Source organism: Quercus lobata, chromosome 4, assembly GCF_001633185.2.
Source record: "Quercus lobata isolate SW786 chromosome 4, ValleyOak3.0 Primary Assembly, whole genome shotgun sequence".
NCBI classification, from domain to species: Eukaryota; Viridiplantae; Streptophyta; class Magnoliopsida; order Fagales; family Fagaceae; genus Quercus; species Quercus lobata.
This window is the reverse complement of record NC_044907.1, coordinates 82,719,725-82,791,813: the sequence shown is the minus strand read 5'-3', so window position 1 is coordinate 82,791,813 and position 72,089 is coordinate 82,719,725. Positions and strand designations below refer to the sequence as shown.

Sequence of the window (72,089 nt, the reverse complement as noted above, 5' to 3'; positions counted from 1 at the left end):
CTTCTATAACTTTTGCACACATAAAGGATATAGAAAAATGTAATCCAATGGTGAATTTGTCAAAATTCACATCCAATAAAAAGATATTAAGTGAAGTTATAACCTTAGGCTACAACTAAATTTATAACCAAATTTTGTACTTTAATTAATTCAATTAAGTTTTCAAACTTTTGGAAAGTCATTTCTTGTAACATGGACCAAACAAGCCATCATATGTCCTGCCGGATTTTGTTTTACCTTTTTTACATAAAATAATTCATCACCTTTTAAAACATAAAAGTTTGGAACAAAGTGGCAAGCATTTTCATGGTCCCAGATTCTTTATGTTCTCACATCTTTTTTTTCTTCTTCCATGAAATAATCACAATTATTTAGATTCTTATTTGTGTACAAGACACTTTTAGTAAGATGTATCAAAATTATATTTTTTTTGCTAATCAGACTAGACAAAAACTTTGAAATTTCCTATAAATAGAAGTGTATATGTAAAGTTGTGATTTTTAATTCTGTTTGTTGACATTAAATTCGTGTCAAATTTTATTGTAATCCTTCATTCTTGTATTTTTGTGGGATTCAATATAATGAGTTCAGTGAGAGAATTTGGTGAAAAACTGTGAAGACAGTGCATATCGTAACTTGTCTTATGACTGGCACACGAGTGCTGCAATTTGCGAAAGGTCACGTGTGGAGCACATGCTGGAAGTTCAAAGGTCACAAGTGTCAAGGGCATTTCGTAAGTGGCTCGCAACTTGGCCAACTCACGACCTGACTCGCAAGATGCTCTACTTGGCTATTTCTAAAATGCTTCCCTCATGTCCTCACCCACATTATATAAGCCCACATTACCCACAAAATTGTAAAGAATCCATTTGAGAGTTAGAGATTGCAAACCTACAATCCTCTACACATTTCTCTTAATTTTCCTCACCCTCTTCCCTCTCTAATTCCATACCCTTAAGATGTTCTCAACCCAAACACAAACCGCACTCATTCTGAGTGTTGTGATTTGATTTGGAGCTTTTGGGAAGCATTGGGCCATTCCATTCTATGGTGGATGCAATTGGTGATAATTGCGGGATCTAAAAAGTTAGTAAAGACAAGGTTTAGTGAAGCTCAATGGTAGCTGAGACTCAGAGGACCTAAGTAGAGAGGGTAGTCTAGGCTTTGAGGGTCTATATTGTAATCCTTGTACTCCAACTTATTTACTAATAGATCTATCTTGCCCCAAACCCAAAAGGATCCAAAGCATGAGAGAAGAACCATTAAGAGCGGGAACATAGGAGTTTTTTTTTTTTTTTCCTTTACCCATGATAAGAATAAAAAACCATACTAAAATCTTCATAATACAAGTTAGAGCTCTATAACACATTTACAAACAATAACTCAAATCATGTGCCTCCAAATAATACATGAATATATTTCAAATCTCGAAATGGATAACACAAAACCACAATCCCTTCTAGAATACACAACCTCAATATTGAAGCTAGGCCTACCATGTCTAAGGCTAACAAACCTCAAGTACCCAACCTACAATAGAATTAATTATGACCTCGTTAAACTTTGCAAGATTGAGTCACCTACCATTTATAGCCCAAGTCTTCCAATTTAATATAGTAGTTCAATCACCACCAATAAATTAACTACATGTAAAGCTCCATGCCCAACATGTAGTTAATTTATATGTAAAATTGTTAGAGAGTGGGATGAGCTGAAGTCCAGTAAGTAGCATAATTAATAGGGGTGGGGGAAATGCTTTGGGATAATGGGTATTTTACAAAACATGTTATACTTTGGGAATTTCAATTTGATTTTTGAAAATCTATTTCATTAATGGCAAGACAAGAATGCTTGAAACAACATAGCACAAATTTTCTTCAAAATATCTCAACGTAAACTATATAAGTATATATTTCTCAAAATATCTCAAAATAAAACTACATAAGTATATATATTTCTCAAAACATCTCAACACGAAACTACATACTATATACTATGAGTAACAACAACACTGTACCAAAACCATAAAATCCAACCTAAGGCCACATGACCCTCACTGACACAAAGCCGAAACTCATACACAAAGCTAGAACTAATCTTCCAACACAAAGCTGGAACTCATCACCGAAACATAGCTGGAACTCATCTGCCAACTCAAAGCCGGAACTAATAACCATCACAAAGACGGGTGCTAAGATACCAATGTCACACAGACTATAGTATCTAGCTAGATAATCACTGTGCAATCACATATCACAACCCAAGGGTAAAAACATGAAGAGCTTATAATTTACATTAAATCAAAACACAATTCAATTTAATGTAGTTTCACAAAAACCTTTGAAATACCCAATATATTCACAAGGTTCTCAAAGCCTTTAAACTCATTTCTTGTCAAGAAGATTTTGTATCAATTTTCCCAAATATCATAAGTCAAGATAAAGCCTCTTTAAATCTTTCAAATAATACAATAAATTCGTAAAATTTATTCTCAAGAATTTAATCAAAGATGCAAATCTTTTTCAAGCTAACAAATCATGCATTTCCCCATATGCAATAAGAAATATGATTCTCTTTCAATGCTTCATTCGTTTTCCATAAATGATTAACAATAATAGTACACATAGTACATTTTAGGAAAAACATGAATGATGTTCCAAAATGAGTTTAACCATAAAATACTTTATCGTAATAATGATTCATTTTTTAAAATCCCATTAAGAAGCCACTTACCTTAGAAAGGCGAACCAATTTTACCTCCATTGGGCACCACCACCTAAGCAAGTAATCCAATCACTAGGTCCATCACCAAGAATCTTGAAACCTAGAAACACAATGATCAACCTTATCAATAACAAGGTCCATCACAAAGTACCTTTAAACTTGTCTTCATAGATAGAAAATGGTCCCTAAAATCAAATCGAGGGCCTAAAGCCTAACTTGACTGTCCCAAGGCACCTATTCCAAAGGGATATTAAATAAGTATACAAGTGATCCAAAGGACCATAACACAATCAAAGCATTTTAATACACTACTAAAAGTGATTAAACCAAAACATTATTAAAATTAACTAAGTAAAACACATGTCGAAGAAGATCTAGGTTAGGGAGTTTACAAGGGAATGGAATGGAATAATCATAAGGGAATGAAAATGTATTTTAGTAAGGAAAAAGAATAGAAAAGAATAGAATGAAATGGAATTAACCTTGATCAAATGTTTTAGAATAAAGGAATGGAAAGGAGTGAAAATGAATGGAATGTAAGTAATCTTGTTTAGGAGTAATATAGAGGAAATAGAATAATATCATTTTATAATAATATTACTATTAGACCCATAATTTAAAATAAAGAGTTGAGTATATAGGGGTATTTTGGGAGTTTTAGTAAAAAATTCTTTAAATTTAATTCTATTCCCTCCCATTCTCTCCAATTTCAGGAGGAATGAAAATTTGAGGTTTTAAAGGAATAAAGAGTAATGCGTGTTCCCTTCTACCCATTACATTCTCTCTTACTTAAACTCCCAAATAAGGAAATGAATTTTCCATTCCCTCTATTAAAACTCCCAAACAAGGGAAGAGAATAATATTCTAAAATTATTCTTTTAATTACTTTCTATTTCATCTTATTCCCTCCTCCCAAATGAGGGCTAAAAGAATATCGTCTCCAAAATTATACCCACAACTAGATGTCATAAAACAACACCAAGCTATTAATAACATCAACATTTTTAGCATTAACCGTTAGACTCAAAGGATCCTTCAGCACACAACCAATTATAACACAAAGGAAGATACTCCTAATTAAATAAGGTTGATAAAAGGCCCAACTGAGATTTCAAACTCAAATAAAATAAATATCGTAACCTTTCAACATTCAAAGATCTCAAAAGGATCCCAAATTTTATTTTATTTTTAAACGTCTAGCAAAGTATTAGAACTTAAAACAACAACAAAAGTTGTGAAATTTAAATTATAATTTTCTAAGACCAACTGTGCACTAAGTTTAAAACAAATCAAAACATAGGTTCAAACCAAAATCAATTTGGAGATTAACACAAACGTAAAATCATGTACAATTTTGTCTAGTTTTAAAACCAGCATAAAATAAACTACCAGAGATGTATTGTACATGCTAATCGAGGGCCAACAAACAATCCCCTACTGGCATCAAATTAAAAATACATTATTCTTTGTGGCAAAAAAAATTCATAGCATTGCCTTAGTACTTGGTTGCTCTTGTTAGGGTTTGTGCCCAAAAATCCAATTTAATGGCATGTTATAAATAATTAAATTGTTTATGAATTAATTAGAAATTATCATAAAGTTCTTGAAATGTGCATTGTATGTGATTTAGTTGCAAAAGATATAAATCACAAGTTCCTTTTAAGCTCAAAAATGTAGTTTGTAGTCGATAATGAAATTGGGTATTTCATTTGCGTAGAGTATAACATGTCAACTACGATGGTTTTTCTTAATCATGGAAGTGGAGACTTTTAGTTAATGTGTTGGTGTGTCTTAAGTGTGTAAAACACATTGAACTGGACCGCTGTGACATTAATTATTCAATTAACAACTATCACCTGAATGATACATCTCACGATTTCTATTTTCATAGACTCTCAATCTTGAAAGGATTATGAACCTGATCATGAAATGTAGGTTGCTTTGATATATCAGAAGTGAGATCTAATTTTATGGTCAAAATCTTAGTATATTGGGTAACTACATGTAGTTTTGAAAGAACACATATTCTCAAGATGGATAACTAAAAGATTAAATTGAGGACTTAAGGAATAAAATAATGATTTACAAAGTGATAGTTTATTATGACTTTGTTCATTATGGATGTTTCATGGAAGGGTCAAATGATATTATATTAGAGTATTTGGATATAATTTATTAATAAGGTTTAGAGTGTAATTATATTTTCATAGTAGTACTTGTTATATAATTAATGGTAACTTTTGGCTTGTTAAGAGTTGATGGAAGTCTAAAGCCCATTGGAGCTAGAGTCTTATTTGTCCCTTCTGGTCTCATCCCAAGCCACACACTAAAGCCCAATTGGGCTAGCCCAAAAGGCTAAATTATTTAGATAATCAATTGTTTATTTAATAAGAGTCATTAAATAAAGTAATTGTCTTGGCAATTAAAAGATATGTATGATTAAAAGAAGATTGAAAGTTCAATTAGTGTATAAAATACTATGAACGTTTAGACCCCCAATTAACAAATTACCAATTCAAGGTTAATATCAAACAATTAATGTGCAGAATAAGAACATAAGCTTAATAGAGAATTGATAAACAATCTAGACCAAATAAAATCACATCTTCAGTAAGAATTAAATGGCAAAAATTAAGGGAAAAGAGATGCAAACATAAGGACAACACAACAATGTGTTATCGAAAAGGAAATTGAATCCTTCGGCGTAAAACCTCTCTGCTGCCCTCCAAGTGGTAAATAATCCACTAAAGAGTATAGTTGGGATATATGAACAGTAGAAGACCCTCCATGCCTAATCTACCCAATATACCTAAGCCCTCCAAGCTTCTACTCCAACGAGATTACGCCAAACCTATTTCTTCTTTAGCTTACTGAATTCCGCTACTTGACCATAGTATCAACCAATATGAAATTGGTCCCTTATTAACTGCTTTCCAAACATCAAATGGCCTTCTCACAGATATGGGTATGGTAAGAAAAGGTTTTAGTAATGTACCTCTCAAGGATGTAACAATGGAGAGGAAGAGAGTAGAGGAATTTAAAGAGTCTCAATGTGAAGATTGTGGATAAATCAATCTTATTTTTCTCTAGGGTTTCTCGCTCAAAATTCTCTTTGGAAGCTCTCTATATTTCGTGAGTATAACGGTCTATATATAGTGGGCTAAGAAAGGAATGCGAAGAGTCAGTTTTTCTCAAACAGGGTGGTCTAGTGACTTGGCCTTGCGACTAGACTGAGTCGCGAGCTAATGGCCTGGTGAGCCTGGGACTTTTGTCCTGTAGTGCAACAATTTTCATGACTCTTCAACTCTCCTACATACTTCACACATGTGCCAACTCTAGCGGCTTGCCAGTCACGAGTCAGCCACGAGTCTCTGCATCTTTGCACAATATTGAGCATTTCTTCACACTCTCTCACTCATTACCCTTACATGATTCCCACCTAAATACAGGGTTACTAATTGCTAAAATGCAAAAAAATTTGGCACGAAATAAAACTGACAAGATCGTTGATAAAATTCAACTTTACAATCTCCCCCTTTGGCTATTCCATGACAAAACCCTAAAATAAACTCTAGACTTAACATGTGAGTTGGGAATAGTTGAACAAAACTCACTCACACCTAACTCTAAAATCTGATAAGCTCTTGAATCATATAAACAAGAATCTCCTGAAACACAATAACACAATATGATCATTGTATGTAGAAAAACTTGTAATGCATATCAGGCAAGCATAATGCGATCAAATAAAATGGAATGAGAAATAAACCATGACTTGACCAAACAAGTAATCACTATAAAATAGTGACCACAATGCACATTCACAATTGGAATGAACATATGTACATACAACCCAATAAGCACAATGCAAATCACTTGCATGCCCAACACTCAACCAATGCATAATATATAAAGTATATGCACCTAGGAATAAGATCCTATTAGGGCACAAGAGTAGAGTACTTAAAGAAAATGCATAACATTTAGCTAGAAGTACTAGGCAATAAAACATAAAGGCTGCATAAGTACGGTACAAACCATAAAAGCCTACAAAACACATGGAAACAAACCCTAACTGAAAAATGACTTTAAATATTAACGAACCAAAGTAACATAAGTGTTTTAACAGTAAAACAAATCCATGAGTTTCAAACCAAAACATTAACCATAGTGTTTTAACATAGCAAACCCATAAACCATATACCACAAGAAACATAAAGTAAAACTGAAAAACACTATTTATGACATGCTCCCCCTCAAAATGACACTCCCCTTTGAGAGCTGCCCCTCAAAAATTCTCCCCCTTTTTGATCGAAATGGCCAAAGGGTCACTGCTGGGTGTTGATGTTGTCAAACTTGGTTGAAAGTATGTTGATCTGATCCTGAATTGCTACCATCCTATCAGTATGCTCATTCTGGACCTCTCTGAGTCCATCAATCCTCTCTAGGATGATTTGGAATGTATCAGGAGGTACCTCTGATGAGGTTGAAGCTCTGCTCCTTTTGCCTTAGCTTCTAGGTGTTGAAGTTTGTCCTGTAGTCACTGTCTCAATCTCCATTTGGTCACCTTCACCTTGGTCACCTTCCTCTTCATCACTTGGAAGACGGATTTGTATCCTGATGATGGTTAACTTGTTGATGGCTGAAGGTGTAGGCATGTGGCTGATATCTTGAGGGATTTCAACACCTTTTGCTCTAAAAAGCCTTACAGGAAGGCTAGGAAAGATCAGCTTAGGCCTAGAGGTGGTTTTAGTCTCATCCACAATAGTGTCAAAGATGTGAGAGCTGATGTCAATGAAGGTTTTCTCCTTGAGTTCCATGAGGAAGATAGCTCTAGCATTGTTGATTGTAGTCAACTTCCTCACTGGGTACAAGTTGAACATCATGATGGTGGTTAGGCACCTCATGTCAGCTGGAAATGCTATAATGTTGAGGCCTCTCCCCTTTCTTCGTCCACCAATGCAATTTTGGATAGTTTCTATAGATAGCATCCTGTTCTTGTAGTTGGTGAAGTCAAAGTCCTCTAAGCCTTCAAGCCCTAGCACCTCATCTATGTCATGCGCATCTATAATGAATTCCTTTCTTCTAACCCAACAGCTCAATTCATCCTCCCTTATCACAGCATTTGCATAGAATTCTCTGATTAAGGGCTCACAAACAGCAGGTAGGTCACTCAACAATTTATCTCATCCTCTACCTTCAAAACAACCTGGAATGAAGGTGTTCTTCAAATCCCCTAAGTCAACAAACCTTTTTTGAATGATGGTTCCCCTAAAGAAAGAATCTCTATATCTCTCAAAGTGTTAAACCAACCTAAATAGGTTATGGTCCATTTTCACCCTTTTGTCAGCTTTCTTAGCAGGAGTCTTCTTCTTTGTAGGAGATAGGGCCATATGTAAACAAGTAGAAAAGGCCACAATAACAGAGCATAATAGATGAACACAACCATTAGTAACAAGTTAGTGAAAAAAATATTGCACAAAAACACTCAATCTAGACACAGTTCAAAGTCAGAAGTTAAATGAGAAAGCTCAAATCAGAAAGGTATAGAACAACCTATCAACGCACAACTCAAACAAAAACACTCTAGGGCACATTCCCAAGTGCAAACTTCAACAACCAATACTCAGCTGTATTGAAGTAGTGTATACCACATTTAACAAAAAAATACATGTCTATGAAACATATCTTAATGATTATGATATGATTAAACCAACATAAACAGTATCCTCAAGGCAGAAGCAGCAAACATGATATCAAGAAACTATGGCAACTAAAAGTCAAAACATTATAACCCAACAATACTCACAAACAAAGTATATCACAAAAAAAAAAAATCAAAACAAATGTCATATGACAATGAGACCAATAAACATGGGTATGAGATTTGCCAACAAACATAGATTAGTTTACAAACTCTAATAGTGAAATTAAACATGAAGGCAACCTTATTTAGCATCCTAGAAGCAAGATCAACCAAGCCCAAACACCTAAACTCATCAAACATGAACCTAGCCCATAACTGAAACCATAGATATCACAAAACTCAATAACGACTCACAAATCCAAGAAAACAAAGCTCAAAACATGAAATATGAAGTGAGAGAGAGCAAACCCATACCCTTTTTTTGAAGATATGAGGTTGAAATGAAGCAAAAATAGAGGTTTGTTTGAGAGTGACATGGTGAGTTTGAGAGTGTTTCAAGTAAGGAAGAAGATGAACAGTTAGAAATGTTCAAGGGAAAACTAAAAAGGTTTAAAAACTGACCATTTTTGCACAAAACATGCAATTTTCATGACTGAATCAAGTCTCATATAAGTCGCCAGGTCCAATCGCCAGAACACTTGAGGGTAAAACTTTTGAAAAATTTCTAAGTGTTTTTCGTGACTAGAAGTTCCACTTGCAAAAGAGTTGCGAACTGAGTCGCGGAAATCTCCATGTACCCTTCACGACTGGATCTTCCACCCGCAAATAAGTCGCTAACTTGAGTCGCGAAAAGCATGAAAAACTAGATTTTTCAAAAATATTCTAAATCTTTTTCGTGCCTGAAGCATTTACCCGTCAATGAGTCGCCAGTGAGTCACAAAAAATCTTTGTATGGGCTTGCAACTAGGGCATGCGACTGGTTCAACCCATGACTGAGTCACCAGAACAGGGCAACGTAGTTTTTGAATTTTTGACAAATTTTTGTAAAAACATAATACTTTCCAAAAACAACTGAAACACTCAAAAATATTTTTGTGATTGATCAACAAAAATTGAACATGTGAAAACACATTTAAACAAATACAATCACACGAATGAATATGACATTCATTGAACATAGATGTGTGATGTGTGTGGATATCAAAAATGAGATAGTCCTTAGTCTAATGTGAAATTTCAATGATCAATTTAATCAAGATATACACAACTAGCACTAGATAATGTAACCCATCTCAATTATAGAAATATGCATATATGACCTCTCACATAGACTTGAGTACAATATCTTTGAAGTTTTTCATTTGGCTCCATGTTTGACATATCATTTGATCTTTATGAATCAACATATCTCATTGTGAGATCGATGCCTGGAATTTTGGATATTTTACTTTGATGAGTAAGCCTTTGGCTTTTTGGGTATCATATAATTTTAATTTTTGGTCGCTTTCCCTTTTTCCTAGTCAAATATTAGTATGTGCGACAGACTTTTGCAACTCAATATCTCTTTTCATTTGTAGATTTACATTTTGTGAGCTTAGCAAAAACAATAAAATAAAGAGTGGGAAGATATATAGACACAAGTTTATGCATGTCTTAAGATCAATAAAACCATTCACTAATCTTTCATAGCAAGGTTGAAGATCTATTTACAATAGTCACATAGATTTCAAGATTTCTCCCACAATGATATGAGTGCATAGGGAACAAGCTATGCTTGTAGACGCATAAAGTCATTTGCACAAAGGTACAAGGTAAAAAATATTTTGAGACAAAACTCAACAATGTCAATCAAACTTTTTTGATTTTCTACTTTTTATGTGGTTTTTTTTTTTTTTTTTGACACACAAGAAGGAAAAAATTGATCAAAAGCAACAATAAAAAAACATTTTAAATGAATGAAAGCAAAAACAAACAAAAAATTTCCAATTCACATAATCAATAAACAAGCCAACAGTCACAGAATATAGGAAGTATTAATGCATGGACATATTGTAATGCTTATGCATCATCACCCACACGTTACGTGCGTTTGGGGTGATATCCTTATAGGATAGGGTATGAGAGTTAGGACTTTCAAACCTTCTAGTGAAACTTTCCAAGCAGTTGGTGAATGCACCAATCATCTTCATCATGTCCATCATTCCGGGATCACCATTTCAATCTCTTGATGACTCAACAGCCCAAGTCCTCTTGTCATTTCTTGGCCTTCTTGTCCTTTGATCACTTACATTCCTCAATGCTCTCAGCTTATGACGATTGGGTTGGGTGTGCCCTTGAAGTCCGCAGTGATGACACACATGGTTCACTCTAGGACCTCTTTACTATCGTGGAAGAGATTTTGCTTTGGATTCAAACCTGACCACAGATTGATTACGAGGCTTATTCAACACCCACTAGTCAATCACATTCTTCTTCTTCTCATCATTTGCCTTTTCAACAGTAGGGGCAACTACAACCGGCTCTTTAGCCTTCACAAACTTCACTTCTTTGGAGATGTTCACAGCTGAACTACTTTCTCTGGTATATCCTAATCTGGTTTTGTCGGAGAAGGTCTTTTGAGAGGAAAGGACATCATCAAGCTTCTTTGTGGAGACTTGCTCTACCTTGGCATTTGCTTGAACTACCTCAAGCTCAAAGAATTTCACCTTGGTGTAAGCTTTGGTTAGCTTGACATTTAGCGTCTCTATCTCACACTTGGCCTTCTTATATCTCACTAGAAGACTTTTATAGTTCTCCTCAGCTTTCTTCATCTTTTTCATAGCTACCTTGGCCACCCTTGCATATTTTCTTGATTTCTCAAGTAATGAATTGTAGTTCTCTTAAAGACCAGCTGTACCTTCATTTTCTTTAGCATCTAATTCTTCTACAATTCTAATGGATTCCTTATTACTATGCCCTCCAAGTTCTTCCACAAGCAAATTCAAGTCCTCTGAAGACTCAACATGAGTAACAGTCATGAATGCTGAGAAATTCCCTTCTTCATCATAGCTTTCCTTCAAATCAGATGTGGAGGAATCTGAGTCATTAAGAATGGTGGCATATGCCTTGCCCTTCGATCTCAGGTTATTAGGACATTCCTTTTTGAAATGGCCATGTCCATTACACTCAAAATAAGTGACTCCTTGAGTAGATTGGGACTCCTTCCTTTCTCTCTTTTTGAAGTCCTTCTTCTCCTTTCCGGAACTCATGAATTTCCCTTTATCACCAAATTTCTCATTGTTCTTAAACTTTAGAGATTTGCAGAAATTCTTTGCAAGGTAGACAACATCCTTTTTGACTACATCCTCATCTGATGAACCATAAGCTTCTACCCTTTCATATATCATCTTAAGAGCCAATGATTTGCTCTTTCTTTGGTTTGGTAATGAAAGCTCATACATTTGGAGAGAACCAATCAGCTTTTAGACTTTGATTTCATCAAGGTCCTTGCTCTCCTCAATTGCAGTCACCTTTGCACGGAAGCTCTCCAACAATGAATGAAGAATTTTTCATACAACTTTCGATTCCTCCATTTTCTCTCCCAAGTTAAACTTGCCGATGACCACTTCATTTAGCTTACTATAGAAAGAGTCAAAGCACTCATCCTAGCTCATCCTGAGCTCCTAAAACCGTGTAGTCAACATCTATAGTTTTGTGTCCTTAACTTTCTTTGTACCCTCATAAGTGGTCTCCAAAATCTGCCATGCTTCCTTGGCAACAGTGATATGAGAAATCCGATGGAATTCATCTGGGGACACACCACAAAAAATTGCGTTAAGTGCTTTGCTATTTGCATTTGATGCCGCGAGGGCTACCTTATCCCATGTGGATTTGGCTACCGCTGGCTTTGTCTAACCTATTTCAATAGCATCCCAAACAGTCTCATTTATAGAACACAAAAATTCTCTCATCCTCACCTTCCAAAAGGCATAGTTGCTACTATCAAAATATGGTGGAGCATTTAAAGATTGAGATCGGTCCATCTCAATTTGAGGTCAAGGATCACACTAAGATAATGAAACCAATATAAGTAAACCTGCTCTGATACCAATTGAAAGTTCAATTAGTGTATAAAACACTATGAACGTTTAGACTCCCAATTAACAAATTATCAATTCAAGCTTAATATCAAACAATTAATGTGTGAAATAAGAACATAAACTTAATACATAATTGATAAACAATCTAGACCAAATAAAATCATATCCACAGCAGAAATTAAATGGCAAAGATTAAGGGAAGAGAGATGCAAGCACAAGAATAACACAACGATATGTTATTGAAGAGGAAACTGAAGCCCTCGGCGTAAAACCTCTTCGCCGCCCTCCAAGCGGTAAATATTTCACTAAAGAATGTAGTTGAGATACATGAACAGCAGAAGACCCTCCATGCCTAATTTACCCAATGTACTTAAGCCCTCCAAGCTCCTACTCCAACGAGGTTACACCAAACCTATTTCTTCTTTAGCTTACCGGATTCTGCTACTTGACCATAGCATCAACCAACATGAAATTGGTCCCTTCTTAACTATTTCCCAAACACCAAATGACCTTCTCACAGATATGGGTATGGTGAGAAAAGGTTTTGGTAATATACCTCTCAAGGATGTAACAATGGAGAGGAAGCAAGTAGAGGAATTTGAAGAGTCTTTATGTGAAGATTATTGAAGAATCAATCTTGTTTTTCGCTAAGGTTTCTCTCTCAAAATTCTATCTGGAAGCTCTCTATATTTCATTGGTATAAGGGTCTATATAGAGTGGGTTGAAAAAGAAATGCAAAGAGTCAGTTTTTACCAAACAGGGTGGTCTGGCGACTGGATTGAGTTGCGAGTTCAAGTCACGAGCTAACGGCCTAGCCAGCCTAGGACTTTTGTCCTATAGTGCAACAGCTGGCATGACTCTTCAGCTCCCCTGTATGCTTCACACGTGTGCCAGCTTTGGTGGCTTGCTAGTCCCGAGTCAGCCACGAGTCCCAACTTTGAGTCTCTGCATCTTTGCACAATCTTAAGCATTTCTTCACACTCTCTCACTCACTACCCTCACATGATTCCTACTTAAATATAGGGTTACTAATTGCTAAAATACAAGCAAATTTGGCACAGAATAAAGCCAACAAGATGGTTGATAAAATTCAATCTTACAAAGATAAAACAATTTTCTTTTTGATCTCTCTTGACCAAGAACATACGCAAGAACTAATTGATAGACCGCACATCTTGGGCACTAGGTGGAACTGGGATGAAGATTGAAGGTCTTCTCAATTCTTGTTTTTGAATTTCACTACATCAAGGTACGCTTTCTATTCTTTGTTCTAGAATTCAAGGTTGTATGTTATCTCTCATGAATGAAGTAGATCCTCATGTTGCTTCTGCTGCTTGTTTTGTATGAGATGTAAAACTAGATTTTCCAACAATTGGTATCAGAGCCTACTTCAATATCATGCTAGTATAACATGATTGAGTTTTAGAGTTAAAGAAAATTATTTACTTAGTATTTGAAAATTCCGCAGTAATTTAATGTATAATTTTGTTTTAGAACTACTGTTCGATAAAACCGGGTGCTTGTGATTAGTATGTGTGATATATTGATTGTTGATTCGGAAAGCATTGGCTTGATATTTGTTTTAATTATGGGTCTAACTTGATTCGTAAAGGCCATGGTTATTTCGGTCTCATTGGGTTGTATTTGTAGTCCAAGTATTAGAGTTGCACACCGCCAACATATGTTGCTAGGTTTATTGATATCTGATATAAGAATTACAACTACGTGTAACGTAGTAATACTTCACTTTGATATCATACGAGCAGTTTTATGATTGAATTATATGGCCCACTTTCTTTTAGTTTTTTTGAATGTTTGCATTCTTGGAATCGATATATAAATATATTAATTTGGCCATTGGCATGTTGTTCCTTTGGGAAAGGTAACTATGTGAACATTCAAAGAATTCTCTTTTTCGGCTTTGATTCAGATTTCTGATATAGACACTCTCATGATATCTATATATATATATATATAACCAAAGCTTTTGAAGCTCCCATAATTTTCCACATCAGCACAATATTAAAATAATAATAATAATAATAATAAAACCTTTTTAAAACCGGAACCCAATTCTACCACTATTTTATTTTCCTTTCTTATTTTAGGTTTTATAAACCGGAACCCAATTCTACCACTATTTTGTTTTTCTTTTTTATTTTAGGTTTTATACGCTTTCTCTCTTTTGCCGTTCTCTCTAGCCTCTGCCTCTCTCAATTCTCAAAACCCCTAAACCATATCCCATGGGCACTCTCTCACTCCTTCAGTGGCAAAAAGTGCCAGCCTCCCATCACCATCATATACCGCCAAAGCCGCTACCAGTGCAGGTATTTTAATTTTTGTTATCTTAGATTTAGGTATTTGGATTTGGTTTGATTTTCTTTAATTTAGGTATTTGGATAATTGGTTTTGATTAATGTTGAATCTGTGCAAAATCGAAGATATCTGCTTCTTCTTCAACTCTTTCTCAACCTCTCCATCTTTTCCCTGAAAAACACAAAACACGAACTAACCTCTAGCCTCTGGCCTCTAGGTTATTGGTGTTATATACCATAATTTTATTCGTCTTTATTTGTTTAGGTTGATTGAAATAAATAAAATTTACTGGTAATATGTTATTATGCTATAAATTGTTGTTAATTTTAGTAAATTTTAGTTTTTGTAGTAGGGTTAAAGGTATGGTATTCGTTTAGTTTGGATTTCTTAGCTTTTAGTTTAGCTTTTTTTCTTAGCCTTTCTGAGATTTTTTACCCTAGCTTCATTGATTTCTTTTTTGTATTCTAGGGTTGATTAAATTGTAGTTTTAGCTGCATTTCTCTTTGTATCTGTAATTGATTGAGTTTGGGTTTGGAACTCTATAACTGAGTTTAGTACTGTGTTTTGACAATAATCAATTTGATTTTTTTTTTTGTGTGGAAACTGAGCTATGGGTTTGAATTTGTTTAGTGGTAGTCTATGGTTGGTCTGCATTTATGCTTGCTTTCAATCAATTTGATGTTAGAATTATGACTTAGGATCTGATCTGCTTTTGTTTACTTCAAATTAATTTACTTTGAATTAGTTCACTTCAATGAAAAGAACTATTGAGGTTTCAAAGATTAGGTTATGCTTGAAATAGCTGGTCTTCTTTCACTCTCAATGGAATATATATATATATATATATATATTTATAGATGACCCCAACAATCCAGCTTTATGGATTTCCCTTTACTTCTTCTGATGTTTCCAATTTGAGTATAAAATTCATTTTTCCATGGGTGGTTTGAAGGGCCATGAGAATTAGTAATTGGAGAATATCCTATTCCATGAAGCAGAGTGCTTCTAAGTGGAGTCACTTTCTTAGCCATCTATGTGTGGTATTTTCTAAAGCACTTTGTGTTCTGCCACTTTCATTATAAATATGATTACGCTAATGGAATTCTTTGTCATAATAGTTGCTCCACTTCTTTTCAATCCTTAAAAAAAAATACCATTATACATATACTTGGGAATTTTCTTTTATGAATGCATTATTGATTTGAGTAGGTGGTATTGGGTTAATTTACTATTTTTTGCAAAAAGTGTTTGAGTATATGTTGATGAAATTTTCTGTATTGTTATTTTCGTTTCTGTATCATAAATTGAAAAATGTATCTTGGAATTAAGTGTTGTGATACGTTATAACCAGTAGTAGAATGTGGGGCTTCGTTGTCTTGGGCTACCCCAAAGATGGAACTCTGTGAATTGCATTTGCAACAGATGGTGATGTCAACTGTTTTGTAATTTTAGAGGGATTTATTCAGCTTTTTATGTGATAGTTGTTGGTTTTTGTAACTTCAACAGTTTACTATTGGCTTATTATTTTAATATGTGCTGTTTTAGCTGTGTTTCTTTTGTATCTGTAATTGAGTTTGTGCACACGCTTAGATAAGTCTTAGGTTTGGAACTTTGTAACTGAGTTTAGTAGTGTGTTTTGACGATAATATTTTTTGAAGTGAGTTACATCTTCAATATTATTTTAAATAGATATTAAAATGGTGATAATCAATTTGAATTTTTTTGTGTGGAAATTGTGCTATGGGTTTGAATTTGTTTAGTGGAAACTGAGAGAGGTGGAGTTATCAACTTGCTTTCATTACATAACATTCCTGATAATCTTAGCGAAATTGGTGTGGAGTATGTTGAGGTTAGTTTTTCAGTGTTGTTTAGTTTTTCAGAATTGAATATTGTATTGCTCAACAACATTATTTTTGTCTTCAAACACATGCACATATGGACATGCAAGGTATGATGCAGCTGACACATTGATTAGATAAGATACAGTATTAGATAAGATACATTCAAATACTTGCAAGGCTATAAGACTATAACTGAAAGTAACTGCATAAAAAAAAATGGAATTCTTAAATCAATTAGAGGATTTAGTTTAGGCTTTTGCTTTTAATATCTGGGTTCCTTTGCCTCTATAAATTACTGGTCACTATGGAAAAAATGAGTTAAAGTTAGCTAACAGTAGCAACTATGGTGATGCAAGTGATTGTGTTTTCATTGAATAGAATCATAAAAAATTTTATGCTAATCTATTTAATTCTTGAAGAAAATAACATATATAGGAAGAGTTCTCATTTTTTTTTTTTTTTTTTTTTTTTAATGTGGGTAAGCTACCTGCTCTCACAATCAAATTGTTTGATGATATGAAGGAGATTAAAAAAGAAAAATTTGCACTACACTGCACTGTTTCATTAAAATCTGCACTACACTACACTATTTCAAACTTTTTGTACTGCACTATTTCTCTTCTATTAATGTTTCTTGGCTGAAAATTGGATTTTTACTGTTTTGCATGTAGGGATTTAGCATTTTGTAGAAAGAGAACCCGATTTACAGGGTGGGGTTTCTAGCCGTGAGGGTAAGGAAGGGCTGGTAAAACAAAGAACTTGGACATGAGTAGCTCGTTTCACTCAAAAAGGCGATGATGAGGCTAAGATAGAAGCAACAGGTGCTTCTAAACGTTCTTTCATGGAGATTGATGATTGTGACTTACCAAACAAAAGGAGATTGGTTGCTCATGATAGTCAGAAAAAATTTTCAATGGTGGAGACTGCTTGCCAACCCCGCCAAGAGCAATGAATCTCTTATGTTGGAACTGTCGAGGGCTTGGGAACCAATCGACAAAGCAAGAGCTTGGGGATATTATCTGGGCACAAGATCCCTCAATTGTGTTCTTAGCCGAAGCATGGCTAGATAAGGCTAGGCTTGAAGATAATTGAGTTAGACTGAATTTTGGTGGTATGATTGAAGTGTGTAAAGATACGAGAGGAGGGGGAATAGTAATTTTTTGGAGAAAGGAAGTGGATTTTTCTCTAGGTACCTTTTCTCCTAACCACATTGATGGGGTTTTGAACAAGGGTAAGGAGGATGAGTGGAGATTCACAAGGTTTTATGGGGAATCGGAGATCAGTAATTACCACCTATCGTGGGCTTGCCTAAGAAGACTAAGGGGCAGAAATTCAATTCCATGGCTTTGTGCAGGTGACTTTAATGAGATTACATAGAGTCATGAAAAGCTTGGAGGGAGGCAAAGACCAGCTAGACAGATGGAAGATTTTAGAGATGTGTTGGATGAATGTGGATTCAGGGACCTTGGCTTTACCGGGGGGGGTGGGGGGAATTTACATGGTGTAATGGACATCCGGATGGGTTTACAATTTGGGAGAGGCTGGATAGGGCAGTTGCTACAATGGAATGGTTAGATAAATTTCCTAAACCCAAGGTAATTCACTTGGAGTGTGGTTCGTCTGATCATAAACCAATTCTTATCTACCTTAATGGTATTCCTAAACTTCGATAAAAGCCATGGCGTTTTGAGCATATGTGGTTGGAGGAAGAGGGATGTAGAGATATAGTAGAATTGGCTTGGCTTTCAATGCATCTGGTCAAGCAATGAAAAGGGTGGAGGGAAAGATAAGCCATTGTCAAAAAAAACTAAAATGGTGGAGTCAAATTGCAATTGGGAATATTACCCGATCATTAAAGGAAAAAAAAGAGTTGTTAAGAAAGGCAGAAGATGAGGCGATAAGAGGGGGGTCTATAAACCGAGTGACAAGGCTGAAAAGAGAAATCAATGATTTGTTATCAAAAGAAGAAAAGATGTGGAAACAAAGATCTAGAGCTTTGTGGCTGTATGAAGGTGATAGAAATACCCATTATTTCCATAGTAGAGCCACTCACAGGTATTGCCGCAACAGAATTGAAGAGTTGGAAAATAATATGGGTAAGAGGTGTGTGGATGAGAATGGTATAGCAAATATTTTGGTGGATTTTTACCAAAATTTGTTTGCTTCATCTTCTCCGAATCGGATTGAGGAAGCCCTTGAAGCTACTTCATGGGTGGTAACAGAGGAGAGAACCATGTGCTGGTAGCTCCTTTTGAGAGAGCCAAAGTTGACATTGCCTTAAAATAGATGGACTCTCTGAAATCTCCAGGACCTGATGGGATGCCTCCACTGTTTTTCCAACAACTTTGGCTGGTCATTGGTGATGAAGTGGTTGAAGCTATTCTCAATTGCCTCAATACAGGTTCAATCCCACCTTTAATAAATCATACTTTTATTACCCTCATCCCAAAGGTTGAAAGCCTGGTAAGAGTTTCTGAATATCGCCCAATTGCACTTTGTAATATTCTTTACAAGCATATTTCTAAAGTTTTAGCAAATAGACTTAAGAATATTTTACCAAGTATTATTTTAGAATCTTAAAGTGCCTTTCAGTCTTGTAAAGCAATCTCTGATTATATTTTTGTTGCCTTCGAGACCTTACACCATATGAAAAATCAAAAATCCAAGAAGGTGGGTTTTATGGCTATGAAGTTAGATATGAGTAAAGCGTATGACCGGGTGAAGTGGAACTTTTTGGCAAAGATTATGGAGAAATTAGGATTCTGTGATAGGTGGGTGTCTCTTATTCTTGAGTGTATTACCATGGTATCCTATTCGATTTTGGTTAATGGAGAGCCTAAGGGAGATATTAGGCCATCTAGGGGTCTAAGACAAGGAGACCCTTTGTCTCCATACCTTTTTTTGTTGTGTTCAGAAGGTTTGAATAGGATGTTGCAACAAGCAGCCTCCAATGACACTATACAGGGTTTTTCATTATGCAAAAAGGGACCAAAAATCTCACACTTATTTTTTGCAGATGATACCCTTTTATTTTGTAGAGCATCTATGGCAGATTTGCAAGCAATCCAAGACATCCTATCTTTGTATGAACAAGCATTGGGTCAAAAGCTAAATCGGGAGAAGACAACCATCTTTTTTAGTAAAGTAGTGAGTGAAGACACAAAAGCCTCAATTTGAGATTTTTTACAAGTACTAGAAGTGAAAGAGTATGAAAAGTACCTTGGCTTGCCAGCAGTGGTGGGAAGGAAGAGGAAAGCAAGTTTAAATTACATTGAAGAGAGAGTGTGGAGCAAACTTCAAGGGTGGAAAGAAAAGCTATTGTCCCAAGCTAGAGAGATCCTACTCAAAGCCGTGGTGCAAGCAATTCCTACTTTTGCAATGAGCTGCTTCAAATTACTGGTTGGTCTTTATCATGAAATTGAGGCTTTAATCTACAAATTCTTTTGGGGGCAAAAGGGTGAGCAACGAAAAATTCATTGGAAAAGTGGGAGGTTCTTTGCTGGCCCAAATTAGATGGGGGGCTTGGTTTCAAGGACTTGGAAAAATTCAACGATGCTATGTTGGCAAAACAAGTGTGGAGACTTTTGAAGGACCAATCCTCGCTGTTTTATCGGGTCTTCAAAGCGAAATACTTTCCTAAAGGGTCCATTTTTGAAGCTTCAGCAGCCAAGAGGTCTTATGCTTGGCAGAGTATTCTTAAGGCGAGGAAGGTGATTTCGATGGGCATGAGGTGGAGAATAGGAGATGGGAAGAGTATTGATATATACAAAGATAATTGGCTGCCAGGGAAGGGGTTTGCCAAGGTTGTTTCTCCACATGCTCTAGGATTAAAAGGTGCTTAGGTTGCTGCACTCATAAACCCAAACACTCACACTTGGAACATTAACTTGTTACACCAGCATTTTTTGAGCTTTGAAGCAAACTGAATCAAAGCAATACCATTGTGCTAGACAGATCAGAGAGACCGCTTTATCTGGCCAGATAGTCATTATAGGGAGTATATGGTGAAGGCAGGGTACCAGATGTCGTGTCAGGAAGCCAATTCTAGTGCTACATCAAGTTCGGACTCATCACATCAGTTGGCTTTCTGGAAGATTATTTGGAAGCTCCACGGTCCAAATAAAATCAAATGCTTTCTCTAGAAAGTTTGTTCCAATGCTCCACACACAAAGGTTAATTTGAAGAAAAGAAAAGCTCTTGAAGAAGCAAAGTGTAGTGCCTGTCTCTTGGACCAGGAAACAACACTTCATGCCATTTGGAGTTGTGAGAAACTAACCAACATTTAGGCCCCCTGTTTCAGCTGGGTTCTTATGGTTTTTAGACCCCTTAAACAATTGATTAAACCTAGATAATTAGCCAAGTTGTTACTTAGTCCAATTAAACAAGTCTAGGTTATCACAATAACAAGATCAAATCATGCAAAGCAGCGGAAAATAAATAACACAAGATATGATCACCCAGGAAACCAAACCGGTAAAAACCTGGGGAGGATTTGACCTAGCTATCCTCAAGGTAAACCTGAATCCACTATATTGAAAGAATCGAAGTTCATACAAAAGGACTTACAAGCACCCCTGCTTGACTTCCTAATGCTACCAACCAGTAGAACTTACTGACACGACCACGTGCAAACTCCGAATCCACGAACTCCTTCTTTCTTTGGATTCCCACCAGCTACAAGCACACTCGCTTGTGTAGTCTTTAAGCTTTAATGGCAGCAACTGAATTGATCATCAAGGTATAGAAAATATCTTCTCCTTGAAAATCCTAAGTTTGTGTAAAGGAAAACTCCTCTAGATCTCATAAGAGATTTACACAAACCGCAATATGAACAACACTAAAACGTGGCTAGGGTTTGCCTTTTATACTTAAGACAAATAAGAAACCCTAAAAACGTTTTAAAACAAATAGGGCTGAGTTGGACGAATCTGCAGAAAAGCAATTTGCTCGAGCTTCGATCGGTCGAGCCTAAGCTTCGATCGATCGAGCCAGGCCGAAAGCCATAATGCTTCCTGCTTTAAACTCGATTCCAACTTTACATTGACATACAACTTTGAGCTAGCTTTAAACACTTCTAAACACATTGTTTTGATTATGGTTTGCCAACACTACAAATTAGAGTTCTAAATACATAAAATCCTAAACTTTAGAACCTAACAAACTCCCCCTTTGGCATCCGTGACAAAACACAACTTAGAAGCTCAAAGTTTACAAAATGAAAAACCCTTTACAAAATAATGCTCATAAACCAAATTCAATCCTAACTACTATCCATCAGTTGCAAGTGTAGACAGCAGCTCAATTGAATCAACCTGTATATTTCCTGAAACACTAAACAAAATGCATAACCGCATGTGTGGAAGTAATACAAGTAAACAAAATAACTTCTTGATTTCAAACAACACACAAATAAAGACATATATCAATGAATAACTCATAAATATAAATCAATAAGCAGTTTGAAACAAGAAACAAATACAGTACCAACAAAAATATAAAACTCCCCCTAACATGAATATCCCATCAAAAACAAGGTAAGAGGTAAAAATGTTAAGTACACAGTGAAGCACCTAGATACAATCTAAAACTCCATAAGCTCCAATCAAAAACAAATAATCTCCCCCTGAAAACAAAAATCCTACAAGTACTCCCCCTTTTTGTGACAAAATGCCAAAAGGCAAACAATATATCCATTATCAAAAGGGAGGTGGTCTAAACTGCCCCAACTCCGCACGCAAGGCACGGATCTCATCAAGTACGTCCACCAAAATCTGTCCTTGAGCCGCCTGAACGATCAAGACATGATCCAACATTCGACGAATGTTTGAATCATCCGAAGCAGTCGGTGGAGGAACAGCAGCATCAGCATCAGCAGCAGCACCTGAAGTCTCAGCAGCAGCTGTACCTGTAGAAGAGGGAGGAGGGGGAACACTACTAGATGACGCACCTCTAGTACGAGGAGGAGCAACTCTCAACTAAGAAACCCTTTGATGAAGGAAGGTGGCACCTATGGGAGCTATCACATGAACAGGCTCACCTGATGGAAAACCATCTAGACCTAAGTGGAGCAAAATCCTATGAATGAAAATAGGATGAATCAGCACATGCCCTATGGCAGAACTCCTACGAATCTCATTCAAAGAACGAAGGAACAAGTGAGGAAAACTGATGGATGCTCCAGAAGCAAAGGCGTACAAAAACACACATCGCTCTAAAAGGATGGTGTGGAAGTGAGAGATAGGCCACAAGGAATGACACGCAATCCTAAAGAAGAGATAGACCGTCTCGGTAAGCTCAGCGAACTTGATCTGAGGATCAGTACCCCACTGGATAGATGACCTAGTGATGTAAGACATGACATCGTCTAAAGAGGGAGACTCATCATAGGGATAGTCAGCATCCCGAACAACCGGCACCCTAAGAGCCTCAGCCACTACCCGAGGGGTAATGGTGAACTCTACACCTCGAATCCAACTCCTAACTAGGGTGTTGGAATCATAGACGTGACAAGAGAGGTTCGAGTAGAACTCTCTAATCAGGGCGGTCTGGGGTGGATGATCTATCTCTAAGAGAGGCAACCAACCTCTAGACTCAAAATTGGCCCTAATGGCCGGATCAAGCTGATCTAAAACAACTGCTCGCTCAGACCAAATTTTACGCTTACAGTTCAAAGAGTCATAGGCTTCTCTACACTTATCATCCTTAAACAGCTCAACCCTAGGTGGAGACTCAGAGGAAGTGGAAGTGGTCCTATGAGCTCTAGTTTTCCTAGGCATGGTGCTAAGATAAGGATCAAAACATAGAGCGCAAGAAAAAAAAAAACACAAACCAAAACCAAAGGCAAACTGCAAGTTAGCACAAAAATAAAATATAGAAACAAAATCTATATGATGCATGAACAAGTTTAAATGACATGATGCATGTTCTAATCCAGTGAATTAAGTCAAAAAGGTTCAAATTACAAAATTGGCTTGCACATTAAGGTTTTTAACACAAAAACCCCAAAATTATAGAAACCACTTGATCAATTTGAAAAATATTGACGAATTGATCATTACACATGATATAATAACAAAAATAATGATCAAATACATCAATTGGATAAGCCAATTTCATCAATTTAAGCCAATTTGACAAAATCCCCAATTCGCATCAAATTTAAAACCCTAGAATTTCCAATTTTTCAAAAACCACAAAATTGATCAAATTAAACTATAGGGAACATCAATATAACATTATGGCACAAAAACCCATTGATCAATTACACAAGAATTGGCTTGAATCATCAAAAACCCCAAAAAGTTTGAAGATGCCGAAAATACCCATGATAATGCATGAAAAATGCATGAAAACAAGAAATAAACTTGAAAAAGAAGGGCAAAAGGGACTTACCGGCTTCTAAGGACAAAAACCTTGCAAAAGTCTTGAAGGAAAACAACAAAAATTGGATGGTGGAGCCAAGAGCCAATGCGGAGAGAGAGAAAAGAAAAGAACTATTTGAAAAGTAAGTTTGAAAAAGTCCAATTCTTCCTTTTTGAAAAACTAGATTCACGAGTTTCGATTGGTCGAAAATCAGCCTCGACCGGTCGAAACAGACAGAGACTCCCTCTCTCAAATTTTAAAAATTTCGATCGGTCGAAAAACAGAATGGACTGATCGAATCAGGCAGAGGCTCACCATATTTTTGAGGAAAAACACAATTTTTGAAAAACAAGTTGATTTAACTCAAAGCATTGAAATTTAAGAACAAAAATGCATGAGTATGAGATGATATGATTTTCCAATCAAGAATTTTAAGCCCAAAATTCCCAAAAACAAAATTTTGCATTCTCCACAAATTTTCAAGCAACAAATTTAGTTTGCACATAATTCAAAGTGATTGCAAAAACTTGGTTGGTTAGACCATAAACACACACAATAATATGTACAATGTTTAGCAAAGAGTAACTCGTGTAGTGTGTGCGACTAGCAAAAACTTGAGATACATGTGAGGTGATATGTGAATAGCAATCAATCACAAAGTCTACAAAATTCATCACATAGAATTTGAAAGAGACTATCACCAAAAGAGTTACGTCATATAACTCCCACATCTCCTAGAAAACAAGCTTACAATTATGTAAGTTTCTTGATTTTATGCCTCATAATATACATTCCAATTTTAAGTTATGTGAGTTTGGCATCAAGCCTAATAGTACACACCAATTAGATTTTAAGAATTAAGCACTTTAACCGAGCCTTCACCTTATGTTCTTTTTGTGCATGTGCTACACTTTCTCGAGCACAAAATCTTATGATATGCACTAAGGTGTTCATGATTGGCTAGTGAACAGTGGTGAGATGGTTATTTATGCCTTTCTTTAAAAGTTCAAGTCCAACATTTAAAAACATGTGACTTCAAGATTAAGACATAGTAATCAAAAACCATACACATCTTTCCCACACAACATGCATTACAAATCTTCAACTAGTAGAGTGCAATAAATAAGCTCATCAAAACTAAACAGGATACAAAAGACATGTTATGTGAAAATAAATTGACTAACCTTGTTCTCAAAAACCAAGAAGAATAGAGCAAAACAAAATGCGCTTCCTTTTTCTTCCCTTTTTTTTTAAAAAAAAAAATAAAAATAAAAAACACCTAGAATGAAATGCATGAATCTTATGCTGTGCAAATCCTAGAAACAAAAAAAAAAAAAAAAAAAAAAAAAAAAAAAAAAACAAAAAACAAAAAACAAAAAACAAAAAACCAAAGAACAATGGTCACAAAGGGTAGAGCAATGAAGCACAAGGACCATGTCAGAAAGACTCAGTTAGATCGAGTCTTTTGCATCCAAAACCTTTTAGATGCACCACGAGCATTGGAGTTTTTATTCACTTGAGAATGATTACCAACTCCAGGATTGGAATAAAGGTTTAAAGCCTTTACCAAATCACCAATAAGTACCATAGGATCAAGTGCTTGAGGCACAGGTACTTTTGGTTTGTTTGCTCTCTTTGCAGCTTGCAGCTTGTAACAATTTGGACGTATGTGTCCAGTCTTTCCACAAAAGTGACAAACCCATGCAGGTTTATCATGTGTCTTGTCCTTAGATAGGGTAGGCTTCTTAGGCTTAGATTCTTTCAGATCAACCCTATTCTTCCTAGATGATGAACCTTCTAAGGGTTTAGCAACCTCACTCACAGAGGGTTTGACAGTTTCACTCACTATCTCACTCACTGAAGGTTCAGAAGAAGAAGATGAAGGAACAAACTTAGTGGAATGGGGAGCGGACACAAAGATGCTATCAACATAACCTAAACCAGTTTTGTCAGAAGACGACTTTTGAACACTCAGCATTTGATCAAGTTTAGAACTAGCAGATCTAGCAACAGATAAATCAAGTTCCAACGATTTAACTTTATCAAGCAAGAGCATGTTTTCAGTTTTCACATTGTTCAAAAAATCATTAGCATCAAACAATTTAACAAGCAAATTTTTCTTTTCAAGCTCAAGAAATTCAATTTTCTTCAGGCCAAGTTCAACATTCATAGCATCCTTTGCAGCAACTTTGCAAAGTTTGTTATAGGCCTCTTGAAGATCTGCATCTTCAGAGAGTTCCCCATCAGAAGTGTTCTCTTCAACAGATATGCTCTTATCAACTACAGCAGTAGCAGTGAAAGCAATGAAGTTTCCATCCTCATCACAATCAGACTCATGATTAGAAACTTCACCATCACTAAGGGTTACAGCCATAGCCTTACCCTTAGACTTCAAATAGGTTGGACATTCAGATTTCATGTGTCCATACCCTTGACACCCAAAACACTGAGAGCCCAAGGAATTATTAGAAGCTTGACCTACTCTTTCTCTAGTCTTATCATTGTTGTTAACCTTAGTAGGATCATGCTTCCTGAAGTTTCTAGGTTCAGCAGTGTTTGTGCCTTTTGCATTTCTATTGCTATTCCTGAGAAAGTTTTTAAAGTTCTTGGCAAGATAGATAATCTCTGTAGCAGAGAGCTCATCATCAAATCCACCACTATCAACATCATCAACTGACTTAAGAGCCATTGATTTGGATTTGGTAGTTTTGGGTAGATCCAACTTATAAGATTGAAGAGATCCTACAAGCTCATCAACAAGGATGGAGTCCACATCCTTGCTTTCAGTAATGGCAGTCACCTTGGGTCTAAAGTCTTCAGTCAAAGATCTAAGAATCTTCCTAACAATTTTAAGTTGATCATAGATTTCACCCAAGTTAAAAGCAGAATTAACAATATCATTCAGTTTAGCATAAAATTCATCAAAAGATTCATCATCAGACATCCTAATGCTTTCAAATTTAGAAGTCAATTGCTGCAATTTATTTATTTTGACAGCCTTTGTGCCTTCATGCACAGTCTGGAGGATATTCCAAGCAGTATGAGCGATCTCAACATTCGAGATTCTCTTAAATTCCTCCATAGAAACAGCGTTAAAAATCACATTCATAGCCTTACTATTAAACGAAGCTACTTCTTTTTGAGAAGTTTCCCACTCACTAACAGGAGTAGTGGGCTTCTCCCATCCGTATTCAACGGAGTTCCACACCCTCTCATCAATAGATTTCAGGAAAGCTTTCATCCTTACTTTCCAGTAAGCATAATTATTCCTACCAAAGTGAGGAGGAATAACTAGAGAGTGTCCATGTTCCATGACAAAAGGAGTTAAGGATCAGCTCAGTGATCAAAGGATCAACAACAAAAGAGCTACCTGCTCTGATACCACTTGATGGTTTTTAGACCCCTTAAACAATATATTAAACCTAGGTAATTAGCCAAGTTGTTACTTAGTCCAATTAAACAAGTCTAGGTTATCACAATAACAAGATCAAATCATGCAAAGTAGCGGAAAATAAATAACACAAGATATGATCACCCAGGAAACCAAACCGGTAAAAACTTGGGGAGGATTTGACCTAACTATCTTCAAGATAAACCTGAATCCACTATCTTGAAAGAATCGAAGTTCATACAAAAGGACTTACAAGCACCCCCGCTTGACTTCCTAATGCTACCAGCCAGTAGAACTTACTGACACGACCACGTGCAAGCTTCGAATCCACAGACTCCTTCTTTCTTTGGATTCCCACCAACTACAAGTACACCCGCTTGTGTAGTCTTTAAGTTTTAATGGCAGCAATTGAATTAATCATCAAGGTGTAGAAAATATCTTCTCCTTGAAAACCCTAAGTTTATGTAAAGGAAACTCCTCTAGATCTCACAAGAGATTTACACAAACCGCAATATGAGCAACACTAAAACGTGGCTAGGGTTTGCCTTTTATACTTAGGACAAATAAGAAACCCTAAAAACGTTTTAAAACAAATAGGGCTGAGTTGGACGAATCTGCAGAAAAGCAATCTGCCCGAGCTTTAATCAGTCGAGCCTAAGCTTCGATCGATCGAGCCAGGCCGAAAGACATAGTGCTTCCTGCTTTAAACTCGATTCTAACTTTACATTGACATACAACTTTGAGCTAGCTTTAAACACTTCTAAACACATTGTTTTAATCATGGTTTGCCAACAATACAAATTAGAGTTCTAAATACATAAAATCCTAAACTTTAGAACTTAACAAGTTCGAACAGAGTATCCATTCCTCTAGGACATGCAAGAACTAATTAACGTGATGAGACAGAGGGCAAATAGTTTAGAGCTGTTTGGGGTGGTGGCTTGGTTCATTTGGAACCAAAGAAACAAGCTAAGATTGAATGAGAGAGGCTTGTCGATTGAAAAAATATTTGAAGCAGTTAAGGGATACCTATCAGACTTTCAATCAAAACTCCAGATTACAAAAGTGCAGCAACAAAAAGGAAGTATAAAATGGCGACCTCCAATGGATGGAATGTATAAAACAAATTATGATGGCACGGTCTTTGTCAAATCAAAGGAAGCAGGGATAGGGGTCATAATTAGAGACGTTAAGGGGCATGTTATTGCGGTTTTAGCTGAGAAATTTCCTTACCCGGGTTCTATGGAGGTACTGGAAGCACTAGCTGTAAGAAGAGCAGCAAGATTTGTAGTGGAATTGGGATTAACGGATTCTGAATTTGAAGGTGATTCTGAGGTGGTTTAGAGGGCTTTGAGGACAGCAGATGGGGCTCATTCATCCATGGGTGAGATTATCAAAGACACTTTGTCTATTGTGGGTTCGCTATGAACTTTTTCTTTCTCTCATACTAGGCGGCAAGGCAATTGTGCAGCTCATGCTTTAGCTAAGAAAGCAATTGTTTCTTTTCCTTTATTGGTCTGGATGGAGCATGTTCCAACAGACATTAGTCATGTTGTTATTTTTGATTTTCCAGTAACATAATAATAATACACACTTTCGACTCTCAAAAAAAAAAAAATTAAAACAAAATCACATCTCAAATATCCACAATCAATTATATCATTTACAAAACCCACAAATTCACAATGTCCAACTTTAACATTAAATCGTAATTACCGTTGTCACTCAATATAAAATGCAAGTCTCCCTTCCTTATTTGTAGCAAACTCATATAGGTTTAAATTAGATGAAACAATAATAGTAGAGCAAAGTAGGTGTCATCAAAAGATTAAAGGTAAATGACATTGCTTTTTGGTATGTGTCTTTTGACATGAGATAGCATGGAAGGCTATAAGTATATATATATATATATATTTATATATATATATATATATATATAAAGGGGTATATAAGTGCAAGAGGTGAAAATGGTGAATTAAAATGCAATGAGTTTTGTGTGTATGTGTGAGGGATGAAATATGTAGAAACATTGAATCAAATGAAAAAAAAAATTCAATATTTGATTTGTTCTTATTAATGTGGCACTTAAGAATATTTCAATTATTTTTGCATAGAATATACTACTAGGTAAAACCTCATACTTCGTGAATTCTTGCTTTCCAGCATGAGGTTTCTGCTTTTATATATATGCGTTTGGCCGAAAAAGTGCACCGCTTGATGTTTTAAGTTTTTGCACTACTTGAATGGTGTTTTAAAATTTTTGCCTTTTTTTTTTTTTTTTTTTTCCCAATTCTTTTCTTAGGAATGTGGCAGATTTTTAAGGGGTCCTTTTTCCTAACGTGGCAACATAGCCTTAATTGCAGGAAAAGGCTTCTGCTTTTATATATACTATTAGATACAAGTTTTATTTGCAAGAATTCATAAACTTGAATAACTGCTATTGAACACAACATATAACTTCACCATTATGAAAATAACTAGCCACAGACCCACATTATGTGTAGGAATATATAATTACTTTGTAATGTGGTATAATTTATGATTAATTTTCTAAATTTACTGAAAATAAATTTTTTATTTAAAAGTTGAACTATTTCTAAAAGTGTTTTTCATCTCTCTATCTCTTGGAAAAAATTGGGTGTGTTTAATTGATATTATTCTTTTTATTTTAGAAGAGATATTATTCTTTTTTCAAGTAATCTATATTCTTCAAACATTTTGTTATAGTATGTTATGTTTTCCTTTTTTATTTCCACAACTAAATTTTTTTAAGTTTCAAATTAATTATTTAAATTTCTCATTCTCTTAAGAAAATTGTCATGTTAATCAAATCTCATCACAAATTTACAGTTGATAGGCACATCCAAATATTAAAATTGTTCTCTTTGATTATTAAATGTTATTCTATTTCATTATAAAGAATTAAAAATAGTATAAAAGAAAAAAATTGTTTTCTTTTTTTCTTTTTATTGTTAAATGTTATCCAATTCCATTATAAAGAATTAAAAATAGTATATAAGAATATAATAGTATTGTATCACATAACATGATTTGGATAATTTGATGTTTATTGTTATATGTTTTATTTTTACCTTTTTTTTCCTTCTTATCTTATTTTATTCAACATTTAAATTTAGCCACATCCTCCCATATCATTAAAATATTTATATTTTCTCTCATTTTTTATTTTTAAAAATTACACATAATATTTTTCAAATAAATAAAATTGTCAAATTCTCACTTCTAAAATATTTAATAATTAACTCAAACCAAAACTATAAGAGGGAGAGAGAATATGTGATGAGAAACTCACAAAACATACCACCAAAATGCATTGACCCAAAGTGTATAAAGAGTTGCAAGAAAGAATATATATATATATATATATAGAGAGAGAGAGAGAGAGAGAGAGAGAGAGAGAGAGAGAGAATAATCTCATATGCTAGGAGAGAATGTGAGAGAAATAGCAACTCTGATGTACGGATACATTCTGATGTGCATAGACATCACTACGAGCTTTCTAGATTAATAAGAATCTCCTAGTGTTTCTAATGGTGATGTACAGGATTTAAATCCCCCTCTTCCAACTATTGAATTATCAAGAAAAAAGAAAAGAAAAGAAAAAGATATGTATGGCATCAAAGTACAATCCTCAATAAAATACCATAGAATTATTACGAAACTATCCCATTAGATAATAATACATTATTAGATACCGAAAAGATAATGTTGGGCACAAAAACAAATTATGAGGAAGTATAGAACTAAATCAATTGGTGAGAAAATGAACAACAAAATACCTATTTGAAGATGCAAGCAAGTTGATGTAGAGTAAGATAGTTAACTTATCATTTAGTATAGCACACCTCATTTCATCCTTTTTCAAATCTTTATAAGAACAAAATTGTAGCTTATATGACCTTGGAAATATTGCAATAGCTAATTTTATACAATTATAATCAGTTGCAAATTTTTGTAAGAAAATATATAGAAATTGTACAATTGTACATAAATCAAGTTTAGAAAGTTACAGTATGAGCATAGTAATGATTACTCTAATTACTAGTCGCTAACCCGTGCGATGCACGGGAAAACTATTAGAAAATAATAAAGCATGCATATATTAAAAGACAATTTAAGTTCATGTGTGCTTGCAAGGAATACATACCTAAATAGTTCTTGCGGTAGAAATAAAAGTTTTATCTTTGAGATAAAGAACTGATGTAAACAAACTAACCTTACATAAAACAAATTAAAAAAAAAAAAAAACCATAAAACTGATGTCACGGGAAATTCAGCCACATAGTAGTAATATATAAATCTCTTAAAACCTAAACATAAGGACTAAATATTTATGCGCCTTCTCTTGCTTTCCTGATGTATTTGGTTAAAAACATAAAACTGATGTCATGGGAAATTCAGCCACATAGTAGTAATATATAAATCTCTTAAAACCTAAACCTAAACGTAAGGACTAAATCTATACCGTGAGTTGTAGATCTTGAATGCTATACCGTGCGTTTAGGGCTTCCTACATCTGGAGAGAGAGAGAGAGAGTTTGCAGAAACCAAAGAAAATCTCTCTATAACTTAAGAAATACAATATACTAAAATCAAAGAGATAAAATTTTCAGATGACAAAATATTATAAATAATTTAAAAGAATTTTGGTTTAATTCTTGAACACCGCAACTCCATAAAATTTATACTAATAATAATATTTTATGATAGCGCAGTTAGAATTTTGGTTTAATTCTTGAACACTGAATTGGAAATTGATTATATGAGTATTCAATGGTGAACAAAATACTATGTATTAATTAATATATAAACAAAACTAACCTTACAAAAGTTGAACTTTATAAGCTAAAATCTATACCGTGCATTGTAAATTTTGAATGCTTTATATTTCTTAACTTGAGAGAGGGGTAAGGTTGCTAAGGTTTTGAGAAGTTATAATTTTTATTTATTTATTTATTTTTTAAATATTGTGCTGACGTGGAAAATTGTGGTGCCAGCAAAGGCTTCGGTTTTATATATATATATATATATATATATATAGATTATATTTTTAATCCATTGGAGTATATTGCGATATTTGAATTAAGATTAATAAAAAGTAGCAATAGTATCACATGATAACAACTACTCACACACATAAACGCATGTGCATATACAAAAATATATACAAATGCATAAAGCTTGTATTAAAACTCTTCGATTTTATCCCCACCCCCCCCCCCTCCCCCCAAAAAAAAAAAAAAAATTGGATAAAAACAACTTTCTTAGCTCAAGAGCTCTCCACCACCAAGCTACACATCATGGTTCTTCTTAATCTCTACCACCAAAAAACTACACATTAAAATTATTAGTAACAATATAAAAGGATTAAGTGCATGTCTTTTCGTTAGGTTAAAGAAGTGATCTTTCAAATTGTGTGGTTTTTTGTAAGAGATTTATCCTTTTGCAATCGTCGAAGTGATTTTTATTTTTGTCAGAGTCTTCAAGTGTTAAATCTAGTGGTGGCTAAAACTTCATAAAACTTAAATGAAAACCAAGCAAATAACAACATTTTTACATGTTACCTTTGCGAAAGTCTCCCTTCTGGATGTATCAATCAAGAAAAGTAAAATATGTGAATCAAGCTGTATATAACAATACTGAAACATCAACTTAACAACTACACAAATTTGGGGGAAAAAAAGGGAAAACAATAATTACATTGATATCATCGAAGTTGTAATGATGTTTCTTTCTCTACAAACTGTGAAAGACATTGAGGAATTCATAAAATAAATTAACTATCTGCTCAAAAAAAAAAAAAAATTTGGAAGATGTGGCACCATAATATTAGACACAAATAATTAGTAAAATGCATAATTTAATATTATGCTACCCCAAAAGGCCATACGAATCATAATTAGCCAATAAAAAGTACAAGTAATAAAGGAACATCTTGGTACCCAGAGGGAGAGAGAGACGATAATTACCTTAAAGGACTATGGGCAGGTATCTGCAAGATGGGGAATATTTTTTATTACCAATTCATGTGAATGAATATGTGCTTCCATGGAAGATTCTTTTGCACTTGAATCCAGCACAAATTTCAGGAGATGAAGATAATATTTCCTAGGAACACAATAAGACAACATGTTATTTCAGTTTGAGTAAACTATACAACAAATAATTATAATCTTAGCAAATAGCAACATAAGCAAAGCAAAAGTAAAAACAAAATGCATATGGTAACAGACGAAGACGAGTAGGCGTGGTGTGTTCCTCAAAAAAGAAAAAGAAAAAAAGATGGCGCGGTATGTTTTGGGAATTGGAAAACTAAACATATGAAAGTTAAAAAACAAGGAAGCTGAAGAACCGATGGTCAATTTAAATCCTTTGGAGAGTGTGGTTAATTCAGAAAAGAAAGAGTCATTAACTATCTATTACTTGAAGCTTAGTGAAACGAAGAGTCATTCAAAAAACGAAGAGTTTTTTTTTTTTTTTTTCTTTTTTTTTTAGAAAATGGCAAGAATTTACTTTTCCTTTTAAAGGAGTGTGCTACTTGGCAAAACCTTAGACCCTCATACGATGATGTCTCTTCTTTTATATATATACTAGTTGAAGGCCCGTGCGTTGCACGGTTTTATGTTAAAAGTTGTAGAATATATATAATTATTATAACCAAATAAGTAATTATTATGACAAAAGGAATAAATTGTTATAACAACCATCAAATATAAAATGATAACACCTTAATACAAAATTACTTTCTAACATACCAATTGTGCTATAATATCATTTGTAGTTACATGTATCAAACTATTTGCATATGAATCTTATATCTAATGAATCTACAATAATATAAGTGATTTGCAATATTGTTAACAATAATATTAATGATTAATATCTTTAGACAAAGTAACATAAAATTAGCCACTTTTTAAAGATAGAACTATTCGAGGAATAAAACCTTTGTTCTAATTAAAAAAAAAAATTGCAAAGTTCTACATCTAGATTACGAACCTTTCTTAGGATGCTTGAAATCATTTTTGACAAACCTTAAAAAAAAGAAAAAAGAAAAAAAAAGAAGGTGCCATTGCAAAATTGTATGTAAATTTAATAGTCTATGATTGGAATTTACTACGACAACCTACATATATATTGGACAACAAAATAATTAAATTGGATCAAACCATTAACATATCAATTATATAAAATATAAGGAAATTAGCTTAAACAAAAGGCAACAAATACATAAAACGTATTTAATTTATTATAATAAAAAATTAGAGTAAAAAATACATACCTACATGATTGTAGGTAGAAAAATGGAAGCCTAAATAAAAAAATTGTACAATAAGTTGGAGAATGAAAAACTAGTTTAGGTTAATTACATATTAGTTTTTTTTTTTAATACTTTATCCCAAAAAAAATAGTTAATGTTATTAGCTAGATTGTTATTAGATTTTTTTTTTTTTTTTTTGGTTTACGTTAAAGTTAATACAAAAAACTTATAGGAAGCAATATGGTGTTTTTTTTTTTTATAATTTTATTTTAAATATAGAGATACACTTACTTGATGATACAATGAAGTAGAGTCCTGATTAAAATACCTAAAACAATTTCTCAAAACCCAAATTGTTACAAAGAGGAAAAAGCTGTACCTGTTGGGTTCTGATTTACCCTATTTGACTAGTTGTGGGCATGATGTAAAATTTTGTAGGCCTTAACCTTGAGTTCCTTTAAGGCTATAGGGATTGCACCAAACCCTTTCCAAGTATATTGATTCTCGGCTCTCCTTGCAAGAACCTAAAAAAATTTAATAGCTAAAAACAAATAAAGATGAATTTTTTTTGAATTAGAAGGTGAAAAAATTAAATCAAAGTTCAAATTTCGGAAATTTGTACCCCTTTCTTAATTTTTCAGAAACCAAGCAATATGAAGAAAGAAAAATAAAATAGAAACTTAATTATATCAACAATTAAACACGCATACACACATATACAGAGAGACATAACATTAAAAAAAAAAAATGAAGAAATTGAAGCTAACCTTTCTAAGAGCAGGTCCCTGCAACGGCACCACCTTTCAAATAGTTGGATGTTCACTTTTAATTTCGGTGTGTATTTTTTGATAGTATGGGTGTGATTTAATTTGGGTTTTATTTTGTGTTGTTGTGTGCAAAGGTTTTTGTTATGTTTTAGGATTACTTTTTTGTGCTTTGGTTTTGTTCGTGTGTTTGAATTTTGTGAGTCTGTGTTCTTGCGTTAGTTGCATGTATTTTTTTTTTAGTTCCGTTAGTTGAGAATGTATTAGAGTCATGATTAATATTAATCTGCAGTTTTTAATTTCAATTTTTTTTTTTTTTTTTTATAGAGATACACTTATTTTATGATAACAATGAATTAGAGATAAAAACGAATTAGAGTCTTGATTTTTTGAATTTGAGATATGAATGAATTAGAGTCTTGATTAATTTAATATTAATCTGCAGTTTTTTATTTCATTTTTTTTAGAGATACATTTACTTTTTGATAACAATGAATTAGAGATAAGAATAAATTAGAGTCCTGATTGATCTAATATTAATTTACCTACAATCTTACATGAAGCAGTTTTTATTTTACGCTTACTATATAATATTTTTTGATTAATCTAATATTAATCTATACAAATTAAAATAAAAAAGTTGTGAGCGATAGTCCCAATTGAAACGTTCAAAAGAACCCGGTGACATAGATGGTAGGAGTACAACCTTTTCTTTATTTTTTAAACCGTCTATGTTCATATCAATAGGAATTACAGCCAGCTAGCTTGATTTTATTTTTAAAAACTTGGAAAATTTTATATTTATTATTTTTTATATTTTTTAAAAGAGATAAACTACTTAATGATAAAAATAAATTAGAGTCTTGGTAGTATACTATTCCTTTTTAGTTCTTTAAAAATCTAAGAATTTAATAAATTTTTTGCAATTTGGTGAAGCCGCATGAATAAGTCTTGGTGGTGGACTTGTGAAAATTTTTGGTGGCTCATCAGTCACCCATGGTATCTATCAACCCCCCTAACTCCCCACTTTATCATAATGAGGTCCAATAGTAATTTGGGCTAGAGTATACATTATATAATGTGTCTCATAATCTTCTCCAAAAAAAAAAAATGTCTCATAATTTTACACTTGAGTTCAATTAAGGTGCTAACTGCTAAGTAATATAGTTGTATACAAATTTTGATTATGTTCAAACTTTTTTTTTTTTTGATAATTTAGATAGCTGGGGAGGGGGGGATGTGAACCTAGACATCACTGTTGGAAACACTAAAAAGTGTCAATTGTGATACAAGGTACTTGGCATGTCCAAACTTTAAAATTTAAAATTTCCATCATTTTAAATTTTCTACAAAGATTACAGCCAAACAAGAAAATTTATAAATTATGGGATTTTAAATGATGGGGATGAAAATCTCATCATTTGCAATATTCTTTATATTTAACAATTTCTTCACCCCAAACACTGTGTTAAGTTTTAATTTAAGTCCAAACAAGCATCTAATGTTCATAAGCTTCTAGTCACTCACTGTCTGAAGTATGAATTAGTAAAGTATTGGATTCAAGCCCCACTTACCTTCCAATCGATTTAAATAAAATTAATCTAACTTCTTATCCGGGAAAAATGAAAACTATATGGTAAATCTAAAACAGGAGATTTCCCTATTGATGATGTCAGCTTTCAATATTAAAAGATGCGATCAGGCTAACAAAATCATTCACAGGGATCTTGAAGCTAATTGAAAATCCTTGTCTTTCTGTTCCAAATTGGGAGGGGGGGGGGAGGGGGGGAAGGCACGTGTCTTCATGTAAGATAAATGGTATATGAAAGTTCAAAAACGTGTATAAACACCCTTGAACGTTTAGACCCCCAAATTACAACTTAACCAATTGAAGCAATATGTCAAACAACAAGTGTGTGGAAACTTAACATAAGCTATAATATGGAATTGGTTAAAAACTATCTAAGCCAAAACAAAACACAATCCACAGCAGATAATAAAAAGGCAAAGATAGAGAGGAAGGAAGATGCAAACACAAAGACAACACGCGATATGTTATCGAAGAGGAAACCGAAGCCCTCGGCGTAAAACCTCTCCGCCGCCCTCCAAGCTGTAAACAATCCACTAGAAAATACAGTTGGGATACATGGACAGCAATAGACCCTCTAAGCCTAATCTACCCAGTGCACCTAAGCCCTCCAAGCTTCTTGCTCCAACGAGGTTGCGCCGAACCTTTTTCTTTTCTAGCTTCCCGGATTCCGCTACTAGACCGTAGCATCAACCAATGAAGATTGGTTCCTTCCTAACTGCTTCCCAAAAATCCAAACAGCTTTCTCACAGTGATGATGATGGTGAGAATCAGGTCTGGTATAATGCCTCTCAAGGATTTGACAATGGAGAGGAAGAGAGTTGAGGAATTTAAAGAGACTCTAATGTATAGATTGTGGGTGAATCAATCTTGTTTTTCTTTAGGGTTTCTCTCTCAAAATTCTCTCTGGAAGCTCTCTTACAATCGTGGGTAAAAGGGGTATTTATACTGGAGTGGGAGAGGAATGTGAAACGTCAGGTTTTACAAAACAGGGGTGGCTCGTGGCTTGACCTCGCGGCTTGACTAAGTCGCGAGATCGAGTCGCAAGATAACTGTATGGCCAGTTGTCCTGTTTTGTCCTGTAGTGCTCCAACTTGCATGACTGTTCACCTTCCAGCATGCTTGGCACGTGTGCTGCGTCTGGAGGCTTGAAGTCGCGAGTCACCCGCGAGGCCCAGCCGCAAGTCTCTGTTTTCTTGCACACTCTTGAGCAATCTTCACTCTATCTCACTCACTACCCTTACATCAAACCCACCTAAATACAGGGTTACTAATTGCTGAATTACAAGCAAATTTGGCACGGAATAAAGTCAATTAGATGGTTGAATAAATTCAACCTTACAATCTCCCCCTTTGGCTATTCCGTGACAAAACCCTAAAACAGACTCTAGACTTAACATGTGAGTTGGGAACAGTTGAACAAAACTCACTCACACCTAACTCTAGAAGCTGTGAAGCACTTGAATCATATGAACATAATACTCCTGAAACATAATAATACACCATGATCATTGTAAGCAGAAAATTATAAAATGCATATGAAACAGGCAATATGTGATCAAGCAAAGATGGAGTTAAGATTTAAACCATGGCTTGATCAACCAAGTGAACACCACAAGGTAGTGATCACAGTGCTCATTCACACTTGGAATGAACACAAGGACATACAAGTTAACAAGCACAAGGCAAGATACTTGTATGCTCAACACTCAACCAATGCATAATACATAAGGTATATGCATCTAGGAACAATCCTACAAGGGCACAAGAGTGACAGTACATAAATCAAAATGCAAGACATTTAGATTAAAGTACTGATTTCAACATAGCATAAAGGCTGCATTAAGCAAGGTACATACCATAAACCCTACAAATTATGCATAAAACATTAACCCTAAAAGCTTACAAAAGCACATGGGTACAAACACAAAACATCCTAAATAACATCATCAAAATATATTAAAGTTTAAACCAAGAATATAGGTTAAGAGTTAGAAACAACTATACACCAAAAACACAGTGTATCAAACCCATAAAAATACTAAAAATCCAACAAACATAAACCTAAACCTATAAGTTTAGAGGATAAGACTTAAAACAAAAGTATGACAAAAGTATGTGTGTACTCCCCCTATCACTATGCACACTTGCCTTTGAACTTTCTCCCCCTTACTGAATGCTCTCCCCCTTTTTGGCACGAATAGCTAAAGGCTCTCGTCCAACTTTTGTTGAATAGCATCTAACTGATTCTCCATAGTCTCAAGACGCATTTGGACATGGTTGTTTGTGGAGTAGAGAAGTGCCACAATCTCATCAATGCATTTTTGATTATGCTCAAGTACACTGCCAACTTTATCAGTATAAGGAGCAGTCTGTGCTTGCGGAATACTAGCCTGTGAAGCTTCAGGAACAACACGCGAAGTAGATGTGGTATGTGCAGGTGTTTCTGATTCAGGGGCAGATGGAGTAACCGGAGAGATGTGAGCACTCCTTGGTGTTTTAGAGAAGTGACTTCTGCTAGCTTGAAGAGTGAACATGGAAATAGGACGCTGACGGGTAAACATTTTTCCATCTGTAGGAGGAATAATGCCTTCACGAAGAATGAGCTTCATAATGAGACTGCAAAATGGAATAATTCCTTGAGCTGTAGTTCGAACCGCGGTCTTCCTCAAGGTGTAGTAGATGTGAGCACATATATCAATGGGGGCTCCTGTAATAAGGTCACAAAGGAATAGAGCTCTCCCAAGATTGATGAATGTAGTGTTGGATAGTGGGTAGAGATTGGTGAACATGATCAATTTCAGTGTGGTCAGCTCTGGTGCAAACTTTGCGGTGCTGATGGATGTTCCTGCACTGGATACTTCATGATTGGATCCTAGGATTTGTAGAATTTCTTCAACCTCTGGAGTTCGTTCATCGTAAGGAGTTAGATCCACATTCTGAGGTCTGGTGATGCCAAGAAGATCTGCGATGGAGTTTGGGGAAATGCCAAACTCTTTTCCTCTGACCCAGAAAATGAGTTGAACTCCAAGATCAGTTGCATTGGAGAAGCATTCTTTGACCAGCTCATCCATTGGATCATCAAAGTTCCCGAACAAGTTTGCCCAATCTCGTTTCTCAAATATTCGAGGGATAAAAGTGGTCCCTAAGGTGTTAAACTCCTCCACCCGTTTCACTATAGTAGTTGACTTGTCAAAAATGTTTGAGTAGACGTGTGAGGTAAGCAGAGTTTTGAACCTATCCTTTTGGGGTCTTGAGATGCCTGTGATGATAGTCGAGTCCTTTTAGCAACTGGTGTTGCTGGATCATCAGCAACAATGTCTTTACCCCTGGAAGATCGACGAGACATCTGCAAGAGAGCAGGCCCACAGCAAAGAACCAACAACAGTACCACACAAGATAAATGTCAACAAGATTCAGTGCTAAAAAAAATTTCAATACATAAATACAAACTGAAGATAGTGCAGACCCAACCAAACTTCCAACAATACAAAGGACCACAAAATGACAGGTGTAGCAAAATGGTGATAATGCACAGAGGCATAGAGAGACAAAACAACTAACAAAACTGTCAATGAGACAGGTTACCATGACCATGATATGCAAACAGATACAGCATTCGAACATTAAGAACAGATATCATAAAACATTCCACAAGAGATATGAACATGGGAAAATATTTCAAAATGAAGTAACAAATCATCCAAACTAGAGCACATGGTTGAGAGACACACATTATGCTATCATAAAAACTCAGTAGCCCAATACCGAAATCCAATATCAACACTCAAGCAAGTGAAATGAGCAAGTCAAATAAATACCAAACCCATTTAATAAAAGGTTTTCAGACTCAACAACAGGCAAATATCAGAACAATGAAGAAGCATATTGTGACCACTCAACAGGAAAACAGATGAGAACAATAGCAAACACAATAAGCCATACCCATCACACAAAGAGAGAAATGTTTCGAACACAATATCAATCCAAACGGTAATAGAAATATCCATGAAATAGGGAAAATGAGATTGAGAAAGCAAAACCCATATCTTTTCTTGATGATTTGGATAAAAAATGAAACACCAATGAGATTTGAAAATGGATTCACGGAGTGTTTGGGAAGGAGATAGTTTAGAGAGAAGATGAACAGTCACAAATGTTCGAGGGAAAACTGAAAAAGATTTAAAAACTGCCCTTATTTCTGCCAAACACGCGTTTTTCGCGACTTGATTGAGTCGCCACACAGTCGCCAGTTCAAGCCGCCAAAACACTTGAGGACAAAAATTTGAAAAATTTTTCTAAGTATTTTTCGCGATTGGAAGGTCTACCCGTGAGTGAGTCGCGAGCTGAGCCGCGAAAATCTCTGAGTAAACCTCGCGACTAGACCTTCCACTCGCGAACAAGTCGCCAAAAATGACCCGCGAAGACGCGACTGAGGCTCGCGACTTGTCATACCCGCGACTGAGCCGCCAAAACAGGGCAAAACTGAATTTTTGAAATTTTCAGAATTCTCAAACAAAATACTTTCTAAAAACACCTAAAACACTCAAAAATCTTTTTGTGCTTGAATTAACAAATATTGAGCATGTGAAAACACATTTCGTCAAGTACAATCACACAAATGAATATGGCATTTATTGAACATAAACTTGTGTATTGTGTGTGGATATCAACAATGAGATAGTCCTTAGTCTAATGTAAAGCTTCAATGATCAATTCAACCATGACATACACAATTAGCACTAGATCATGTGACCTATCTCAATTATAGAAATATGTATATATGACCTCCCACAAAACTTGATAACATAACTTGGAGTTTTACATTTGACTCCACTTTTAATCATAACATTTGATCTTTTTGATCTTTTGAGGCAATCACCTCTCATTGTGAGAGTGATATTTGATATTTCACTTTAATGAACAAGCCTTTGGTTTTTTGAATACACATTTTCTTTAATATAAAGTCGCTTACCCTTTTTCCTAATCGAATACTAGAATGTGCGACAGGCTTTTGCAGCTCAATATCTCTTTTCATTTGGAGATTTACATTTGGTGAGCTCTTTTTAGCAAAACAAAAATAAAGAGTGAGAAGATATATAGACACAAGTCTATGCATGTCTCAAGATCAACAAAACCATTCACTAATCATTCATGACAAGTTTGAAGATCTATTTACAACAATCACATGGATTTCAAGATTTCTACCATAGAGATATGAGTGCAAAGAAACAAGCAATGCTCGAAAATGTACAAAGCCATTAGCATAAAGGTACAAGGCAAAACAAGTTTTGAGACAAAAGCTCAACAAAGTCAATCAAACTTTTTGATTTTCTAATTTTTTATGTGATTTTTGGAATTTTGACACTAGAAACAAAAAGATTGATAAAACAAAATTAAAAATATGCACAAGTAGACATGCAAACAACCAACAGCAAAAGCAGCAAGCAAACAAACAAACATCGTCACAAAGCATAGGAAGAATTAATGCATGGACATATTGTAATGCTTATGCATGAGTACCCTTTTTCACCTACACGTTACTTGCGTTTGGGGTGATTTCCTTATAGGATTGGGTACGGGAGTTAGGGCTTTCAAACCTTCGTGAGAAGCTTTCCAAGTAGTTGGTGAATGCACTAATCATCTTCATCACGTTCATAATTCCGGGATCACCATTCTGATCTCTAGATTGATCACCTGCCCAATTTCTTCTATCATTTCTAGGTCCTCCTGACCTTTGAGGAGTTGCACTATTCTTTGCTCTCAGCTTTTGGCAATTTGGTCGAGTATGCCCTTGAAGTCCGCAATAATGACACACATAAGTTGCTTTAGGACCTCTTTGTGGTCGTGGGCGTGACTTGGCACGAGATTCAGACCTGCCCACAGATTGATTGCGGGGATTCAGCATCCATTGGTTCACCACATTCTTCTTCTCCTCCACCTTGAGCTTCTCATCAGTAAGGTCAGCTACAACTGGATCTTTGGCCTTTACAAACTTCACTTTTTTAGTGACATTTCCAGATGAACTACTTCCTCCGGTATATCCCAATCCGGATTTTTCTGAAAAGCTCTTTTGAGAGGAGATAACATCATCTAGCTTCTTGGTGGTGACCCTCTCTATTTTAGTATTTGCTTGCACAACCTCATTCTCAAGAAATCTCACTTTTGTGTAAGCTTTGGACAACTCACTATTCAGTGTTTCTATCTTACATTTGGCCTCCCTATATCGGATTAGGAGACTTTTGTAGTCCTCCTCTGCCTTCTTCATTTTTCTCATAGCAGCCTTGGCCACCCTTGTGTACTCACCGGACTTTTCCAAGAGTGAGTTATAATTCTCTTAAAGATTTGCTGTGCTTTCATCTTCTTCAGCATCTGATTCTTCAACAATTCCTAGTGATTCATCATCACTATGTTCTCCAAGGTTTCATACAAGCAGATTCAACTCATCTGAAGACTCAACATAAGCAATAGTCATAAAAGCCGAATAATTCCCCTCTCCATCACAGCTCTCTTCAGATTCTGAGTCAGACGAATCTGAGTCACTCAAAGTCGTGGCATACACTTTACCTTTCGATTTCAAATAATTCGGACATTCCTTCTTAAAGTGTCCATGCCCGTTACATTCGAAGTAAGTGACCCCTTGTGTGGGTTGGGATTCTTTTCCATCTTTCTTTTTGAATTCCCTTTTCTCCCTTCCAGAACTTTGAAATTTTCTTTTATCATCAAATTTGCCATTATTTTTGAATTTCAAGAACTTTCTGAAATTTTTGACAAGGTATGCAACATCTTTGTCAACCACATCTTCTCACGATGAGTCTTGATCTTCCACTTTCTCATTAATGGTCTTAAGAGCAAGAGATTTACTCTTCCATTGATTGGGCAATGACATCTCATAAGTCTGAAGAGAACCAACCAGCTCCTGGACTTTGATGTCATCAAGGTCCTTGCTCTCTTCAATCACCATTACTTTAGCACGAAAACTTTCCGGCAATGATCGAAGGATCTTCCTTACAATTTTTGAATCCTCCGTTTTCTCCCCCAAGTTGAACTTGCTGACAACCACCTCATTTAGCTTCCCATAGAAAGAGTCAAAAGACTCATCCTCACTCATTTTGAGCTCCTCAAACCGAGTGGTCAGCATTTGCAGCTTGGTGTCTTTCACTTTCTTCGTGCCTTCATAGGTGGTTTCCAAAATTTCTCATGCTTCTTTGGCAACGGTGATATGAGAAATCCTGTGAAATTCATCTGGAGATACACCACAGAAAATAGCATTGAGTGCTTTACTATTAGCATTAGATGCAGCAAGTGCTGCCTTATCCCAAGTGGATTTGGCTGCCTCAGGTCTGGTCCAACCAATCTCAACAGCATCCCAAACGGATTCATCAATAGAACACAGAAAAGCTCTCATGCAAACCTTCCAAAAAACATAATTACTACCATTAAAATATGGAGGTGCATTTAGGGATTGAGACCGATCCATCTCAAAAGGGAGTCAAGGATCACACAATAGTAATGAAACCAATAACAGTGTACCCGCTCTGATACCAATTGAAAGTTCAAAAACGTGTATAAACACCCTTGAATGTTTAGACCCCCAAATTACAACTCAACCAATTCAAGTAATATGTCAAACAACAAGTGTGCGGAAACTTAACATAAGCTATAATATGGAATTGGTTAAAAACTATCTAAGCCAAAACAAAACACAATCCACAGCAGATAATAAAAAGGCAAAGATAGAGAGGAAGGAAGATGCAAACACAAAGACAACACGCGATGTGTTATCGAAGAGGAAACCGAAGCCCTCAGCGTAAAACCTCTCTGTTGCTCTCCAAGTGGTAAACAATCCACTAGAAAATACAGTTGGGATACATGGACAGCAATAGACCCTCCAAGCCTAATCTACCCAGTGCACCTAAGCCTTCCAAACTTCTTGCTCCAACGAGGTTGCGCTGAACCTTTTTCTTTTCTAGCTTCCCGGATTCCACTACTAGACCGTAGCATCAACCAATGAAGATTGGTTCCTTCCTAACTACTTCCCAGAAATCCAAACAGCTTTCTCACAGTGATGATGATGGTGAGAATCAGGTCTGGTATAATGCCTCTCAAGGATTTGACAATGGAGAGGAAGAGAGTTGAGGAATTTGAAGAGACTCTAATGTATAGATTGTGGGTGAATCAATCTTGTTTTTCTTTAGGGTTTCTCTCTCAAAATTCTCTCTGGAAGCTCTCTTACAATCGTGGGTAAAAGGGGTATTTATACTGGAGTGGGAGAGGATTGTGAAAGATCAGGTTTTACAAAACAGGGGTGGCTTGCGGCTTGACCTCGCGGCTTGACTAAGTCGCGAGATCTAGTCGCGAGATAACCGTATGGCCAGTTGTCCTGTTTTGTCCTGTAGTGCTCCAGCTTGCATGACTGTTCACCTTCCAGCATGCTTGGCACGTGTGCTGCGTCTGGCGGCTTGAAGCCGCGAGTCACCCGCGAGGCCCAGCCGTGAGTCTCTATTTTCTTGCACACTCTTGAGCAATCTTCACTCTATCTCACTCACTACCCTTATATCAAACCCACCTAAATACAGGGTTACTAATTGCTGAATTACAAGCAAATTTGGTACGGAATAAAGCCAATTAGATGGTTGAATAAATTCAACCTTATAGTATATAATCAAACCTAGAAAATGCGCAAGCCCCTGTGCCTCAAAAGGATCAGAGAAGCTGCCCATTCCTACACACATAGCTGCTGCTGCCTGCAACAAAAAAATACAATTCCTATTAACAAATCAAATCCAATGCTGGTAATTTGAGTTGACTAATAAAAGAAACAGGTCAGAAAATGCAAAGCTTTAATAGCAATATCATAAGCACCCCCACAAACATCCATCAGATTAAAACAACATATAAAAGACACCAGGGATGCCAATGAATATGACATTCAGACAAGTTTATTGAAATTGTATCTTAACAATCAAATTTGACTAAAAATGTAAAATCTATTTGAGTTACAACAAATGCAAATGAAATTAAACAGCTCAGCGATCTTAAATTTATTATTGGCGATTAGATTTTCTACTCCTTTGGATTTTCAATAAGATCAACAATGCAATGCAAGTGTTGCAGACTTGAAGTTTCTTCTTTTATCCTTTCCAATCATTCATTATTAGCATTCTGTTACTGGGTTTTGATCAATAAGTCCTGTAAGGTTAAATTTTATCAATCATCTTGTTGGATTTATTCCATACCAAATTTACTTGTATTTTAGCAATTAGTAACCTTGTACTTAGGTGGGAATCATGTAAGAGTAGTGTGTGAGAGAGTGTGAAGAAATGCTCAAGATTGTACAAAGAAGTAGGGACTCGTGACTAGATCTCGCGGGTGACTCGTAGTTTGCAAGCCGCCGGAAGTTGCACACGTGCCAAGCATGCCAGAAGTTGAAGCGTCATGCTAGCTGTTGCACTACAGGACAAAAATCCCAGGCTGGCCAGGCCATTAGCTCTCGACTTGAACTCGCGACTCAGTCCAGTCACGAGGCCAAGTCGCCAAACCACTTTGTTTGGGAAAAACTGACTCTTCGCATTCCTTTCTCACCCCACTATATATAGACCCTTATACCCACGAAATATAGAGAGTTTCTAGAGAGAATTTTGAGAGAGAAACCCTAGAGAAAAACAAGATTGACTCATCCACAATCTTCACATAGAGACTCTTCAAATTCCTCTATTCTCTTCCTTTCCATTGTTACATCCTTGGGAGGTATATTACCAAAACCTTTTCTCACAATACCCATATCTGTGAGAAAACCATTTGGTGTTTGGGAAGCAGTTAAGAAGGGACCAATTTCATATTGGTTGATGCTATGATTAAGTAGCGGAATCCGGTAAGGAAAAGAAGAAATATGTTCGGCGTAACATCGTTGGAGTAGGATCTTAAAGGGCTTAGGTACATTGGATAGATTAGGATTGGAGGGTCTTCTGCTGTTCATGTATCCCAACTACATTTCTCTTCCCTTAAGAGTATAGTTGGGATACATGAACAGCAAAAGACCCTCCAATCCTAATCTATCCAATGTACCTAAGCCCTCCAAGCTCCTACTCCAACGATGTAACGCCAAACATATTTCTTCTTTTCCCCTTCGATAACACATCGTTGTGTTGTCCTTGTGTTTACATTTCTCTTCCCTTAATCTTTACCATTTAATTTCTACTGTGAATGTGATTTTATTTGATTTAGATTGTTTATCAATTCTGTACTTAGCTTATGTTCATATTCCACATATTAATTGTTTAATGTTAAACTTGAATTGGTAATTTTTTTTATTGGGGGTCTAAACGTTCATAGTGTTTTATACACTAATTGAACTTTCAAGTCCCAATGTCAACTGGGTATTGCCAGATTCGGCTATAAAATACAAACACTAACCCTTTTAGTCTGAGAAGCAGCACCTCTTTCCCTTTAACTTCATGGTCCTCCTCTTCTTCTTCCTCTTCATCATCATCATCTTCTTCTTCCTCATCCTCTTCCTCCTCTTCTTCTTCCTCATCCAAATCCTCATCTATTTCATGGCCATTCTCAAGGGATTTAGGAGGCCCATCTGGATAAATCTCAGGGTCATGAACCAGCAAGGCTTGGAGCCCATTCTCGAGCTCAATGAGCCTGTATAGCCGGCTATAATTTGGAGACTTAATCACGATATTGTCTGAGGAAAAAGTGCAGGCACTGGAAGCCATGGCTTTTTACTTTGTTTGGTGAAAGAGGGAGAGAGTGAAACGTAGAGAGTCTCCTAAAGTATATTCTCTCTCCCTCGTATTATTTGGAGTAGGAAGAAAACTTTAGTTATAGCAAAAGCGAAGCGTGCTGCTTGTGCGAGGGTTTTGAGTACTAATATACAAAGGTCGAAGGTAGCTTACAGAGCCTATAGTGGTTGTTATCCACTCCACTATGAGATACGCACCTGGTGGGGAAATTATGCAGGTCTTGATGCTGTTATCATATGCTATAATTTACAAAAGGCTTTGATTCTACCTATGACATTACTACATGAAATAATACTAGCCACGCAGCGGGTGATATAAGATTTTTCTTTTTATCTAGTATTATAATTTTTCATTTATCACAATTTGACAAACCTGAAAAAAAAAAAATTTAAACAGATTTAAAAAAACAAAGTACCATATAGATTGCAAAATTGTATGTAAATTTAATAGTCTATGATTGGAATTTACTACAACAACTTCCATATATATTGGACAACAAAATAATTAAATTGGATCAAAACATTAACATATGAATTAGATCAAACATAAGGAAATTATCCCCTCAAAAAAAGAAAAATATAAGGAAACTAGGCTTAAACAAAAGGCAACAAATACATAAAACATATTTAATTAATTATAATAAAAAATTAGAGTAAAAAAATACATACCTACATGATTGTAGGTAGAAAAATAGAAGCCTAAATAAATAAATAAAAATAAAAATAAAAACTGTATAATAAGTTGGAGAATGAAAAACTACACCAACTAATTGTGTATATATATACATACTCCACCTAAAAAAGGAGTCCAAATAAAAATCAAAAACTCTAAACTTCTTGGAGTTACCTAATCAAGAAGTTCAGGTTAATTACATATTAGTTTTTTTTTTTTTAATACTTTATCCAAAAAAAAAAAAAAAATAGTTAACGTTATTAGCTATTGTTATTAGATTTTTTTATTTTATTTTTTGTTTAAGTTAAAGTCAAGAGAAACGATATGTCTACAACATTTTTACAATAAATCCTAAGTGGCAAGTTGTTACTGCCTGTTATTGTTAAGAAAAAAATAATCTTAGTGTTAGTTTCTGAAAGTTCAATAAGTGTATAAAACACCTTAAACATTTAGACCCCCAATTTACAAATTATCAATTCAAGCTTAATATCAAACAATTAATATGCGGAAAATGAGCATAAGCTTAATACAAAATTGATAAACAATCTAAAATAAATAAAATCACATCCATACCAAAAATTAAATGGAAAAGATTAAGGGAGGAGAGATGCAAAGACAAGGACAATACTTGATGTGTTATCGAAGAGGAAATCGAAGCCCTCGGCGTAAAACCTCTCCGCCGCCCTCCAAGTAGTAAACAATCCACTAAAGAACGTAGTTGGGATACATGAACAGCAGAAGACTCTCCAAGTCTAATCTACCCAATGTACCTAAACCCTCCAAGCTCCTACTCGAACAAGGTTACGTCGAACCTATTTCTTCTTTAACTTGCCAGATTCCGCTACTTGACTATAGCATCTACGAATATGAAATTGGTCCCTTCTTAACTGCTTCCCAAATACCAAATGGCTTCCTCACAGATATGAGTATGGTGAGAAAAGGTTTTGGTAATGTACCTCTCAAAGATATGATAATGAAGAGGAAGAAAGTAGAGGAATTTGAAGAGTCTCTATGTGAAGATTGTGGATGAATCAATCTTGTTTTTCTCTAGGGTTTCTCTCTCAAAATTCTCTCTAGAAGCTTGCACAATATCGTGGGTATAAAGGTATATATATAGTAGGGTGAGAAGGAATGTGAAAAGCCAGTTTTTCCCAAACAGGGTGTTCTGACGACTTGACCTCGGACTGGGTTGAGTTACTGGTTCAAGCTACAAACTAACGGCCTGGCCAGCTTGGGAATTTTGTCCTGTAGTGCAATAGCTGGCGTGACTATTTAGCTTCTGGCATGCTTGACATGTGTGCACCATTTTGGCGACTTGCAAGCCGTGAGCCACCCACGAGATCCAGTCATGAGTCCCTGCTTCTTTGCACAATCTTGAGCATTTCTTCACACTCTCTCACACACTACCATTACATGATTCCCATGTAAATATAGGATTACTAATCGCTAAAATACAAGAAAATTTAACACGAAATAAAGCCAACAAGATGGTTGATAAAATTCAATCTTACAATCTCTGTCTTTGGTTATTCCGTGACAAAACCCTAAAACAAACTCTAGACTTAATATGTGAGTTAGGAACAGTTGAACAAAACTCACTCACACCTAACTCTAGAATCTGATAAGCTCTTTAATCATATGAACAAGTAACTCCTGAAACACAACAACACAATTTGATCATTGTATGCAGAAAACTTGTAAGGCATATGAGGCAAGCACAATGCGATCAAGAAAAATGGAGTGAGAAATAAACCATGGCTTGACCAAATAGAAAATCACTATAAAATAGTGACCACAATGTTCATTCACACTTGGAATGAACATCCAAACATACAAGTTAATAAGTTAAACGCAATTCACTTGCATGCCTAACACTCAACCTATGCATCTAGAAACAAAATCCTACAAGGCCACAAGAGTGAGAATACTTAAAGAAAATGCATAACATTTAGTTAGAAGTATTGGCAACCAAATATAAAGGCTGCAAAGCATGGTACAGATCATAAAAACCTACAAATTCAAAGAAACAAACACTAAAAACTTACAAAAGCAACATGGGCACAAACAACCATAAACAAGTACCATAAAATACTGAAATAGCATGAACTAAAAAAAGGCAAAAAGATAAACAGAAATATTGAACATAGGCTTACTTGCTGAAATCTACCCCTTTGATAGTCTTCTCCCCCTTTCTTGTTCTCCCCCTATGAACATCATCTCCCCCTTTTTTGTCATGGAATAGCTAGTACATATCTTCTTCTAGCTTCCTCTGAATCTGATCCAATTGAGCTTGTAAGGAGGTGAATTGCATATCCCACCGAATGCTGTGATGATGTAAGATAGATGTGAGTCTGAAAATCTTGGTGATCAATTCATGGACAGATGTCACAATGTTTTCGAGTTTGTCATCAAAGGAGAATGAGCTAGAGTGTGAACTACTGGGAGGTGTGCAGGTTTTTGATTTGACTTTCTTCCGACTATGATTAATGCTAGCGTTGAATGTACGCATGGTGATTGGACTCGGTTTTGTGTAGGGAGAGTCATCATCTGTTGGTCGAATCCCTTTAAGCTTCAAAATTCTAGAAATGAGACTGTAAAAAGGAACGCATATCCTTGACTCATTTCGTAGAACCGTTTTGTATAGAATGTGAAAGATATGAGCACAGATGTCAATCTCTACATTAGAGATTAGGTCATGAAGAAACAGGGCACACCCAAGGTTCATATACCTTGTACTGGATAAAGGGTACAGGTTGTGAAACATGACTATTGTATGTACTCTCAATTTTGGAGGGAGAGAAGAAACACTGACAGAGTTTCATTGGATGAGAATTCTAAGTCCTATCCAAGACCATCCCGAAGAAGCCCTTCTTTTGGACATGGATCATCATAAACCGGTGAGTTTTTTAGCATCGGTCTGTTGATGTGAAGGATCTCTGCCAAATATGCGGGAGAACTGAGAAGCTTTTTCTTCTAACCCAGTACTTGAGTTCTCCACCTTCCACAATTGCATTGGCATAAAATTATTTTACCAAATTCTTATAGCTGACATCAAGGTCGGAAAGAAGGTAATTCCAATCCTTATGGGCAAACCATTTTAGGATGTCGATGTCAAAAAGTGATGATTGATCAACAACCCTCTCAAGTAAAGGTGTAGCATCTTTGAAGTATTTCTCATGAGTCTGAAAAGCGGCATAGGATCTGAACTTGGTGGGACCGAACACTCCTAATGATGAATGAGTCCTTTTTGATCTAAGTGAGAGGTCATCAACATCAATGACAGACTTCTTCCCCTTGTTACTACCTCCTTTCACAGTTGCTCTCTTAAATGAAGACATTTTCACTCTACATCATATTTCATAAAGAAAGAAACCCCACAAAACCACAGACATTATTAGCAATGGGTCAGCTCTAAAACAAGGATAATGATGAAAACCCTAAAAACTGGAGATGCATGTGCTAAACATGACAATGAGTGTGTGTGTGTCACTAACGACCTAATATTAACTCAAGATAGAGTAGATCAGAAAATAACCACCAAAAATCACACAAAGATTTCACCAAAAAAACATAAACCCATGTACAATCAAGAGATATAAAGATATCCGAAGAAATACACAATCCAAGATGAATATGCAGTAAATGTGAAAGACAATGAGTAAGAGACAAGACCCAAAGCTTTTCTTGAAGATTGAATGATGAAATGATGCAAGAACGAAGGATGTTCAAGAGCGACACCATGATTTTGAGAGTGTGTCAGGTGAGGAAGAAGATGAACAGTCAGAAATGTTCAAGGAAAAAACTAAAAAGGTTTAAAAACTGATCAAGTTTACCCAAAACAGGCGATTTTTGCGACTGAGACAAGTCGCGTGCAAGTCGCTAGGACCAGCTGCCAGAACACTAAGAAGAAAACTTTGGAAAATTTTTCAAGTGTTTTTTGCGACTGGAAGTTTCACTCGCGAGAGAGTCACGAACTGAGACGCGAAAATCTTTGTATACCCCTCACAACTGGACCTTTCACTCGCAAGCAAGTCACCAACCTGAGCCACGAAAAACATGAAAATCCAAATTCTGAAAAATATTCTAAGTCTTTTTCGAGATTGAAGCAGTTACCTACCAATGAGTCGCCAATGAGTCACTAAGAATCTCTGTGATGGACTTGCGACTGGGGCATGCGACTAGTTCTACTCATGACTGAGTTGCCAGAACAGGGCAAAACAATTTTTTGAAAATTTGACAATTTTTTGCAAGAACAAAGTACTTTCCAAAAACAAACTAAAATACTCAAAAATCTTTTTGTGATAGATCAACAAAGATAAAGCATGTGCAAACACATTTAATCAAGTACAATCATACGAATGAATATGACATTCATTGAACATAGACATATGTGTTGTGTATGAATATCAAAGATGAGATAGTCCTTAGTCTAATGTGAAGCTTCAATGATCAATTCAATCAAGACATACACAACTAACACTAGATAATGTGATCCATCTCAGTTATAGAAATATGCATATATGACCTCCCACAAAGGCTTGAAAACAATAACTTTGAAGCTTTTCATTTGGCTCCATGTTTGACATGACATTTGATCTATCAATACATCACATATTGAGATTGATGCCTAAACTTTTTGATATTTCATATTGATGAGTTAGCCTTTGGCTTTTTGAGCATCATACACTTTTAATATTTTGGTCGCTAGTCAAATACTGGTATGTGCGACAGGCTTTTACAACTCAATATCTCTTTTCATTTGGAGATTTACATTTGGTGAGCTCTTTTAGCAAAAACAATAAAAAAAAGTGTGGGAAGATATATAGACACAAGTCTATGCATGTCTCAAGATCAACAAAACCATTCACTAATCATTCATGTCAAGGTTGAAGATCTATTTACAACAGTCATGGAAGATTTCAAAATTTCTCACACAATGATGTAAGTTCAAAGGGAGCAAGCTATGCTCATAGGAGCAAGCTAGGATTTCTTTCTCAAAATTCTCCCTAGAAGCACTCTGAATATCGTGGGTATAAGGGTATATATATAGTAGGGTGAGAAGGAATGTGGAAAGTCAGTTTTTCCCAAACAGGGTGGTCTGGCGACTTGACCTTATGACTGGGCTGAGTCGTGAGTTCAAGCTGCGAGCTAACAGCCTGGCCAGCCTGGGACTTTTGTCCTGTAGTGCAACAGTTGGCATGACTCTTTAGCTCCCCTGCATGCTCCACACGTGTGCCAACTTTGGCGGCTTGCCAGTCGTGAGTCACCCGCGAGTCCAGCCACAAGTCTCTGCATCCTTGCACAATCTTGAGCATTTCTTCACACTCTTTCACTCACTACCCTTACAGGATTCCCACCTAAATACAAGGTTACTAATGGCTAAAATACAAGCAAATTTGACACAGAATAAAGCCAATAAGATGGTTGATAAAATTCAACCTTACAATCTCCTCCTTTGGCTATTCCATGACAAAACCCTAAAACAAACTCTAGACTTAATATGTGAGTTGGGAACAGTTGAACAAAACTCACTCACACCTAACTCTAGAATCTGATAAGCTGTTGAATCATATGAACAAGAATCTCCTGAAACATAACAACACCGTATCATCATTGTATGTAGAAAAACTTGTAATAGCATATGAGACAAGTACAATGTGATCAAGCAAAATGGAATGAGAAATAAACCATGACTTGACCAAACAGGCAATCACTACAAAATAGTGACCATAATGCTCATTCACACTTGGAATGAACATCCAAACATACAAGCCAATAAACTCAATGCAAATCACTTGCATGCCCAACACTCAACCAATGCACAATACATAAAGTATATGCATCTAGGAACAAAATCCTACAAGGGCACAAGAGTGAGAAAACTTAAAGAAAATGCATAATATTTAGATAGAAGTATTGGCAATAGAAGATAAAGGCTACATAAGCATGGTACAAACCATAAAAGCCTACAAATTAGCACATGGAAACAAACCCTAAAAGCTTACAAAAGCAAAATGGGCACAAACTACTATAAACAAGTTCCATAAAATACTGAAATAGCATAAGTTAATAAGAAGCAAAATGTTAAACAGAAATATTGAACATAGGCTTGCTTGCTGAAATCACCCCCTTTAATATTCTTTTCCCCCTTTAATCAAGCTATTTCTCCCCCTTTCATTGTTCTCCCCCTATAAACATCATCTCCCCTTTTTTGTCATGAAATAGCTAGGCCATATCCTCTTCTAGCTTCCTCTAAATCTGATCCAATTGAGCTTGTAGGGAGGTGAATTACATATCCCACCGAATGCTGTGATGATGTAAGATAGATGTGAGTTCGAACATCTTGGTGCTCAACTCATGGATAGATGTCACAATGTTGTCGAGTTTGTCATCAAAGGAGAATGAGCTAGAACGTGAACCACTGGGAGATGCGCAAGTTTCTGATTTGACCTTCTTCCGACTATGACCAATGCTAGCGTTGAATGTACGTATGGTGATTAGACTCGGTTTTGTGCAGGGAAAGTCATCATCTGTTGGCCAAATCCCTTTGAGCTTCAAAATTCTAAAAATGAGACAGCAAAAAGGAACACATATCCTTGACTCAGTTCATAGTACCGTTTTGCACATAATGTGATAGATATGAGCACAGATGTCAATCTCTACATCAGAGATTAGGTCATGAAAAAATAAGGCACGTCCAAGGTTCATATACCCTGTGTTGGATAAGAGGTACAGGTTATGAAACATGACTATTGTCAGCACTCTCAATTTTGGAGGAAGAGAGGAAACGCTAACGAAGTTTCCATTTGATGACAATTCCAAGTCTTGTCCAAGACCATCCCGAAGAAGTTCCTCATCTGGACATAGATCATCATAAACTGGTGAGTTCTTGAGCATTGGCCTATTTATGTGAAGAATCTCTACCAAATATATGGGAGAGACTGAGAAACTTTTCCTTCTAACCCAGCACTTGAGTTCTCTGCCTTCCACAATTGCATTGGCATAAAATTATTTTACCAAATTCTCGTAAGCGTCATCAATGTCGGAGAGAAGGTAATTCCAATCCTTGTGGGCAAACCATTTGGGATGTCGATGTCAAAAAGTAACAATTGATCAACAACCCTCTCAAGTAATGGTGTAGCATCTCTGAAGTAATTTTCATGAGTCTGAAAATCAACATAGGATTTGAACTTGTTGGGATCGAACACTCTTGATGATGAACGAGTCCTTTTTGTTCTAGGTGAGGTCATCAACATCAATGATAGGTTCCTTCCCTTTGCTACTAGCTCCTTTCACAGCTACTCTCTTAAATGGAGACATTTTCACTCTACATCATATTTCATCAAAAAGAACAAAAGAAACCCCATAATACCACAAACATTATTAGCAATGGGTTAGTTCAAAAACAAGGATAATGATGAAAACCATAAAAATTTAAGATAAAGTTCCTGAACAAGACAATGAGTGTGTGTGTCACTAATGACCTAATATTAACTCAAGATAGAGTAGATCAGTAAATAACCACAAAAAATCACACAATGAGTTCACTAGAATATCAGATACTTGTGTACAATCAAGAGATATACAAATATTAGTAGAAAAACACAATCCAAGAGGAATATGTAGTAGATGAGAAAGATAAAGAGTAAGAGACAAAAACCCCAAACCTTTCCTTGAAGAATGAAAAAGTGGTGACAAATTAGTTGAAACTGATGTGTGTGAGCACGATGTGTCAAAGAAGAACAGTCACTAGATGCGAGGGAAAGAAATGAAAATCCTTTTTGAAACCAGTATAGAAAAAGAATCTTCTTGTGCAACACACGCGTTTTTCGCGACTGCATTAAGTCGCGTGCCAATTGCCAGTGCCAACTACTAAAACACTTGAAAGAAAACTTTTGAAAAAAATTTCTAAGTGTTTTTCAAGACTGGAAGTTTCACTTGCGAGAGAGTCGTGAACTGAGCCGCGAAAATCTCTATCTACCCCTCACTACTAGACCTTCCACTCGTGAACAAGTCGCCAACCTGAGCTGCGAAAGACATGAAATTCCAAATTTTTGAAAAATATTCTAAGTCTTTTTTGTGACTGAAGCATTTACCCGCCAATGAGTCGCCAGTGAGTCGCAAATATCTCTATGATGGACTCGCGACTGGAGTATGGGATTGGTTCTACCCGCGACTGAGTCGCCAGAACAGGACAATACAATTTTTTGAAATTTTTTAAAATTTTTGCAAAAGCAAAGTACTTTCTAAAAATAACTAACTCAAAAATCTTTTTGTGATTGATTAACAAAGATTGAGCATATGAAAACACATTTAATCAAGTACATTCACACAAATGAATATGGCATTCATTGAACATAGACATGTGTATTATGTGTGAATATCAACAATGAGATAGTCCTTAGTCTAATGTGAAGCGTCAATGATTAATTCGATCAAGGCATACACAACTAGCACTAGATAATGTGATCCATTCAATCAAGACACACAACCTTTTCTTCCACTAGATCCCGATTGAAATGGTAACGTATCTCAATGTGCTTAGACTTTGAATGCTGAATTGGGTTTTTAGAGAGATTAATGGCACTGGTGTTATCACAAACACACATTGTATCTTAAGGAATTCCATAGTCATGAAGTAGCTTTTTCATCCAAAGGAGTTGTGTGCAGCAACTTCTAGCAGCTATGTACTCTGCTTTAGCTATAGAATGAGGCACGGACTTTTGTTTCTTGCTCATCCAAGAGACAAGATTGTTACCCAAGTAGAAGCATCCTCACCTTGTGATGGCTTGTCTTTGTTTGCTTTCCCATTTGGCATGCACCACAAATAGTCTTCTTTACCTTTCCAAACTTTGGAAGTCTCTCAACAGCTTCAAGTTTAGATTCTTTAGCTACTTGTTTGAAATTTGCATGCCCAAATCTGTGATGCCAAAGTTCCAACATGTCAACATGAGCACTTCTACAGGAAATGGGTGCCGTAGGAACTACTCCATAGCAATTATCAGTAGTCCTATTTCCCTCTAAGACTTGAATCCCTTTTTCATTAATGATTATGCATCCCTTCTTTGAGAATTGGACAAGGAAATCCTCATCACATATTTGAGTGATGCTTAAGAAATTCGCCTTCAGCCCTTTGATGTATAAGACATCTTTCAATAAAGGTAATCCCGAAATCTCAATAGTCCCTTTGCCGAGAACATGAGCATGACTCCCATCACCAAATGTTACATAGTCACCAACCTTCTCTTTGAGTGCCTTAAATAGTGATTTATCACCTGTCATATGACGAGAACAGCCACTATCAAGATACCATAAGCATGAATTAAATACCTTCAATGAGGTGTGCACAAATAGACAAGCATCAGACAAACATTCTTGACCTTCAAACAAAAATTTATCTTCAATTTTCATGCTTCTATTAGACTGAATTTTCTTTTCAGATTATCAACCTTCTCACACAATATTCTATTTTTTCTTTTATACTTCTTAATCAAAGAGTTAGATTCAGATAGGCAATTGTGTAAGATGTGATTCTTATTCTCAAAATATTTTAGCATGTGAACAAATATCCTAGCATGTTTCTTTGTTTTTAATAACTCTAAGAGTTCATTGATAGGACACCCTTCAAACACACTCATAGAGTCATTATCACAAAAATTTAAACCACAATTCAGAATGGCCTTTTCCATAGCTGCATCCATAGCAATGGGGTCTAGGATCGCACCTAGGTAATTAAACCCCAGCAAATGCACCCGCTCTGATACCAATTGAGAGTTCAATTAGTGTATAAAACACTATGAATGTTTAGACCCCAATTTACAAATTACCAATTCAAGCTTAATGTTAAACAATTAATGTGCAAAATATGAACATAAGCTTAAAACAGAATTGATAAACAATCTAAACCAAATAAAATCACATCCACAGCAGAAATTATATGGAAAAGATCAAGGGAAAAGAGATGCAAACACAAGGACAACACTTGATGTGTTATCAAAGAGGAAACCAAAGCCCTCGGCATAAAACCTCTTCGCCGCCCTCCAAGTGGTAAATAATCCACTAAAGAACGTAGTTGGGATACATGAACAGCAGAAGACTCTCCAAGCCTAATCTACCTAATGTACCTAAGTCCTCTAAGCTCCTACTCCAATGAGGTTATGCCGAACCTATTTCTTCTTTAGCTTACCGGATGCCGCTACTTGACCATAGCATCTATCAATATGAAATTGGTCCCTTCTTAACTACTTTCCAAACACCAAATGGCCTTCTCACAGATATGGGTATGGTGAGAAAAGGTTTAGGTAATGTACCTTTCAAGGATTTGACAATGAAGAGGAAGAGAGTAGAGGAATTTGAAGAGTCTCTATGTGAAGATTGTGGATGAATCAAGCTTGTTTTTCTCTAGGGTTTTTCATGGTAGGGGGAGAAGGAATGTGAAAAGTCAGTTTTTCCAAACAGGGTGGTCTGGCGACTTGACCTCGCAACTTGACCTCGCGACTTGGCTGAGTTGCGAGTTCAAGCTGCGAGCTAACAGTCTGGCTAGCCTGGGACTTTTGTCCTGTAGTGCAATAGCTGGCATGACTCTTCAGCTCCCGTGCATGCTCCACACATGTGCCAACTTTGGTGGCTTGCCAGTCGCGAGTCACCTGTGAGTCCAGACGTGAGTCTCTGCATCCTTGTACAATTTTGAGCATTTCTTCACACTCTCTCACTCACTACCCTTACATGATTCCCATCTAAATACAGGGTTACTAATTGCTAAAATAGAAGCAAATTTAGAACTGAATAAAGCCAACAAGATGATTGATAAAATTCAACCTTACATACCCTTTTGTCCTTCTAGCCCCTGTGTAGGTCCTTATTTGATTTGGCATTAACAATTTCGCCAGCCCAAAGTTAGCAATTTTGGCAGTCCAAGACTCATCCATCAATATGTTTTATGGCTTTATATCACAATGAATGATAGGAGCCTCACACTCTTCATGTAGATAGAGAATCCCTCTTGCAATATCCAGTGCAATTCTCATTCTCTCAGTCTAATCTGGACGCCATGTGGGCTTATACAGAAAATCAGCTAGGGAGCCATTGCTCAAATATTTGGAAACCAAAAGCCTTTTAGAGTCCTCTGCACAGAAACCCAGCAAATGAACTAAGTTCCTATGATGGGTCTTCCCAGTTGCTCGCATCTCTACTCGGAACTCCTTCTCACCTTCTTTAACTAACTTCACTAGTATCTTCACTACAACAACAAGTTTTTTTCCTTTGCATAGTGCACCTTTGTAAACTGTTCCAAATGAGCCCTTACCCAACTCTTCTTTGAAACTATTTGTTGCCTTTTGAGCTCATTATATGAAAGCAATCTCAAGGTGACCTAAATCAGGCCCAAGTTTCCATTCTCCAATAGCCTTTTGTGCCTCAATACTCTACTTTTGAAAATGAAAAGGCCAGAGATTGAAAGGGCAACACATGTCAATATAGTGCAAACAAAAGCCGAAACAAAAATTTGCACTATGGCTCTTATACTTGTGATCACGATCACTGGTGGTTTTGGTTTTCTCATATCAGGATTGTGACTTCTATTAATGTCTTTTATGCCCACTTTCAACAAAGCTGTGGACTGCTCTCCTGTGTCTCTTCTAACATATCTTAGTGGAAGATTATGTTCATGCAAGCGCTACTCTTGAAGAGTGCTTCACCACAATCAGAGTCTTCCAAACAAGGCTTTCTACATTCCTCCATTGACATTGATTGCCTGAAATAAGCACGATCTGCCAACACCAAGTTCTCTATGGTAGTGATGTTATAGAAGGCTGCATTTTCTTTCCCACCTTTAAACACTTCTTCTGAAAAGTTTCTCACGCACCCAAGAGACCTATGATTCGAGTCTATGAAATCAGTTACAGGAAGGCAAAGACAGTCCCTTTGGGCGCCATCAAATGTACAAAAGCTATTGAAACCAGACACACCTTTCACTTCATATAGATTGTCCAGCGCTGACCATGATAAGCTAGATACGTTGAGCTTGCTACTTTCATCATCATAGGTGTGAGAATACAACTGGAAAATTCCATCAACATCAAGAGTTGCACGATAAATAGTATTGTTTTCGTTCCTGGTTGAAGATGGAGCAGCAGCCAAGACCTTAACAAAGAAGTGCTATTGATGATAACCAGAAGGCCTGTATGATTGAGATAGAGGTGAAACTTGAAACCTTTAACAAAAGTGTTTGAGCTCCAGTAAGCATCTCCTGGTGTGTCTCTAGTGTTTATTGGGTATAAAACAAGGTTTTCATCAAGCGGCATCTTGAGATGAAAGCGTCCCGTTGAATGATTATTCCCTGTTAAACTAGAGAATAGCTGAGCTCCAGCAAACAGAGTTTGACCTCCTAAAATGGTGTCAATTAGATAATCAAAACTCTGCCAAATGATCTTGGGATCAATGCCATAGAGCACAAAATTTCCATAGTCAAGCATGGAAGCATGGGAAGCCGAGTCTATTGCATCAGCAACGAGTTTCTCTTGTCCTTCATCAGTTCTCAATAGAAGCTTACCATCTTCTGTGAAATCTAGCGTTGCATTCGATTTGTACGGAGGTTCTTCATGAAACGTTGTCCAGACAATTGTTGCTTTGTCAACACCCACCAACCAAATCCCAACAACGAAGCCACTGCCTTGGTGATAGAATCCAAAAGCAAATAGTTGATTATGAGAAAGCCACGATGTGGGTTGAGACTGTTAAGCTCTGGGAGAAAGTGAAGAGCCCTGGGGTATGTGACTTGACTGATTTAGTTGAGCTCTTGCAATTGCAAAGGATGTGAACAGAAGTGAGAATAGAATGGACATGGAAGCCATGGGTGGATTCATGACAGAAAAATGCTAATATTGGTTTTGATTTTGAACTATAAGGAAAGACATATAAGAGAGAGCAATAGTGGAGTTTTTTTGGGGGTCAAATTTCACACTTGATTTTTCCAAAACCAAAGATGTTCAAAATTCAAACAAATGTATCTTTTCCATTGTGTTTTTTTTACCAAACTTTTGTGGAGAGATAAATTAAGGAATTTTTTTTTTTTGATAGTGAAGTTAGAATTTTATTAAAAAATCGGTAAAACCCAGAGAAATATACAACTGTTCATGTCCGCTAACATCAGGTAAAGACTACACAACATAACTTAGGGAGCTCATTCAGGCTGGGTGTCTGTGTTCTTGTGAGATGCTTTGACATGCGCTGGTAGTCTTGTAACAGAGTCATGGCTCCATGGAGTACGTCAGCTGATTGAGACTGTTTTCACTATAAGTAAACCTGGTTTCTAGCCTTCCAAATGGACCGAGTGACCATCACCCATACTTCTAATTCCTTCACCGTGAGCTTCCCTTTCATCTGTCTGGCGAGGGAGTGAAAGTCCGGTGTTGCAACTGTACATTTCTGCAATTTTCCTTTGACTAGAACCCACACATTGCTAGCTAACATGGTTTCAAATAGTAGTGGCAACCGACTACCACCAGTAGCTCCTCCTTATGGTGCAATTACACAATCTACACAAGGAAAAGGCCAAGTTAATCAAGCTAATCCACAACCCAACCGCACTGCAGCTACTAGTTCTGGCTCTCGATGTTTCAAGTGTGGTGAGGCAGGGCATAGAATGGCTGATTGCAAGAAGGGTGGCCGATATGGAAAGGGTTTATTTATTGAGAGTAAAGAATGTACTGATGATCATTTAAATACCTTTGAGTAAGAAGCTGTTTATGATGCTGAAGAGGAAGAGGAGTATGTGTAGGGGGATGATGGCCCTTTGTTAGTTACAAGAAGGGCGTGTTTCACACCTCGCAAATCTGAAGGCAAGGATTGGCTCCGAAGCAATATCTTTCAAACTACATGTACTATGGGGGGCAAGGTATGTAGACTTGTTATTGATTCTGGAAGCTGTGAGAATGTGGTATCAGAAGAGGCTGTTCAAAAATTGGGATTAGCAACAAAGAAGCACCCTAACCCTTACAAACTATCTTGGCTCAAAAGGGGCAATGAGGTAACTGTATCTAAACGTTGTTTGGTTTCTTTTTCTATTGAGTTGAAATATAAGGATAATGCATGGTGTGATGTGGTAGTTATGGATGCATGTCATCTTCTCATTGGTAGACCATGGCAATATGATAGAGAGGTTCAACATGATGGTAAGAAGAATACATACAGTTTCATGTTTGGTAGCACAAAAATTGTGTTGTTGCCCTGTAAGGAGATTGAACCTAAGCTAACTTCAAGAGGGGGTAAGAATCTCTTAGCTAAAAGGGCATTGGTTGAAGAGATATTTGATTCAGGGTTGGTGTTTGTATTATTGGGAAAGGAGAGCTCAATGGGTAGTGTAGTACCAGAGGCTGTGCAATCTTTATTAGATGAATTTGCAAACGTGTTTCCTAGTGATCTACCTGAGGGGTTACATTTGAACTTTGGACTTGAAGTGTAGTCAACAGCAAAAATGCAAGTACCTTACTTTGTTATCATTGAAGTTTTTGATATTGTTGTTGTTACGTAGGATATATGATGGTGTTGTGGATATATATATATATATATATATATATATATATATATATATATTTATATATATATTCATCATCTAAATAATATGATTGCTATTTGGAGTATCGAATTTTTTGATGTTGTTGTCACGCGAGGATATCTGTTGCTGTTGTAGATATATATAAATTGTTGTCGTCTCATGAATATCAATTTTGGTGTTGTAGATATAAATATAAATATATATATATATATATATATATTAATATTTATAGAGATGTGATTGAATAAACGGGTATATTTAAAGTTTGGAGTTTTGGGGAGTCAAACAATTTAGCTGGGTCTGGGACTCTTTGCTTATCTGGTTTTTTTTTTTTTCTCTCTCTCTCTCTCTTAGAAACCAGACCCCAAGTGCGGGCTGGGCATTATTCTAGAAAGTGGAATTGGTTTTGCATATGAAGCATGCTTTTGGAACTTTCTAAAGTTCTAATCTACCCCAAATTCACACTTCTTTTCTTATACCTTTTTAGGTAAATGTTTAATAATTTGCAGCAATTATAATTTGGAATGATATATATTTTTGTCTATTTTTTGTGGTTATTGGGTTTGAGTAATTATTTTAGTGTGTGTGTTCTAAGCGGTGCTCTCTCTTCCTCCTATTATTTTTGTCTATTGTTTTTCTTACATTTAAGTCTTAGTCTCTTTTTTATTTTTATTTTTTAGGGTTATATATCAATAATTTTGTTAGATGGCATGGTAGGTACATTGGATGAATACGGGTGAGTGAAATAGTAGTCAATCTATCAAGTAGTTGTGAAAGACCATTTTCTATAAATATCCTACCATATAAAATTTAATATTGTACTTTGTTGTACTTTTCACTGTACATTTATTTTTAAAAGAAAATACATTTATTTAGTGCTTCACATTACCTTGGAATAATAGCTATAGAGATGATAGGCCTAGTAGTATATATTGGGCTGGGGGCCCGGTCTGAGGACGCTTAATAGTCTGAGGATGGGTAAACATTGTTATGGAAGTCAGCATTAATGAATACAGAAGGGATTTAGGTCATAATGGTAAGAGAAGGTGGTCCGAGGAGGGATGCTTCCTTGGCTAAGTGAAGCAGAGGTCAAAAGGTGCAATTTGCCATCCAAAAGCAACGTACCAGGAGAATCTATTGATAAGGATATACATGATGAAACAACAAGACAAAGGAAGGCTATGAAATATCTATGAGAAAGATGCTACCACTGTATTAAATGCTCTGTAGCTAACTCTCTGACCGCATTAATGAGAAAATGATACTTGAACAGTAATTTTCAGCCTTACAACTACTTGCAAAGACTTTAGAAAGGTGCTGATGGGACAAAAATCAACATCAGCAATCTAATCTATACGTGGAGGGTAGAGATGAAAGAAGGAAGACAGTATAAAATAGAAAGAAGACCATGAGGGAAAGGGATTGGAGAATTAAGAGAAAAATATTGTGGCAACAAGAACTGTACTTGTAATCAAATTCAAGAAATATATAAGAACTAATCTCCTTGGATTGTGCTGAGGACGATTTTCTTTAGATAAAACTAGTCTATCTTTATTTTATTATCATCTGGATCCATAACAATTGTTACCCAACTCATTAGAGTTTAGTTTTCTAACCCACTCTCTACAAATTCATTATTTTGGGCTCTTTGGGCTTAGATCCTTTTACCTTTTAGGTTTAGGAACCAAATTGTAACCTTACAATTGGCACCATCTGTGAGAATTACTTAAGCTTTTTTGAGTTCGACATCCAACTGTGGTAGTTCAGGGCCAAACCAGGAGGAATCTATTGGTTCCCAACATCAAGATTAGTTCCTCAACCTTGAGCGGAAGAGGGATCGGGAGTTTTATGTGAATACCACGCATACTGGGGGAAGTCAATTTTGAGGGGGAAGTTAGTTTCGAGGTGGAAGTCACCTCTCGCATGAAGAGAATACTAGGAATATGCAACTGGAGATTGATCGTTTACGAAGGAGGTTACACCACAAGAAACGTAGGACAACCCTTTCAAGTTTTGGCCCCTCTTCTGATGATGATAGTGATATTAGCTATTGGCTAAGGGCCAAGACTCCTCCTAGTGAATCCTTTTCATGTGATAAGGATCATCATTACAAGCAGAGAAGGGAGAGCCCACCTCACCAAGGTCTAGGCAATGATGCTATGGGCAGCGCTTTGAATCAAATTTCCAAGTCCCCTTTTACCCGTAAATTGAAAGTGGAAAACCTCCTCGGCGGTTTACTCAACCAACGTTCACCATGTACAATGGCAAAGCGGACCCAGTGGAGCATGTTAGCAACTTCAACTAGAGGACGACCGTTCATTCCAGGAACAAAGTCTTGATGTGCAAAGTGTTCCCATCCAGATGATGCCAATTGTAAGGTCACAATTTGGATCTAGACCCAAAGATCCTAATACAATGAATTTGTAGAAAGTGGGTCATAAAATTAGGCTATAATGAGTTTGGTAACAATTGTAATGGATCTAGATGACAATAAAATGAAGATAGATTGGTTTTTATCTAAAGAAAATCATCCTCGGCACAATCCGAGGAGACCAGTTCTTATATATCTCTTGAATTTGATTACAAGCGTAGTTCTTATTGCTACAGTATTTTTCTCTTAATTCTCCGATCCCACTTCTTTCTATTTTATACTATCTTCATTCTTTCATCTCTACCCTTCACGTGTAGATTAGATTGTTGGTATTGATCCTTGTCCCATCAGAACCTTCCTAAAGTCTTTGGGAGTAGCTGTAAGGTTGACAATTACTGTTCAAGTATCACTTCCTCATTAATGCGGCCAAAGAGTTAGTTATAGAGTATTCAATGCAGTGGTAGCAGCTTTCTCTTATATATTTTATGGCTTTCCTTTGTCCTATGCTTTCATGATGTATATACTTATCAACAGAATCTCCTAGAATGTTACTACTGGATGGCAGACTGCACCTTTTGACCTCTGCTTCACTCAACTGAGGAAGCATCCCTCCTCGGACCACCTTCTCGAACCATCATGACCAAACCCCCTTCTTTATTCATTAATACCAACCTCCATAACAATGTTTACCCGTCCTCAGATTACTAGGTGTCCTCGGACCGGGCCCCCGGCCCAATATATACTACTGGGCCTATCATCCCTACAATAACCATTGGGAGAAAATACTAAATCACTAATAGAGTTGGAATTTTAGCTAAATCATATGACTTTTTAGTGTTTGTTTGGTAACCCATTGCAAAAGGATTTTTTTTTTCAAACCCAATTATTTTTCAAAATTAATTTTTGTGGGGTTGCCAAATTGACCCCTTTTCCCTTTTTTTTTTATTTAATTTTTATAATTTTGCCAACAATGGACCCTTAGTTATTAATATACAGCGTTTGGTGTGATTTGATGTTGCAGGACTACTATTAATTCCTTATTGTTCAATTAGTGGTTAAAGAACTTGCAAACTGAAACTGAATTTTAGCTAACAATGCCATGTCTCTTAAACATGTACTTGAATTTTAGCCAACAGTGCCATGTCTCTTAAACGTGTACTTTAGTTATAGATGTATACTAAGTGTCTATCTTTTAGGAATAAATAACTACCATTTTAAAAAATTGAATGAAGAAAATACTAAGTTTACAACCTGAGAGTCTTTAGTATTTGAAAAATTTGTTATGGATGTACAATAACTAGCTACCTTTTTGGACTAAGTGGCTGCCTTTAAGTAAATTTTTCTTTTTTTATAATTGTGACACTCTATGGCTAGTATATCTTTTTATGTTATTACAAAGTTCACAATCCAAAAAGCACCGCATACCCTTGGTGCGATAATCACTTTATAAGTATAAGTGCTTGTAGAGTGTGGGGGGCAAGGGTCGGGATTTAAGTCTCCAAGAGGGAGCTTCATACACATATATACTTAGATTAGGCTAGAATAGAAATTCTATCTTGTATCAAAAAAAGTTCACAATCCAAAAGTAATAATTTTCATTCATTAAATTTTTGGACTTGGGTTCAAAAAAAATAATAGATGCACAAAAAAAAATTACATTGCTTGATATTAAACTTAGAGAATAGGTGGACTTCTCAAACGGTATTCTTGGTGTTTTAAGAAATTAATACTATTTAAATTTTCTTTTACTTCAACTGAGCCTTAATCCTATTTCCAGCTTTCTGAAAAGTAAATTTGAGGGTGTGAAAGACATTGAAAATTATATATTACACTTAAAATCAGCTACCATAAGGTATTACAGACCATTTCTTCTTCGTGTCTACAGATGTCACAAAGAGGATCAATAGGCAGTCTCCTTCTTGCAAGGTTAGCTCGTGTAGGGAGAATATCAGAGCATGCTCTCCAAAGGAAGGTTCGCACCTTTGGTGGAACATCCATTTTCCACAGTTTGTGCCAAAGCCTCTTGTCTTCCTGCGCTTTGGAATGCTCGACCCACCACCGTGATTCAAATGAAGGGCAACTAAGTAAGCAAATCGGACTGTGAAACATTGGGCTTTATTTTCTTTCCAGCAAATTTTGTTTGGTGTTTGGGGATCGCCAAGTCTGATGCTGAGGATATCTTCCTGTATGGACTGCATGAAAGTGTTTTGTATCAAAGGTCTGTTCCACTGATTGGTTTGCTAGTCAATAAGGTCTCCCACCTTCAAGGATGTGTCAGCACCCGGTTTGAAGAGTGGTGGGCGGGACAACCACTTAGGGAATTTTCAAATACTCATAGAATAAGTGGGTATTGCTTATGCTACCATCTTGATCAAAACCTCCATTCCCACCTTTGATATAGTTTTTTCCTTCCACCCCATCACCCTTTTTGTTATCCTTTCTTGTAGGCCCTTAAAAGTGTTCACCTTAGATTTTGCCCCAACCATAGGTAGACCAAGGTATTTTTCACAATTTGTCATAACTTGAGCACCCAACAAATTTCGAATTTCCTCCTTGATTCTAGGAGTAGTGTTCTTACTGAAGAAGATTGTGGTTTTTTGTTTGTTGATTACGTGACTCGAGGCTTCCTCATATTGTGTAAGGATGTTAAGAAGTTGCTAGCATTCAGTAATCTTAGCCTCACAAAATAGCAGGTTATCATCTACAAAGATAAGGTGAGAGATACGAACACCGCCCCAGCAACTTTGGATCTCCTTCAATCTATTAGTAGTCACTTCCTTCCTAATCAAAGAAGATAACCCCTTAGCACAAAATAAGAAGAGGAAATGAGACAAAGGGTCACCTTGCTTTATTCTACAGGTAGGAGTTATGAGGCTTTTTGGCTCCCCATTAATAAGTACCGAATAGGAGGCTGTACAAATTGTTTCCATAGCCAAATTCACCCATTGTTCCGATAGTCCCATCTTAAGCATAATCCTGCGAAGGAAGCTCCACTCCACTCTATCATAAGCCTTGCTTATATCGAGTTTGATTGCCATGTGCCCAGTTGATGCAAATCACGTTATGAAGAAACAAATAGTTTTTATTGTTTTCCTTTTCCTATTTGAATTAGGATTTATTTACTCTAGTACTTTGAATTAAAATCCTTTTCCTAGTTGAATTGGGATTTTAATTGTTTTTCTTTTCCTAGTTAAATTGTTTTTCCTTTCTCAAGTAGAAGTAGGTTTATTATTTCTTTTCTTAAAAGGAATAGGAGAAATTCTATTCCTATAAATACTCTTTATAGAGAGATTATTTATGTTATGTGTGTTTTGAATAAAAGTTTGCTAGAGAGGTTTTCTCTATTACTGTGCCTATTAGCCTAGTGTTCTTGTAGAACTTAGGTTTAGTGGAAGAATTGTAGTATTTGTGTGTTTTAGATTCTGCTTCTACACGCCTACGCTGCATCAGTTGGTATCAGAGCCCAGGTTAGGTTCCTACCATGGCACGAGGATCACGTGGGGGAAGGCACGCTGCTATAGATGGTGAGTATGAACGCGATGAGATTGCACGCAATACACAACTAGAGGCTCGCTGTCAGCGGATGGAAGAGCAGTTTGAAGCGCTAACAAAGCAGCTTGCTGCCTTAGCCGTTGTTAACCAACCTCGAAACCGTAGTCCAACTCTACGTTTTGTGGAGGAAGATGAGGTAGACTATAATGTTGAGGATGAGATGGAAAATCCGTTTGCTAGACATAGAAGGAGGAGGGAGAAACCCTTGGTTTCATACAATTCAAACAGATGGGAATCTGGGTTCAAATTAGATATTCCAGAGTTCAAAGGTTGTTTACAACCTGAAGAATTCCTAGATTGGGTAGCTGCGGTTGAAGAAATTTTGGAGTTTAAGGAGGTGCCGCAAGACAAAAGAGTTTCTTTGGTGGCGACCAAATTCAGAGGACATGCTGCTGCATGGTGGCAACAATTAAAGCAAAGTCATATTCGCCAATCTATAGATGACTATACTCGAGAGTTTTATCAACTCATAGCTAGAGTTGACCTTGCAGATTCGGAAGATCAATTAGTTTCACGTTATATTGGAGGCATGAGGCAACAATTTCAAGATACTTTGAATTTATTTGACCCAATTTCTGTATCTGAAGCCCATCAGAGAGCTTTGCATTTAGAGAAGACGATGAATAGGAGGACTAACATGGTTTCAAATAGTAGTGGCAACCGACTACCACCAGTAGCTCCTCCTTATGGTGCAATTACACAATCTACACAAGGAAAATGCCAAGTTAATCAAGCTAATCCACAACCCAACCGCACTGCAGTTAGTAGTTCTGGCTCTCGATGTTTCAAGTGTGGTGAGGCAGGGCATAGAATGGCTGATTGCAAGAAGGGTGGCCGATATGGTAAGGGTTTATTTATTGAGAGTAAAGAATGTACTGATAATCATTTAAATACCTTTGAGCAAGAAGCTGTTTATGATGCTGAAGAGGAAGAGGAGTATGTGCAGAGGGATGATGGCCCTTTGTTAGTTACAAGAAGGGCGTGTTTCACACCTCGCAAATCTGAAGGTGAGGATTGGCTCCGAAGCAATATCTTTCAAACTACATGTACTATGGGGGGCAAGGTATGTAGACTTGTTATTGATTCTAGAAGTTGTGAGAATGTGGTATCAGAAGAGGCTGTTCAAAAATTGGGATTAGCAACAGAGAAGCACCCTAACCCTTACAAACTATCTTGGCTCAAAAGGGGCAATGAGGTAACTGTATCTAAACGTTGTTTGGTTTCTTTTTCTATTGAGTTGAAATATAAGGATAATGCATGGTGTGATGTGGTAGTTATGGATGCATGTCATCTTCTCCTTGGTAGACCATGGCAATATGATAGAGAGGTTCAACATGATGGTAAGAAGAATACATACAGTTTCATGTTTGGTAGCACAAAAATTGTGTTGTTGCCTTGTAAGGAGATTGAACCTAAGCCAATTTCAAGATGGGGTAAGAATCTCTTAGCTAAAAGGGCATTTGTTGAAGAGATGTTTGATTCAGGGTTGGTGTTTGTATTATTGGGAAAGGAGAGCTCAAAGGGTAGTGTAGTACCAGAGGCTGTGCAATCTTTATTAGATGAATTTGCAAACGTATTTCCTAGTGATCTACCTGAGGGGTTACCGCCACTCCGAGACATACAACACCAAATTGATCTTGTACCAGGTTCTAATCTACCTAATCGCCCACACTACCGTATGAGCCCAAAAGAGCATGAAGAACTTAGAAGACAAGTAGAGGGTTCGTTGTTAAAAGGGCACATTAGAGAGAGTCTTAGTCCCTATGCCGTGCCAGCCTTACTAACACCCAAAAAGGATGGATCATGGCAAATGTGTGTCGACAGTCGTGCCATCAACAAAATTACAGTCCGGTATAGATTCCCTATTCCTCGATTGGATGATTTGCTTGATCAGTTGAGTGGTGCTACAGTGTTTTCTAAGTTGGATCTAAAAAGTGGGTACCATCAAATTCGAGTACGTCCTGGTGATGAATGGAAGACAGCATTCAAGACACGTGAGGGGTTGTATGAGTGGCTAGTAATGCCATTCGGACTTTCTAATGCTCCTAGCACCTTCATGCGTGTTATGAACCAGATTTTTTGCCCCTTCATCGGCAAGTTTGTTGTAGTTTATTTTGATGATATCCTGATATAGAGTGCTAATATTGATTTACATCTCCAACATCTTCGTGAGGTACTCATAGTTCTAAGTAGGGAGAAATTTTATGCTGCCATAACCAAATGTTCTTTTATGACAGATAGTGTTTTATTTCTTGGTTATGTGGTGTCCAAGGATGGACTATCAGTTGATGAATCAAAGGTTACTGCTGTTAAACAATGGCCAATACCAACCACAGTCCACGAGGTTCGCAGTTTCCATGGGTTGGTGTCATTCTACCGGCAGTTTATCCCTGACTTGAAGCGTGTCAATGTGAAAGCTGAGGATCTAATCGCACAAATTCAAGAAATTCATACGGCTACTGCTAAGCGTTTACAGGAGACTTCCGCTAAGTACAAACAAGTCGCTGACAAGAAACGTCGAGTAGTAGAATTTGAGATTGGTGATTTTGTTTGGGCAATTTTGAGCAAAGATTGCTTTCCTATGGGAGAGTACAACAAACTAGCTGCTAGAAAGATTGGTCCTTTGGAGATTCTTGAGAAAATTAATCCTAATGCCTATCGATTGAAACTTCCAAGTCATATGCGTACATCTGACGTCTTCAATGTTAAGCATCTTGTTCCATATCGAGGAGACAATTCCAATCCAAACTCCAAACTCGAGGACGAGTTTCTTCCAACCCAGGGAGAATGATGCAAATCACGTTATGAAGAAACAAATAGTTTTTATTGTTTTCCTTTTCCTATTTGAATTAGGATTTATTTACTCTAGTACTTTGAATTAAAATCCTTTTCCTAGTTGAATTGGGATTTTAATTGTTTTTCTTTTCCTAGTTAAATTGTTTTTCCTTTCTCAAGTAGAAGTAGGTTTATTATTTCTTTTCTTAAAAGGAGTAGGAGAAATTCTATTCCTATAAATACTCTTTATAGAGAGATTATTTATGTTATGTGTGTTTTGAATAAAAGTTTGCTAGAGAGGTTTTCTCTATTACTGTGCCTATTAGCCTAGTGTTCTTATAGAACTTAGATTTAGTGGAAAAGTTGTAGTATTTGTGTGTTTTAGATTCTGCTTCTACACGCCTACACTGCATCACCAGTT

The 72,089-nt window shown here is 36.2% G+C and overlaps 3 protein-coding genes across 3 annotated transcripts; 2 read left to right on the top strand and 1 right to left on the bottom strand.

Annotated features, from left to right (window-relative positions):
• Positions 1-60,062: 60,062 nt before the first annotated feature.
• LOC115985951 (G-type lectin S-receptor-like serine/threonine-protein kinase LECRK3) lies at positions 60,063-61,839 on the bottom strand. Its single transcript, XM_031108833.1, has 3 exons — positions 61,764-61,839; positions 60,587-61,086; positions 60,063-60,473 (listed from the first exon to the last, which is right to left on the bottom strand). The coding sequence occupies exons 1-3, from the start codon at positions 61,837-61,839 to the stop codon at positions 60,063-60,065; spliced, it is 987 nt and encodes a 328-aa protein (XP_030964693.1).
• Positions 61,840-62,298: 459 nt separating this feature from the next.
• Positions 62,299-62,877, top strand: LOC115985950. Its single transcript, XM_031108832.1, has one exon. The coding sequence runs from the start codon at positions 62,299-62,301 to the stop codon at positions 62,875-62,877; it is 579 nt and encodes a 192-aa protein (XP_030964692.1).
• Positions 62,878-68,822: 5,945 nt separating this feature from the next.
• Positions 68,823-71,027, top strand: LOC115985949. The gene has a single exon (XM_031108831.1). The coding sequence runs from the start codon at positions 68,823-68,825 to the stop codon at positions 71,025-71,027; it is 2,205 nt and encodes a 734-aa protein (XP_030964691.1).
• Positions 71,028-72,089: the final 1,062 nt, after the last annotated feature.

Excerpts from the sequence above, each read along its gene's own strand:
- LOC115985951 (XM_031108833.1), bottom strand. The coding sequence starts at position 61,839 with ATGTACAGTTGCAACACCGGACTTTCACTCCCTCGCCAGACAGATGAA. Across the intron at positions 61,087-61,763 it reads TCACGGTGAAGGAATTAGAA|GCAGTGGCTTCGTTGTTGGG; the intron begins GTATGGGTGATG and ends TCTATCACCAAG. Across the intron at positions 60,474-60,586 it reads TCAATCATACAGGCCTTCTG|TTGTATTCTCACACCTATGA; the intron begins GTTATCATCAAT and ends GGAATTTTCCAG.
- LOC115985950 (XM_031108832.1), top strand. The coding sequence starts at position 62,299 with ATGGGGGGCAAGGTATGTAGACTTGTTATTGATTCTGGAAGCTGTGAG.
- LOC115985949 (XM_031108831.1), top strand. The coding sequence starts at position 68,823 with ATGGCACGAGGATCACGTGGGGGAAGGCACGCTGCTATAGATGGTGAG.